This window comes from Chiloscyllium punctatum, chromosome 17, assembly GCF_047496795.1.
Source record: "Chiloscyllium punctatum isolate Juve2018m chromosome 17, sChiPun1.3, whole genome shotgun sequence".
Lineage (NCBI taxonomy): Eukaryota > Metazoa > Chordata > Chondrichthyes > Orectolobiformes > Hemiscylliidae > Chiloscyllium > Chiloscyllium punctatum.
In genome coordinates, this window is record NC_092755.1 from 39,543,704 (window position 1) to 39,615,792 (window position 72,089).

A 72,089-nucleotide genomic window follows, 5' to 3' on the forward strand; every position below is an offset into this window, starting at 1 on the left:
GCCCGATCAAGGATGGTAGTGGGAGACGGTGTATTGATCGAAAGAGATAGGAGAGGTCTTGAATGAGTACTTTTCTTCAGGATTTACAAATGAGAGGGACCGTATTTTTGAAGATGAGATTATGAAACGGCCTGGTAAGCTAGAGGAGATACTTGTTAGGAAGGAAGATGTATGGGCATTTTGAAAAACTTGAGGATAGACAAGTCCCCCGGGCCTGACGGGATATATCCTAGGATTATGTGGGAAGCAAGAGAGGAAATTGCAGAGCCGTTGGCAATGATCTTTTCATCTTCACTTTCAATGGGGGTGGTACCAGGGACAGGAGAGTGGTGAATGTTGTGCCTCTGTTCAAAAAAGGAATAGGGATAACCCTGGGAATTACAGGCCAGTTTGTCTTACTTTGGTAGTAGGCAATGTAATGGAAAGGGTACTGAGGGATAGGATTTATGAGTATCTGGAAGGACACTGTTTGATTAGGGACAGCCAGCACAGAATTGTGAGGGGTAATCTTGCCTTACAAGTCTTATTGAATTCTTTGAGGAGGTGACCAAGCATGTGGATGAGGGTAGAGCAGTGGATGTAGTGTACATGGATTTTAGTAAGGCATTTGATAAGGTTCCCCATGGTAGGCTCATGTGAAAAATCAGGAGGCATGGGATACAGGGAAATTTGGCCAGTTGGATAGAAAACTGGCTAAGTCAGAGAGTGGTGGTAGATGGTAAATATTCAGCCTGGAGCCCAGTTACAAGTAGAGTTCCGCAGGGATCAGTTCTGGGTCCTCTGCTGTTTGTAATTTTTATTAATGACTTGGAAGAGGGAGTCAACGGGTGGGTCAGTAAATTTGCAGATGATACAAAGATGTGTGGAGTTGTGGATAGTGAGGAGGGCTGTTGTCGGCTGCAAATGGACTTAGATATGATGCAGAGCTGGGCTGAGGAGTGGCAGATGGCGTTCAACCCTGTCAAGTGTGAGGTTATGCATTTTCGAAGGACAAATTAGAATGCGGAATACAGGGTTAACGGTAGGATTCTGAGTAAAGTGGGGAAGCAGAGGGATCTTGGGGTCTATGTTCATAAATCTTTCAAAGTTGCCACTAAGGTGGAGAGAGCTTGTAAGAAGGCCTATGGTGTATTAGCGTTCATTAGCAGAGGGATTGAATTCAAGAATCGTGAAGTGATGTTGCAGCTGTATAGGAGCTTGGTAAGGCCACATTTGGAGTACTGTGTGCAGTTCTGGTCGCCTCACTTGAGGAAAGATTTGAAAGCGTTGGAGAGGGTGCAGAGAAGATTTACTAGGATGTTGCCTGGAATGGAGAAATTGTCATACGAGGATAGGTTGAGAGTGGTAGGCCTTTTCTCATTGGAACGTCGAAGGATGAGGGGTGACTTGATCGAGGTTTATAAGATGATCAGAAGAATAGACAGAGTAGACAGTCAGATATTTTTTCCCTGGGTAAAACAGAGTGTTACATGGGGACATAATTTTAAGGTGAAGGGTGGAAGGTATAGGGCAGCTGTCAGGGGTAGGTTCTTTACCCAGAGAGTGGTGGGGGCATGGAATGTGCTGCCTGTGGGAGTGGCAGTGTCAGAATCATTGGTGACCTTTCAGCGGCAATTGGATAATTACATGGATGGGTGGTTAAGCTAGGATAAATGTTCGGCACAACATCGTGGGCCAAAGGGCCTGTTCTGTGCTGTATTGTTCTATGATCTCTCTATGTTCTATACATTTCATTGGGCACTGGAGATTTCTCCACCATTACGCCTGTGAAAACATTTAATACCTCCTCTTTTTTGATCTGGAACCTCACCATCCCAACTGAAATCCCCAGCTACAATGTCTATCTACTGTGTGAATACACATGGGAAGTATTCATTGAAGACCTCACCTGCGTCCTCTGACTCCATGCACAGATTGTCCCTTTGGTTTCTCACAGGCCTCCCTCTTTCACTGGGAATCCTCTTATTCTCACGATGCTGATAAAATACCAGTGGCCTTTCTGCAATCGTATCTGCCAAATATATTTCATGACCATTGTTTGTCCCTCATTTTCCACAATCCCCTTGCACTCTCTATACTTGTGAAGGGCTTCACCTGATTTTATTGCACTGTATTTTCTTTATCAAACTCACGACATCACTTGATCAGTATTCCCTTGGACTTGCTGCCTTTGCTATTCACTCTTCAAGGAGCACACTGGCCCTGCGTTCTCACTGCATCACTTTAAAATACTCCACTTTCCTAATATGAACCCAACTGCAGGGAGATCCTCCCAGTCTCTGTTTGCCAGATGCTCTGTAATGATCGTGATACTGATAGGAGGCACAGTTGTGAGTGGTCAGAGAGGAGACTTTGTGGCTCCAGAAGAGATCACAGGATGGTGTGCTGCCTCCCGGGTACCAGGTCAAGGATGTCCCTGAGTTGTTATTGAACATTATGAAGGGGGAGGGTGAACATCTAGAGGTCATTGTGCTCATAGATCCACATGACGGAGGTAGACAAAGAGATGGGGTCCTGTGAAATGAGTACAGGGAGTCAGGTGAGAAGTTAAAAAAGCAGGATATTGACCTTAATGATCTCCAGATTACTCCCAGTGCCAAGTGCCAGTGAGGATAGAAATAGAAAGGTAGGCCGGATGGATGTGTGGCTGAGGAGCTGGTATAGTGGGCAGGGTTTTCAGTTCATGGGTCATTGGGATCTCTTCTGGGGTAGAGGGGACCTGTACAAAAGGGATGGTTTGCACTTGAACCAAAGGGGCACAAGTATCCCAGGGAGGAGATTAGCTAGTGTTACCCGGGAGGATTTAAACTAGTTTGGCAGGGAGTTGAGACTCTGAGTGTGAGAGAGACCATCGAAAAGTCAGGCGAAATACATCAGCCATCAAGAGCAAGTTACCTATTTAGGATATCCAGGGGCACATTCGAGGGAGGGAAAAGATATCTAGTTTAAAGGGATTTATTTCAACACATGAGGCCTGACTGGTAAGGCAGATGGGCTCAGATCATGGATTAGCTCTGGGGACTGGGAAATTATAGCCATAATAGAAACATGGCTGAGAGAAGGGCAGGACTGGCAGCTCAGTGTTCTAGGATAAAGAAACTACAGGTGTGACAGAAGGACAAGTAAGTGAGGAGGGGGAGTTGTCCTTTTGATTCGGAAGGACATAACAACTGTTCATCAAGACAATTCTGTTAAGCAGTAATCAAATGAGGCCAATAATTTAAAAGTTAGAAAGAAAGAGGGGATGGTCAGTCTGCTGGGATCGTGTTCTAGACCCTCAAATAGCCAGGAGGTACGAGAGGAGCAAATATGTAGTGAGTTTGCAGGTACCTATAAAAATAATAGTGTAGTATTGGATGGAGATTTTAACTTTCCCTGCATTGACTGTGTCACCCAGAGTGTAAAAGGCCCGTACTTGGTGGAATTTGTAAAATGTGTCCAAGAAATTTTCCTAAACCAAGACATAGAGGGCTCCATGCTACTCAGGCGGGTGCAACACTGGGTCTGTCATCAGAAAACGAAGTCAGGCAAATGACTGAAGTATCAGTCAGAAAGCACATTGCGTCCAGTCACCACAACTGTCTTTGTTTTAACATAGTTGTGGAAAACGATCAGACAGGTTGACAGATTTAGGTCTTAAACTGGAACTGGGCCAATATTGGGACCATTCAGCAGGGTCGAGCAGGGTTGATTGGGTGAAGGTAAAACTCACACAACACTAGGGTATAGTCCAGATGGTTTACAGAGGAACCTCGAGTATCTGAACGAGATGGGCGGGCGCTATTTCGTTTGGATAATTGATTATTCGGTTAATCGATTCAATACCTTTCCTCCGGGGCTCGGAGTTTTCAGTCCAGTCTGCTCCCTGTTCAGGTGACTAGGCAGCAGCAAGCCATGAGTGAGTCCCCACACCCTGTCAGACCCTAAAAACCCCGCTCGCCTCCAAACCCATCCAACACCGCCCCCACCCGCCCCTCAACGTCACCCCTCCAAACTGACTCAACAGTGAATCCTGCCCCCAAAACCGTCTGACACCACCCTCCACCGACGCCTGCTCCCACTTCCCAGACATATCCTACATTACCCTCAGCCTGTCTCCAAACCCGTTCAACACCACCCCTCACCCACCACACCCACCGTCCAATCCATGCCCCCGTAAGTGTTACCCAGGTAAGCACATAGTGAAGATGATGTTTGGTATGCTTTCCTTTATTGGTCAGAGCATTGATTATAGGAGTTTGGAGGTCATGTTGCAGCTGTACAGCACACTGCTAGGCCACTTTTGCAATATTGCATTCAGTTCTGATCTTTTTTCCTATTGGAAGGATGTTGTGAAACTTGAAAGTGTTTAGAAAGGTTTTACAAGGATGTTGATAGGATTGGAGGATTTGAGCTATCGGGAGAGGCTGAAACGACAGAGACTGTTTTCCGTGGAGCGTCAGAGGCTAAGGGGTGACATTCTTGAGGTTTATAAAATCATGAGGGGCATGGATAGGATAAACAGACAAGGTCTTTTCCCTGGGGTGGTGGAGACCTGAAATGGAGGGCGTAGGTTTAAGGTGAGAGATGAAAGATTTAAAAGGGACCTAAGGGGCAACCTTTTCACGCAGAGTGTGGTTATGTAGGGAATGTACTACCAGAGGAAGTGATGGAGGCTGGTACAATTGCAGCATTCAAAAAGCATTTGGATTGGTATATGAATAAAAAGGGTTTATTGGGATATGGGCCAAATGCTGGCAGATGGGACGAGATTAGGAAAGGATATCTGGTCGTCGCGGATGAGTTGGACCGAAGGGTCCGTTTATGTGCTGTATGTCTCCAGGTCTCTCTGGCTCTAAATATTTTCCACTGTTCATTTACAGCCTGACATTTCAGTCTGTTTCCCCTATTTACCTTGGTCAGTTCTCTCTCAAAATCATATAATCGTCTTTGTTACTGATGCTCGGGTGTGCTTTATGGTCACTTTAAAATGTCATAATCTCTTTGAAATCCGGTATAATTTCTTGGAGGATCTCGGTGTGATATTTTTCATTCACTCAGCTTCATCACCCAACGGTCGATCTGAGATAGTTACATCCCTAGCTATTTGCACAATGCGTTATTCAAAGAAACACTGACAAAAACATTCAAGGAGGATCACAGATAATATCACTCTTGCCAATGTGTCTGTCCCAGATTATACAAAGATTGAAGTCTCCAAAAGTTATCACACCAGCTTTGCTACAATTTCTAATGAATTCCTGTTTAATGCAGGGATGAGAAATGAAATACTGCAAGGCAGCATAAAAACCGTTCTCCTGCTTGTGTTTTTGACACATAGCACCCAGAATGTGAATTCAGGCTGATTCAGCTGCATAAGCTGAGACCAAATGCTTTCTCTGTAATGCCTTTATTATCCATTAGTGTCAGGGGTCCCATCTTGCTTTTCCATTCTGCCTGAGATCCTGTAAGGTTGTTTACTGTTGCATATATACGTTTTACCTTTTTTTTCAACTTGTAATCACGTCTGTCTGGTGATTAGGTCTCATTTATCTCTGTGTCCCAAGTCTATAACTTTATTGTAGATACTTTGTCCATTCCAAATCAAAACAACATTATAATTTCCTCTTCCCCACAATGCCCTGTCACGAACAAATTCATTAATGTACAGTTTTAGTTAAACTCTGTCCCTTCCTGTTCCTTTCTGCTTGTCTTCATCCACATTCCCATGCTGTTCCGAGGCTTCACATTTTCTCTTTGGATTTGGAAAGCTCCTTTCACCTAAACCCTGTCCCAGCATCCTCTCTGTCAGTTTAAAGCCTTGTCCATAAATTTACCAACATGATTGACCAGGACACTGGTCCCAGCAGTGTTGATTTTAATTCACTCATGGGACGTTGCTGTCTCTGTCTGGCAAGCATCTCAGGCCCACCCTGACCAGCCTTAGAGCTGAGTGGCTTGCCAGATAAGTACAGTGGGCATTTGAGCGTCAATCCCATTGCTCTGGGTCTGGATTCATATGTAGGCCAGACCGACAGCCAAAAACAGATTTGCTGACTGGGAAGGTATGAAGCAGTTAGATGAGTATCCCTGACACTGGCATTAAATTCTGGATAATCATTCGAGTGAGAGTAACACTAGGTCATTGCCTGCCCCATTGATTGCTCCCTCAACTCTGAGTACTGATCCTAGTGCACCTTCTTCCTGACAGTGGTTTGATCCTGATACCTTCCTGCACACTGGTGATATCTCTCAGTATCTCTCCATGTGATTTCTGTCACTGTGAGAGTCTAATTGCTGCCACCTTTTGCAGCTACGCCAGAACCTGAGCCAACAGAATTCACCACTCCAGAGAGATGCAACAGCACAGGCCAGGGATGGAGACTGAGATTTTCCAGATCTCTGTGGGATTCAGTGCCATTCTCCTTGTATAACCCTTGCTGAATCAGTCCAGTGTCGCATTGTGTCTGTTTCTCTATGTCCTGTAGGTACTCAGGATGCTCCTGACACAGCAGAATTCCCAATTCTTGTTTCGTCCATCACCACACTGAAGACAGTTGGTCAGCCAGAGAGAGGTGGAAAGTGAGATCTGGAGCCTTCAGTAAATCCTGCAGTGCGGTAAGATCACTCACAGTGAACAGAGCAGAATGTATTTAAGGGATCGAACTTTCGTCCAGAAAACATGACAGAGATACAGTGTTGAAGCACGAACACAGATCATGATGGTCCCAAGCTCAATCCCCACCCTCTTGTTTACTTTCATCTCTGCTGTACTGAGACTTCCTATGTGAATATATTAAGTTGACAGTTATCAACCCAGGCCTGTGCTGTCTGAGTGAGGATCAGTACAACAGAGGGAAAAGCAGGCCTCCCCCAAGGAGATGGCATTGAAACCTGGGATCTTTCTGTTCTACATTAACTCCTCATGCTGTCTCTTGTCGGCTGATAGAGTCATACAGCAAGGAGACATACCTTTCGGTCCAACTCATTTGTGCCAGTGAATGCTTGTAATTCCGATAAAATTTCCTATTTCTTTAACCTCCACCCCTCCCATAATCCTGCTGTACATTTGAAACCGACTCTACTTTTGACGACTTTCCCAATGTGTGAATTGCTCCAGTCTCGATAACATGCCCAACCTCAATAATCTCATCCTGCACGCAGTACAATAAACCCTATTTCTGTAGTCTTGCACAATACTTACAGTGCCTCCGTCTCTGTAAAATCATCCAGCCTGGACCGAAATACCCCCCTGTGTACCTTGCTTAAGCCCCAGGAGAACATGATATCACTGTAACCTTCTGCAGGCCAGATGACATTCCCTCGTCATGGCCTATAGCACCACACGCCCTCAGTAACCTTCTCCAATGCCTACCGACCTTCTTATCTGTATAAACACCTCCAGACCTTTTTCAAACCACAACAGCACTCCACATCTCTGTTTGGTCCTCCACTCTCTACAGCCCCCCCCCCCCCCAGCATCTCAAACATTCTCTTTTTGCATAAGTCTGCAATTTGGGTCAGCACGATGGCTCAGTGGTGAACAATGGTGCCTCAAAGCGCCAGGGACCCAGGTTCGATTCCAGCGTTGGGTGACTGTCTGTGTGGAGTTTGCAATTTCACCCTGTTTCTGCGTTGGTTTCCCCCTGCACCAGCCGTTTGAACTGTTGTTATCTGTATCCCCTCCAGCAGGCGCTGCTACACTCCTCACGTCTGTAACTGCATACAGACAATGCAGATCTTCCTATATATGTGACATCATCCTCCGCTGATAACTCTTATAGTTCCTCACAATATCTCACCTCCTCCATTCCCATTTGTGCTAGAGATCTCTAAAATTTATTTATTCTTGTTTAAACTTCTGATCACCTCAAATCTCTCCCTTTTTAAATTAGTAACCCCTTCAGCTTCTGTAACTCTCCATATAACTGTATTCAATAATCGTACAGGTTCACTTCCTAAATCTCTATCCTTACAATGGTCGCATGTTCTAAATTGGCACTTTTCATTCTCTTTATCCATTTCAAGGCTTCCAGCCCCGACAATCCCACTATTTGGAATGCTCCCATTCTCTGCACCTCCTCATGTCCTGAGGGACCTTGAACACCACCAGTGCTCCAAAAGTTTATATTCCGCCCAGTTACTGCAAGTCTTCTAACTCTGTAACATCCAACAGTCTCCACGACCATGCAACACTTGCTGGCTCTCAGTTTGTATTTGTTGAAGTCTACACATCTCTGTAAGCGGCTCAGAAAAAAGCCGTTTAGATTCCGTCATGGACAAGCCACAAGCTCCGTCATGGACAAGCCACAATCTCTCTATTTCCTTTGCCTTCTTCAGTGTCTGCACCACTCGCTGTATCTTCAAATAACGTTCATGAGTTGCTGCAGGTCTGCCTAGCTCCCCAGATAACCTGTTCCATCCCATACAGCTTGCTCAATCACTGTAACACCCTCTGCTCTGTCTAATCCTCCTCTTCCCCACTGTCTTCCAGGCACAACAGCGATTCTGTAAGAGAGCAGTGCGGAATGGGATGTTATAAATCTCAGCTGAGGCTGGAGTCTTACCATTAACCGGGAGTCACAAGGGAGAGAACCTGAGAGAGAGCAGTACAAAGCTGGAATATATAAATCAGCGAGGATCGGGGCCGACTGGGACTTGGAGTTGGAGATGCAGCAGAGCAGGAGGCTCGAAATCAGCACTGAGTCACAGAGGGAGTGACCATGTGAGGGGGCATCTTGGAGCAGAAGCTTGAGGCTCACTCACATCTAGGAGGTGAAGGCACCAAAGTGGGAGGGTATAAATCATCATTGAGGATTGAGGTCTAATAGTGCCTGGGAGTCACAGAGACGGTGACCATACGAGGGAGCAGAGTGGAGTGGGAGCTGGAGGATTACACGTACCTGGGAGTCAGAGAGACGGTGACCCTGTGAGGCAGCAGAGTGGATTGGGAGCTGGAGGATTACACATACCTGGGAGTCACACAGACAGTGGCCCTATGAGGGCGCAGAGTGGAGTGGGAGCTGGAGGATTACACGTCCCTGGGAGTCTTAGAGACGGTGACCCAGTGAGGGAGCAGAGTGGAGTGGGAGCGGGAGGATTAAACGTCCCTGGGAGTCACAGAGACGGTGACCCTGTGAGGAAGTAGAATGGAGATGGAGCTGGAGGATTACGCATCCCTGGCAGTCACAGAGATAACCTTCTGCTGCTGGAACCTGCCTGCACTGAGTTTGAAAGAAGTGCAAGAGCCATCACTGAAAAATCCGTAAGTTCACTGGATGATAATAAACCGTTATTAGTGACTGTCAGTTAATTGCTGTAAGCCAGCAAATTTATTTTTTCAACTTCTGAAGTAAGGATTGAGCTCAAAATATGAGGGAGATATGAAATTCTGATCCAGTACAATACATTCCTTCATTAAGCGACAGTTGAATTAGGGACTTAACCATATTGTGATGCCCTGGATGTTAACTTCATTCTAAGTCATTAAGTAAGTTACTGCAGACATGTTGCATGTTATGACATGCCAGCACATTTTTGTCAGAAAATGTGTTCTGTTACATTGGGAAGTCATAGCCCCTGCTGGTGTCCTAGATGTACACGAGGTCTTGAATATCAGACAGTGATGAGAGACTCTGTGATGCTGAGAGTTAGACGGATAGCACACACACAGAACAAATCACTCCGCAGACATGACTGCGTGGAATGAAAAAGGGAATGATGGATTAGGCAATCGAAGAGAAACACGAGAAAGTGAGGACTGCAGATGCTGGAGATCAGAGCTGAAAATGTGTTGCTGGAAAAGCGCAGCAGGTCAGGCAGCATCCAATAAACAGGAGAATCCACGTTTCGGGCATCAGCCCTTCTTCAGCCCTTTTCCAGCAACGCATTTTCAGCTCAGGATCGAAGAGAAACAGTCAGGGAATCCAGGAATAGACTGATATCTTCCTCCCAATTCAGTTTCCCATTTTGGAAACTGATGAAAGTGCTGGCTGCTCAGGGGAGTGTCGTCAGAGCCATGTCTGTGGCACCACAAACAGCCTGACTGTACAGGAGAGGAGGGAGAAGGAAGGAGGAGCAATAGTCACAGGGGAGACAGGAAATTGAAAAAAGTTTCAGAGTGTCTGTAATTCCAGGATGGTGGGGTTAATAATATCACTGTGTCTGCATTTATATTTATTAAATGGCGATAGATTGGGAAGCACTGTTGTTGAAAAGGACCTCGATGGCCTTAGTCATAAGTCACAAACATAATTCTTTCGGGGCAGAAAGTAAGTGATAGTTGTTTCTTCATGCAAAATGATTGAAGTGCCAGAGTTTGTGTATCTTTCCCAATAGTACTGTTTTGTTGAGGGAGTATTTGGTGCATTGTGTACATATTTGTTCTGCTTTATAAATAATGATCTCTTTGTCACTGAGACAGTCCAAAGGAGTTTCATCAAACTAAACCCTTGCATGATAGTATCATCAGGAGAGACTGCAGTAACTGTGTGTTTAATCTGTCGCGCTGTGAGGAAATAATAAATTGAGAATTGATGGTTATGGATGGACATTCATTATGCCTCAAATAGCTAAATGGGGTGGAAATTCCATACTTTTCATTGCATGTTTGATTCCCTATAGTTTACGTGCCTCTGCAGAGCCCCCATGTTGATTGACAGAGAGGTACAAGCTCTGAGTGAAGTCTGAACACTTTAATGCACAGTTACTGTGTAACACTGCGTTGAATGTCACTTCGCACACAATCCTGTCGGCACTCACAATAACTTCAGTCTGAAACAGTTAGCCATTCCGCACCAGCTTCTGACCTCCATGGAGACCAAGGGTATGCTCTCTTGGAGATGGAAGACAACTTGGAGAATGGCTAAAAAAAGTTGGCTTCAGTTTGACTGCCAGAAAAACATGTTAAAGTATCACTTACGTATTTTGAGGAAGTAAGCCATGTAGATCAATTTGGAGCAGTCCATCTGTTCAGGCCCTGCTCCATTTGTTTGTGATGTTGGAGCATTTCTGACATCTTCCTGTTCCACTGTTAGTGACTTGAGAAGCCAAATAACGTCTTCCTGTTCCTTTTTAATGACATCGGGAGTAAAATGGTTCTCTTTCTGATTCCATGTTAATGACGTGTGGGAGTGAGCAGATTTCTTCTCTTCCTGTGTAATAGGCAGGAGGGACTGAGTGGGCTATCCTACACCTTGTTCAATAATGTGATGGGCTGAATGACTTCTCCATATTCTTGTGAACCCAGACAGAGGTGCTGAATGAGCTCCTCTTTTTACTGTGGTAATGTACAGTGCTGTTATATGAATATTATCCTGGCTTTAGCAGCACAATATTGAACGTTGTCCTGGTCGTGTTGCACATGGACACAGACTGTTTCAAGAGCTGAAAGGGTTGTTCTGAACATTATGTAAACTTCAGTGAATATCAGTACGTCTGCTCAGTTTGGATTCAATGGGCTGAATAGCCTCCTTCCACATTCTATGATGATACACTGGAGATGGAAGGTTTGTGAAGGTTTGTAGCTCAGGTTAAGGTTTAGCGTGTAGGTTTGCTCGCTGAGCTGTAGGTTTGATATCCAGACGTTTCATTACCTCGCTAGGTAACATCATCAGTGTATTTCTTCTTTTTTAAAAAAAAAAGACAGATGAGTAAAGATAATATTTCAAGTGCAACATGACCCCTGTTCAGAACTGAAAAGTATGTTTTAATCCTTTGGCAAAAGTGAATGAGGGATGATGGGAAACAGGGCATGTGGAGGTGCAGTGCCACAGAGGAATTTAAAAAAAAGAAAAGCACAATTTCGACTGGGACAACACATCTATCCTGGGACAGGCTAAGCAAAGACATGTCAGAGAATTCCTAGAGGCCTGGCACTCCAACCACAACGCCATAAACAAACACATAGATCTAGATGCCATCTATGATCCCCTCAAAAAACGAACAGGAACTGACATCACCACAAACCCCCGGAACCCCATCCATGAGAAAGATATAAATAGAAAGTAGGAGACAACAGCTTCGCTTTACTAGGAGGTCGCCACTGATGATGTTACCTAGCCAGGTAATGACACGTCTGGATATCAAACCTACAGCTCAGCGAGCAAACCTACACCCTAAACATTGGAGATGCCTGGGCTGAGGGAGCTGCTCTGAGGATCTCCTACAGTGTTCTCCCAAAGCTGAGATGATTTTTGACCACAGATTGTGTTATGAATGACACCAAACAGTGGAGATGTCACAATCAATTCTCATTAAGTGCACTTTTGCTCAGGCTCCTTGATGTCATTCTCAGTCTAATACTGAATTTGTGCATCTTGCATTATTGTTCACTTCCCAGTGTATGTCTCTTCAAGTTGGACAGGGCATTGGAGCAGCTTGGACACACGTCTGAAACTTGCTCAAAAACAGAAATTGCTGGAGAATCTCAGCAGGTCTTTTTGCATCTGTGGAGACAAAGAAACAGAAATAATATTTCAAGTCCAGCGTGACCCCTGTTCAGACCTGAAAAGTACTTTTTAACCCCTTCGCAAAAGTGAATGAGGGATGATGGGAAACAGAGCATGTGGAGGTGCAATGCCACAGAGGAATGAGCTTTTAATTGCTGTGAAAGAGAAACAGATGTGAAATGGGTGTAAATTAAAGTGTGAATAGGAAAAATGGGTTGTCTCTACTGAGTGCAAGATAAACAAGGCACAGACAAGAGCATCGGGAGACCATGAAGATAGGGAGGCCAGGAAGCAGAATGCATGAAGAATGAAGAACAGCCATAATGATCCAGAGTCAAAGACTCTGCTAAGGTCACTCCCAGTTAAAAAGCTGTGGAACAAATGCTCAAGCACAACTCTCCATCGTCTGCACTCTCACCGATACCCCATTCACCCATAATTCCTGGGAATACTGGTTCACATTGTAGGATGCCGTTGAAATATCTTCACTTGAGCATTTTGAAAACTGTGATCTTTCATGAAATTGTCTCTCAATCTCCCTTTCTCGTTTTCCCAAAATAATTTCCTTTTTTTGTTATTTAAACTGATTTCATGTGCATGTGTGGGAAGTGTGGGTGTTCATGTGACTGTTTGAGTATGTCTGTTTTTGTGTGTGCCTGTGTATGTGCCTGTGTGTGAGCCGATGTGTGCGTGTGGGTGGAGAGTGTTGGAGTCTGTGTGTTTGTGCGTGTGTCGGCATTTGTCCGTGTGTGTGTGTGTCTGTGTCTGTCTGTGTGTGTGTTTCTGTGTCTGTGTGCGCGCGTGCGCGTGTGTGTGTGTGTGTGTGTGTGTGCGTTGAAATAGTGTGCTGCTGTAAAAGCACAACCGTCCAGGCAGCATCCAAGGAGCAGGAGAGTCAAAATATAGAGCATTATCCCTTCATTAGGAATGAGGCTTGTGAGCCAAGGGAGCTGAGGGATAAATGGGAGGGAATGGTGCTGGGGGAAGGTAGCTGGGAAGGCGATTGTTAAATGAAGGTGGTGAAAGTGATCGGTTAGAGTGGAGTGTGGAGTGGACAGGTGGGAAGGAAGATGAACTGGTAGTACAGTTCAAGAAGGAGGTGCAGAATTGGAGGTTTGGATCTGGAATAAGGTGGGGGGAGGGGAGATGACGAAACTGGTGGAATGTATGGCTGCGTATGTTTTGTGTGTGTTGTTTGTGTATGTCTGTGTGTAAGCACACGCACATGTATGTGTCCGTCAGCATGTGTACATCGCTGTGTATCTGTATGTGCGCCTATGTGTCTCTCTCAGCTATGTGTGTGTGGGGGGTGGCTGTGAGTTTGTCTGTGTGCGTGTGTATGTGAGTCTGTATTGAAAGAATGTAGTGCTGATAAAGAACAACCGTTCAGGCAGCATGCAAGGGACACTGAATGTATACAGACGGTGTGGATTGGCTTTTGACAGATCACCGAGTTGAGGGATGTCAGGGGTTAGCAGGAAAGTGGAGTTGGGCCCTGGAGTAGACCAGCCATACTCTTATTGAATGACAGTGAATGCTTGAGGGTCCGAATGGCCTACTCCTGTTCCCATTTCTCATGTCCTCATGTTATACTTTTGGAAAGCAACTGGTTATTTTCCTGGAAGTCATGCTGTACAATGTTGCATTCAAGGAGAGCAAAGGATTTGTTTGAGTTAACCCTGGGTGGGGTCTGGGAGCTGTATTCCCAGCGAATCTGGGTCTGTAACATGCCCCACATCTGGAGCAAAGGTTACAGAGAGGGGAAGCCTGGAATGAGGGATTGGTGGTGGGGGGTGTCACTTCCTGACACAGCCTGGATTTTCCAAGTACATTTCTGAAACTACACCTAACCATCGGAGTGGTCTTGATGTACGCCTGTGTAGCAGGCCGGAAGGGCTGAATTGAACATCAGAACACAGGACTGCGGACACGAGCTTGCGTATGTCTCTGTGTATCTGTTTGTGCATCTGTGTTTCTCTCTGCATCTGTGTGTGTGTGTGTGTGCGTTTGTATGGTTGTGTCTGTGTGGGTGTTGGGCTTCTGTGAGTCTGTCTGTGTGTGTCCGTGTGCAGCTGTATGAATGTCTGCGTGTTTGTATCTGTTTCTCTAAATGTGCACGCATCTGTGTATGTATCTGTGTTTGACTGCGTGTGTGTGTGTCTGCATCTGTGTGTCTGTTTCTGTTAGTGTGTATGTGTCTGTGTCTGAATCTATGCGAGAGTGTGTATGTCTGCATCTGTGTGTGCCTGTGTCTGTGAGCGTGTCTGTGTTTATGTGTGTGTGTATGTATATGTGCATGTGTGTCTGTGTGTACGTCTGTGTTTGGATGGTGCAGTGAGCTGCTTTCCTCTCTCTATCCCTCCCAAGTTGAATCCCTGATGACTTTCACCCTCCATTCCCACCTGGACAGTGGTATTAGGGAGGGGGGAAACTGAGACTGACAGCAACAGATAGCGCAGCCTGTTTGACAGCATCTGTGGACAGAAATGAAAGGACCCTTCGCCAGATCTCGCGTCAGGGGGATATTACATCACTTTAAGCACAATAGAGACTGCCAGACTCGCTCCACATTGATACACACAGATATACACACCCTAATACAGAGACATAGAGGCAGTCACTAATACACAGAAACAAGTACAGGCATGGAGTGTCTGTCAGTATTTCTCTTGCTCCAAAGTGACCTTGTCAACATTTCACTTACTCTGTCGATTGTGCATCAGTATTTAAGTCTGTCCTCAGGGAGTGTGTTAGTATTGCACTTGCTCACAATAGTGAGTGAGTCAGTATTTCTGTGTGGAGCATGACTGTAGGATAATTTCAATGTTTGCAGATACTAAACCTGAACGAATTATAAATTGTGTGAAGGACAGTGTGGAACTCCAGGAGGACAGTGACACATTGGTGTAGTTTTCAGGTTTACGGCAGATCAGGGTCAATGCAGAGCAGTGTGAGGTAATGTGCCATGGTTGGAATAACTCTGAAAGTCAACATAAAATATTCTGTACCATTATAAAGCGGGTGTAGGAGCAGAGGGCACTGGGTGTATATGAGCACAGATTATTGAAGATGTCAGGACAAGTGAGGAGAGCAGTAAATTAGTTTCAGTATCTCAACTGTTTACAGGAGGAGATGTAGGAGGGAGCCTTTGTGCTCCCTTCCCGGGAAGTGTTGGGGACGATGTGTTTTGAGCCCACCCTTCTGCCCACCGAGACCGTGGGGATTGCGTTTCTAGCAGCTCGATACGAAAGGGAGATGGCAGTAGGGCCATGGCTTCGAAGTTGTGCCGGGAAACAGAGCTGACAGTGGTTTAAAGTGAGCATTGTCCTTCACTGAACATTGCTCCTTACTCAGTCGGTAGGACGTGGATGTTTCAGAATCTCCACACGAGGTGTCCTGGTCCTCTCTGGCTCCTAGCAGGGTCTTCCCCAAATGGTGGGAGGAGGCGGGTGAGGGAACGGATATCGGGCACTCCACCACTCGGCTTGGCCCTTTCTGTCCTATTCCAGGCTGTTTCTCCTGGAATGGGAGAAAGGGAGGGAGTGAGGATGGGAGTGGGTGGCCCTGCTATTACTGCTGCTGCAGGTGGGGGACAGGGTGAGGTGTACGCTGGGAGTCAGTCCACAATGCTCTATCTGTGCCGTCTTATTGGTGGCGGGGTAATGTGGAGGGTGGCAAAGAGAAAGAGAGACTGCATGCAGTAGTGAGTGTGGTGGAGCATGAGCCTTGTTCGGGGTCGGTGCTATAACAGACATACAGTGAGTATGTGGGAGCAGAGAGAACACGGTGACCCTTATCCTGACAGAATGGCGAAGGTTATTGATGCTTGTCCTGTATTGGTGGACATTTCTTCAGACCGCAGATACTGCACTGAGCTGGGGGGTGAGCTCAGACCATGCTCAGTGGGTCTGGTAGTGTGTCCCACTCTGGGAAGAGAATGGTAATAGCCCATTCTAGCCCGTTCTAGCTCTGTACTAGCCCGTTCACCAGGACTTCTGTGTCTCTGTTGACTAACTGTGGTATAATTACTCATCATCTGTCACGCTCAGGGTAAACTGTTCGGGGCAGCTCCAGTCGGAGAAAGCTCAACCGTGTGCCCATTGTCCTTTTGAAGATGGCACTAGTGCCAGGGATCACAGAATATCTAGGGTCATGCGGGAGCTCGCGAGTACCTCCAACCATGAAGGAAAATCGAGCTGGCATTGAATGAGAGGGATGCCATGGGGTGGGGTCGAGAGTTAATATGGTGACAGCACAGAAGCGCTTCACAGGAGGCTCCCATGCACTGAGGATTGTCACCTGGATAGGGGACGAAACGTTTGCAAGACAAATTCCCAGCTCGGCGAACAGAACCACAACAATGAGCACCCGAGCTATAAATCTTCTCCCAAACTTTTAATATGGTGAGTTAGATGAGATATCACAGGAAACTAGCTCAGTCTCATACAGGTAATCCTTCTGTCATACTCAGTGAAAATGTCACTGTGATGAATTATTCTGCTGACCCGACTCAGTTTCAAAGCTGCAGAACAAATGTTCATCCAATACTCTCCATCATCTGAACTCACACCAATATCCCATTCAACCATCATTCCTGGAAGCACTGGCTCACATTGCAGGATACTGTCGAAATGCCTTCATTACAGCATTGTGGAACCTGTGAACCCATCGTTCCCTGACATTGTCTCTCAATCTGGCTCTCTCTGGCTATTCCCCAATCCCTTCCCATTTGTAGATACTTAAATTGATACCCCCGCCATCTCCATCTGGCAGTGATGTTCACACCCACAGCACCCCTGTGTCATGGCACAATAGAGATATGGAGCTGTAGATGGATGGGAGCTGCACATCCTGTCACTTCCAGTATGGGCTGCAATTTTCCCCACTCTGGGCAGTGATCTAACACAATGTTACTGAACAATGCACTGGGATGATGGACACAGTTCCACACACTGGTCGCATATCTCATCTAGGTTAATAGATCAATGCACTACTGTTGTCCGCGTACCTTTCCACTCTGGGGAGATTGTGGTTGTATTGCAGAGTACACCAGTCCGGTTTGCACAGTGCTCCCTCCTGAACACATATCTCATCTGCGCGTATACATCAATTTACTTCTATAGTGTGCAGAGTGTTCTGCTCTGGACTGATTGCAGGGTGCTGTTCAGCAGTACACTAGCCTGGTCTGCGCAGTGCTCCATGCCAAACAGATATCTCCTCTGGGTGTATGGTGTCTGGTCTGGTTCACCTGAGGTGGATTGAGAATGTGATATAACTAATCCTTTAAGTTGATATGGCAATGCCTTTATTTTTGTTCTCATTCATGTGATTGGACCCTCTAAATTCTGATTCCTCCAGCCAGTCCCATTCTTCAGTCTACTTCCATCGTTCGGCAACATGTTGTCGATGAGTCATTGTCCAGTTTTAATGTGAATAACTGTCGTGTCTGTTTCCCTGGCCTTTGGCCTTTCTCACCATGGAGCATCGGGATTCACCACGATAAACCTCAGTAAGGTCACTCCTCAGACTCAGCGCTCCAGGGAATACAGCCCCAATCCATTCATACTCTCCATGTAGCTCAACATCACTCACCACCACCAACCTACCCAACACTGTCAAAATACTTGGAAATCTTTTCAGCACGCTTTCAAGTTTAACAACATCTTTCCTATAGCAGTGAGAACAGAATTAAAGGCAGTATTACAGAAGTGGCTGAACCTAGCGTGTAGGCGAATGTGAGTATTGCAGATGCGGGAGATTAGAGTCAAGAGTGTTGGGCTGGAAAAGCACAGCAGGTCAGGCAGCATCTGAGGAGCAGGAGGACCGATTTTTTGGGCAAAAGCCTGATTTCTGATGAAGGACTGTGGACCAAATAGTCGAATTTTCCTGCTCCTCGAATGCTGCCTGACATGCTGTGTTTTTCCAACACCACAATCTGAACCCAGTGTATATCCCAGATGGCCTTCTTATTCTAAGACTGCAATTTCCCCTCCCACATGGTCAACGTTGCCATCCAGAACATCTCATCCACTTCCCGCACATGCGCCATTGAATACCACCCCTCCAAACTCAACAGGGAAAGGACACCCTGTTCCTCATCTACCATCCCACCAAACCTCTACATACAAAACATCATCCTCCACCATTTGCGCCACCTACAAACACACCCCACTACCAGAGATATATTTCCCTCCCCACCCCGATCTGCATTCCATACAGAACATTCCCGGCGTGACTGCCTTGTCAGGTCCATGCCACCCACCAAGCCCCCTCCACTCCTGGACCCTTCCCCTGCAACTGCAAGAATTGGAAAACCTGCATCCTCACCTCTGCCTCACCTCCCCCTCACCCCCTTCCCCTCACCCTCACCTCCACCTCAACGTCTCCCACTCCCACCCTCACCTCCCCCTCACCCTCACCTCCCCCTCAACTCCCCTCACCCTCACCTCCCCCTCACCCTCACCCTCCCCCATACCTCCCCTCACCCTCACCTCCTCCTCACCCTCTCCTCCCACCTCGCCCTCACCTCCCCTCCCACTCACGTCCCCCTCACCCACACCTCCACCCTCATCTGCCCCTCATCCTCACCTCCCCGACACCTCACCTCCCCTCCCCCTCACCTCTCCCTCCCCCTCCCCTCCCCCTCAACTCAACCTCATCTCCCCCTCACCTCCCCTTACCTTCACCTCCTGCTCACATCCACCTCATCTTCACCCTCACCTCCCCCTCACCCTCACCTCCCCCACACCTTCACCTGACCCATCACATTCACCAACCCCTCACCCTCACCTCCCTCTCGCCTCCCCCTCACCCTCACATCTCCCTCACCTCAACCTCACCTCCCGCCACCACCCCCTCACCCTCACCACCTCCTCACCTCCACCTCACGTTTACCCTCACCTCCCCCTCACCTTCACCTGGTCCCTCACACTACCCTTACCCTCACCCTCACTTCCCCTCACCTCCCCCTCACCTTTACCTCTCCCTCACCATTCCCTCACCTCCCCCTCACATCCCCCTCACCCTCACCTCCACCCACCAGCCCCTCAGCTCACCCTCACCTCACCTCCCCCTCCCCCTCACTCTCACCCCCCCCTCACCCTTACCCCCCTCATCCTCACCTCCCCCTCACCTCCGTCTGAGACCCCGAAGGATCCTTCCACATCCTTCGGAGTTTTACCTGTACTTCCACGTACGTTGCCTACAGTATCCGTTGCTCCTGATGTATACTCTACATTGGGAAGAAATGAAGCCAATGTGCGGAACACTTCAGAGAACATTGCTGGGGCATCGCACCAACGAACCCCACCACCCCATGGCTGAACACTTTAACTCCCCCTTCCACTCCGCCATGGACATGCAGGTCTTGGGTCTCCTCCACTGCCAAACCTTAACCATTTTACGCCTGGAGACGGAAAGACTCATCTTTTAACTTGGGACCCTGCAACCATATGGGATCAATGTGGATTCAACAGTTTTCTCATTTCCCGACCCTTCAACCTTTCTCAGCTCCAACCTTCCAAATCGGCATCACCACAAGACCTGTCCTACCTGTCCATCTTCCTTCCCATCTATCTGCCCCACCCTCCTCTCTGACATATCATCTCCAACCCCAACTTCATCTACCTATCACATTATCGGCTACCTTCCCCAACCCCATCCCCTTCCCATTTATCTCTCAGCCCCCTTGGGCCACAAGTATCGTTCCTGATGCAGCGCTTATACAACAAATGTCAATGCTCCTCTGATCCTGGCTGACCTGCTGTGCTTTCCCAGCACCACATTCTGGACTCTGATCTCCAGCATCTGCAATCCTCACTTTTTCCTTAAATTAACGTACCCAGAAATTTCCCCACAAAACATTTTATGCAGCTAGTTTGCTATTTTATCCCTGTCTCCTGCAGTGCTCTGGCAATACTCCGACAAACAAGGAAAAAGTAAAAAAGAAATTGAAAGATTTATAGTCAGTCCGTCAGTAACCCGCATCCATTCCATCGAGACCGTGTAAATATTCCCTTTTATTATGAGATGAAATGTTATGTAAGGAAGGGGTTAACTGAGTCTGTTTGTTCGGTGACTGTGATTAATGTCAGTCTCCATGGATACGAATTATCCCAGTGGAGACTTCCCAACTTTTAATGATAAATTGGCACCGTTCAATCTGTTATCACAAAGTATGAGCAGGAGCATCAGCGGCAGCAGTAACATGGATCAGCAGCTCCAGATAGAGAAGGGGAGGAGAGATCATAATCCGAGAACATTAGACTGGAATGTTCCAACAATGGATCAGAATCTGAGAGCATTGGACTGGAATGTTCCAACAATGGGCAGGAGTTTATCTGATTATGTTTGGTATCTTTCTTTTAATTATGATCAGCTTTCATTATCAGTGCGGATCCATACTGCTCTTCGCATTATTCAATATTTTTATTATCCTCTCCTGTCTATCGTTGGTGTCCCTGGTAAGTCTCATTGTCCAGCAATGTTTTTCTCGAGAACAGTTACGACTGCATTACTGTTCGTTCATATCGTCTTCACTTTTTGCCACTATTATTGTTCATGTTGAGACTCCGAATCCAGATATTCACTCTGCAGACCACTACTAACTGCATCAGGGAACGTGTTCAATTACTATCCCCTCCTTGATTCTGGCAGTGTTACTCATGTGTCTCTGTGTTGACCTTCTCAGTTTCAGATGTGAACCATTGTCTCCCTTCCCTTGTTATTTAAATATTTGGAGTGAAAGGTCATTGTCCTCTAATATGTTTACAAACTCCATTTCCATTTGGGGCTCCATCCCATCCCTGAAGAATTTATCATTTTTTATTCATTTCTGGGTCTTGGGCATGGCTGGTTGGCCAGCATTAATAGCCCATTCCTAGTTTCCCGTGAGAAGATGGTGGAGAGTTCTTGAATCGCTGCAATCCACTTACTGTGGGTTGACCCATAATGCCGTTAGGGAGGGAATTCCAGGATTCTGACCCAACGACTGTGAAGACAAACTGGTATATTTCCAAGTCAGGGTGGTGATTGGCTTGGAGGGGAACTTGCAGGTGGTGTTTGACGCAGAAGAATCAGCCATGAGCTGAATCCTGACACCATGCCCTGACCATTATTAACTTTAACTACTCACTGTTCCAGAATGAACTTCACTGGCTTAACCCATCTGCTGTTTGAACCTTGAGCTGTGAAATACAGGCTTAATGCTGACACTCTCGGGTTGAAACCTGTAGGAACAAATGTGATTCGAACTCAGATCAAAAGCCCATCTATCTGACATTCCTGTGCACGCTGATCGATATCACTATTGTGTCTGGCAAAGCCTTTATTTTAATATTCTTAAACACTTTAACTCATCTGTCCACGAAACTTCCCTCAGTCTCTCTGTGTCAATTATCCAAATCCCTGCCAGTTGTTCATATTTAACCTGGTTTCCTTCAAGTGAATTTTCTCTCAAGCATTGATTTTCACATTCAACCACCCCAAATGCACGCGCCCACCACACTCGCTCACTTACTCACTCACTCACACACTCGCTCACAGAGACACACATACACCTTATACTAGTCCAATGTAGATAGAAACCTTCCCCTGCTGTGTCTATTTGACATTGTACAGTTCCCATATGATAGTATAGGTTAGCAATGCTCCTCTTACTGGGCAGATAGTCCAGGTTTCTGAGAAATGTAATAGCACAGTCGGCACAGCTCTCCGTGTTTTTTTTAGATTAGATTACTTACAGTGTGGAAACAGGCCCTTCGGCCCAACAAGTCCACACCGCCCCGCCGAAGCGCAACCCACCCATACCCCTACATTTACCCCTTACCTAACACTACGGGCAATTTAGCATAGCCAATTCACCTGACCTGCACATCTTTTGGACTGTGGGAGGAAACCGGAGCTCCCGGAGGAAACCCACGCAGACACGGGGAGGATGTGCAAACTCCACACAGTTAGTCGCCTGAGGCGGGAATTGAACCCGGATCTCTGGCGCTGTGAGGCAGCAGTGCTAACCAGTGTTGGTCTTCTCCCAGTTTCTGTTGTTTGAAGTGTTCTTTGAAAATGTTTCAGAATTTGATGAAACAATCCATTTCAGCTAATCAAAAATAACTTTATTCAATATTCTCATTCTTGTAACCTTGCTCTCTAATGAGTCAATCATCCAGTTAGTGCCACTACCTATCTTTTCCTCGATATTTCCACATGTGCTCAGTTAATTAACTGCCTGTTTCTGTCTTTACTGTGAATCTCTCTGTCCCTCTGTATCTTTCCCTGGCCGTGGGTTTTGGCTCCGTAGTGTATCGAGTGCTGGCATTGTGAAGTTCAGAAACATTGAAACATTGTGTGTCAGGTTGCTGTTCATTTCCCAGTGTGTCTCATGTGGTGCTGCATGGACGTGGTGGGGGGGGCGGGGGTGTTATGTGTGTCAGGCTGTTGTTCTCTTCCTGGTGTGGCTCATGTGGTGCTCCGTGGATCGGGGTGGTGGGGGGCGAGGGGGGAGGGTGTTGTGCTGTTGTTCACTTCCCAGCGTGTCCCATATGGAGCTCCATGTTGGAAATCGGGGTGTGTGTCAGACTGTTGTTCACATCCTGGTGTGTCCCATGTGCTGCTCCATGATGGAAAAGCGGAGTGTGTGTCAGGCAGTTGTTCACAAGTGGTGTTCCATGGACGGGGTTGGATGGGTGTGTCAGGTTGTTGTTCACTTCCTGGTGTGTCCCATGTGCTGCTCCATGTTGGAAATGGGGGTGTTTATCGGTTTGTTGTTCACTTCCCGGTGTGTCCCATGTGCTGGTCCATATTGGAAATAGGACTGTGTAACGGTCTGTTGTTCACTTCCCGGTGTGTCCCATGTGTTGCTCCATGTTGGAAATAGGACTGTGTATCGGTCTGTTGTTCACTTCCCGGTGTGTCCCATGTGTTGCTCCATGTTGGAAATAGGACTGTGTATCGGTCTGTTGTTCACTTCCCGGTGTGTCCCATGTGCTGTCCATATTGGAAATAGGACTGTGTATCGGTCTGTTGTTCACTTCCCGGTGTGTCCCATGTGCTGGTCCATATTGGAAATAGGACTGTGTAACGGTCTGTTGTTCACTTCCCGGTGTGTCCCATGTGTTGCTCCATGTTGGAAATAGGACTGTGTATCGGTCTGTTGTTCACTTCCCGGTGTGTCCCATGTGCTGGTCCATATTGAAAATAGGACTGTGTATCGGTCTGTTGTTCACTTCCCGGTGTGTCCCATGTCCTGCTCCATATGGGAAATGGGGCTGTGTTTCAGGCTGTTGATCACTTCCCGGTGTGTCCCAAGTGGTGTTCTATGGACGGGGATAAGTGGGTGTGTCAAGCTGTTGTTCACAACACGGTGTATCCATTGTGCTGCTCCATGTTGGAAATGGGGCTGTGTATCGTTCTGTTGTTCACTTCCTGGTGTGTCCCATGGCTGCTACATGTTGTCAATGTGGCTGTGTATCGTTCTGTTGTTCACTTCCTGGTGTGTCCTATGTGCTGGTCCATATTGGAAATAGGACTGTGTATCGGTCTGTTGTTCACTTCCCGGTGTATCCCATGTGTTGCTCCATGTTGGAAGTAGGACTGAGTATCGGTCTGTTGTTCACTTCCCGGTGTGTCCCATGTGCTGCTCCATGTTGGAAATATGACTGTGTATCGGTCTGTTGTTCACTTCCCGGTGTGTCCCATGTGCTGGTCCATATTGAAAATAGGACTGTGTATCGGTCTGTTGTTCACTTCCCGGTGTGTCCCATGTCCTGCTCCATATGGGAAATGGGGCTGTGTTTCAGGCTGTTGATCACTTCCCGGTGTGTCCCAAGTGGTGTTCTATGGACGGGGATAAGTGGGTGTGTCAAGCTGTTGTTCACAACACGGTGTATCCATTGTGCTGCTCCATGTTGGAAATGGGGCTGTGTATCGTTCTGTTGTTCACTTCCTGGTGTGTCCCATGGCTGCTACATGTTGGCAATGTGGCTGTGTATCGTTCTGTTGTTCACTTCCTGGTGTGTCCTATGTGCTGGTCCATATTGGAAATAGGACTGTGTATCGGTCTGTTGTTCACTTCCCGGTGTATCCCATGTGTTGCTCCATGTTGGAAATAGGACTGAGTATCGGTCTGTTGTTCACTTCCCGGTGTGTCCCATGTGCTGCTCCATGTTGGAAATATGACTGTGTATCGGTCTGTTGTTCACTTCCCGGTATGAAATGCCGCTTCACCTAGCAGGTGTGTTTGGGGCCTTGGACAGTGAGGAGGGAAGAGGTGAATGGGCAAGTGTTGCAGCTTCTGCATTTGCATGGGAATTTGCCATGGGGGAGTGGGGAAGTGTCCGTGATGATGGATGATGTCACAGAGGGAATGGTTCCGATGAGATACTGACATTGGACGGGAGCAGAAGATCTGTTTGATGGTGCAGTCCGACTGAGGTGGTGGAAGCGGTGGAGGATGATTCTGGGAATGTGGATTCTAGTGCAGTAGGAAGTGTGGACAAGGGAAGATCTATCAGTGTTCTGGGAAGGAGGGGATGGAGTGAGGGCAATGCCGCGGGAGATGGAACAGTCACAGCTGAAGGCCCTGTCCCCCGGAGTTAGGGGATTTCTGGTTTGAAGGAAAAGGAAGTCACGTCACAGGTAGCTCACTGTAATATGACTTCATCAAACAGAAACAACAGAGAGGGAGAAACTAGGAGAATGGATTCAGCATCCACTGATTATGAGTTCACCCACATGCATAAGCTCCCCCTGAATAATTGAAAAAACAATACGTGTTAATTGAGGATTTCTGCCTCACATCTGATCTGAAGCGTGAGATGTGGATATAGACCCAGAGGAAGATCAGTGGGTATACATGGCCAGAAATTCAAACAGATATCCCATGATGCTCAGAAGTTACTGTTTCTGTTCAAAACGAAGGACTCGATAAAGAGATGAATCATACAGAGTTGGCAAAAGCTGTCAAGAATACTATTCAATCACAATTTTGTTGAGTGTAAGGCCAGATATAGGATGTTTATTTCAGGGACTATTAGCAATATTAGGCATGAATTTCAGCTGTGCTTCCTGAAATACCGCCAGAAACCCCTGCCATTGCTTCTCCATCCTCTTCCCTACGAGGCTCCACTTCCTGATTCCAGCTTCCCTCTCACCTTATGGTCCCTACCCACTTCATCTGAAGCCTTTTGATCAAGTCTATCTTCTCTCCGCTAGCACCAAGCTGCGTTTTGTGCTGCCACTTTGCCTCTGGTCTCAGTGCTGCTCGGGCCCTCCGTTCATGCTGTTTTACACCTCCCATTCACATCTCATTCCTGAAAATTTCCGTCTTGTAGTAAACCTTATTGAAAACACCTCTCTCCCTTCGCACTGAATTCACAGTTAATCCAAATTTCCAAATGTATACTCAGCCTTAATCTCACTCTGCAAAAGACAACTGCAAGCTGTCCCTGTGGTATTATAATTCCGTTTCTGACACAGATCTGTCCAGAGATACGTTTTCACTGTCGAGATCATCACCCCCTTTAGACAAACGAATTCAGGTTTTTGATTTCTTATTGGCACTAATAAGAGTTTCATACTGCCTTAGTATTGTAACATGGAGAAAAACAAATCATAGCATGAAGATTGTTTACCTGTCATTTTGAATACTGTTTCAAATTTGCAGTGCTTACTTTTCAATGCTTGTTCTTGAAATTAGTATCAAGTGGATTGTATGAGGTTGGGGGGTGTCATTATAGAAGTTTACACAATCATGAGAGGCATGGATAGAGTGAATAACCAAGGTACTTTTCCACAGGATAGGGGAGTTCAAACGTAGAGTACATAGCTTTAAGGTGAAAGGGAGAAGATTTAAAAGTAACAAAGGGGCAACGTTTTCACACATCGAATGATGTGTGTCTTGAATGAGCTGCCAGAGGAAGTGTGGCAGATGCAAGTACAGCTAAAACATTACAAAGACAGTTGGACAAGCATATGAATAGAAAATATTTAGTGGCATATGGGACACGTGTAAGCAGATGGGACTAGTTTAGTTTGGGAAACCTAGTCAGCATGGACAAGTTGAATCAAAGGGTCTGTTTGTGTGTGATATGCCTGTATGAATCTAGAAAGCGAGGAAAAGGGAAGAAAATGCATGATGTAAGTAAATTGGCAAGAAATACAAAAACAAGCACCTCGAGCTATTCCGAGTATATGAAGAGAGTTCAAAATGAGTGTGTGACCTTTGGAAGAAAGAAAGTGAGCAAGTATATTGAGGAAATTTAGAGAGTGCGACTGGGGACTGGCTACGGGGACAGGCAGATAATTTACACCAGTATTTTACATTATTCCTCACAGGGGAAGCCACTGTAATTATGTCAATAATAAAAGCAAGATGGTAATAGGCGAGAAGTTCTTGAACTGTCTCTAACATAAGGAACACGTTTTTAAACAACCATAAGACTAAGGGTAGGAAGGTCAGCAGTAATTTATAGCTGGTTTTAAAAGAAGTGGTTACAGAGTGACTGGTGGCGCCGTTTGAAGTATTCTATGACTCTCTGGATTACAGGAGAGCTCCAGAAAAGCTGAACTGACGTGGCAACTATCTTCAAGAAAGGAGCGAGACAAATGCAGGAACCATTTAGCCTCACCATTATTGCTGGGAATCTGCGAGAGTCTGTTATTTAGGAAGGAATTACAGGGCATTTAGAAAAGCTTCACGCAGAGTCAGTGTGGTGTTGTGAAAGGGAAACTATATTTTGCCATTAAAAATATGCGACATTTGTCTGGAGATCCCTGAGAATGTAACATGAGGACGTGATGAAGGGTGAATGGTAGACACGAGGCTTTCCAGAGATTTTCCACAAGGTATCAGAAAATAAAGGTTCTTACAGAGGATAGAAGCTCATAGAATGACGGGTAATGTATTAGCATGGGATGAAGATTTGTTAACACATAGAAATCGGAGAGTCAGGATTAATCGAACTTTATGACAGACATATCTACTGGATTTACACAGACATCAGTCCGACGGCTTCAGTTATTTACAATCTACACTGATAGCCTGATGGCGGGAGTTGAGTGCAAAATATATCCGAGTATGGGGGTGACACAGAGAACCAAAACCGCAGATCTTTATTGAATGATGATGAGGATTCACTAAAAAGGAGCAATACAAAGGGATTGGAGTGTTCCTGTGCATGAACCATAACGTCAGCATGCTGGCGCAGAAAGTAACTGAATTGGTTCATTAGGTGGGTTCCTGGGATGAAAGGGTTGAATTATTGAGTACATCTAAAATGGTGAGACGATAAGTCATTGTGTTTGAAATGAATGAGGGTGATATGACTGAAGTGTGCAAGATACCGAGGTGTCTTGACAGGGTAGATTTCGCGCAGGTTTTTCGATACCAGGGATGAGTCTCGAACTCGATGATATATATACAGAATAAGGTAAATCGATTTCAAACTGAGATGCAAAGAAACGTCTTCTTTCAGCATGTAGTGAAGTCTGGAATTCCCTAACCCAGATGGTGGTGGAAGCTGGAACACTGAATGTATTTACAGAAGGGGTGGATTCGCTTTGACATATCAATGAATTGAGGGATACAAGGGGTTAGCAGGAAAGTGGAGTTGAACCCTTGAATGACAGTGCAGGCTTGAGGGGCTGAATCGTCTGCTCCTGTTCCTATTTCTTACATTGTCGTGTTATGCTTTTAGAATGTCACTGGTTATTTTCCTGGAAGTCATGTTTACAATGTTGCATTCAGGGAGAGTCGAGGATTTCTTTGAGTTAACCCTCGAGTGGAGTATGTGGATTGTATTCACAGTGAATCTCAGTCTGTAACATGACCCAAATCTGGACCAGGAGTTACAGAGAGGGGGAGCCTGGAAAAAGGGATTGGGTGGCGGGGCTGACTTCCTGATCCAGCCTGGATTTTCCAAGTACAGATCCAAAAATACACCTAACCATCGAAGTGGCCTTGATCTGCTCCTATGCAGCAGGTCTGGAGGGCTGAATGGAACATCAGAACATAGGGCTGAGGGACACAAGTGGACCATTCGGACCTTTGACACTACTCCACCAGTAAGTAAGGTCCTGGTTCGTCTAATTGTGGTCGCAGCTACACTTTTCTCTCCGTGCAGCATTTCCCCTGACTGACCTGTCTATGGAAAATCAGATATAATATACAGATAAAGCGACCACAAACTTCTCCGAAAGAGAATTCCCACTTGAATGAATTCCCATTTGGAGAATTTCTTCTCATTTCTATTCTGACTGAGGTTGGAGTGTGTCACTGTTTCCTTTTATAGTCCCACTCCTCCACTGCTCACAACAAATTTTAACTGTACTCAGGTTTATGATATGGCTGGTGATAAAGGTCTCAGACTGGTTCAGTGACAGGAACAAGTCAGAACAAGGCAGATTTCTTTAGTCAGCCACAAGTAACCAATAGAACTAATGGAGGAGCATGGTGGATCTGTGGTTAGCACTGCAACCTCACATCAGCAAGGAGCTGTGTTCTATGCCAAACTCGGGCAACCTTCTTTGTGGAGTATGAACATTCTCCACACGTCTGCGTGGGTTTCCTCTCACAAGGATGTGGAGCTTAGAGTGGACTGGCTATGCTAGATTGCCCATCGTGCCCAGGGATATGGAGGTGAGGTGGGTTTGTCATGGGAAATACAGGGTTACATGGATATAGTCAGGGGACAGGACTGGGTGGGATGCTGTTCGGTGAGTCAGTGTGAACGCGATGGGCAGAATATCTTGTTTCCACACTGTCGACAATCAATGACAATGGCAACAAGTTTGGACTATACAAAAACCCAGTGGGAATCGACCTGATGCTCTCTCCGCAAGATTTTGTAAAAGATCAACTCCCATTTCAAGAGTAACCTGTTAAAGCCTACATAATATCAGCCCTTCACCCCAAGGAATACGTGAAGTTAAACATCTCTGTAAAGCTTCCGATGTAATTATCTCCTTTCTCAGTTAAGGAGACAAAAAAGCTCACACGCAGATGAGATTAATTTGTTTTCTCAGTGTTGAGAGTCTTTGGAACTCTCTTCCCCACAGAGTATTGGAGGCAGAGATATTTATTATTTTTGAGACACAGACAGAAGGTTCATAAATAACAATGGAATCTAGGATTATCAGGGAATTGGCAGGAATGAATGGTGTGGGGGAAATGATCACACTGCTCCAGAACATCCAGGAATATAATGCAAAACGAAATGATGATATAGACATTTCTTTTAAATGCTAACAGTGATAGGATAATGTTGCAAAGGACCATGGGGCTGTTCTGCCATTAGAGAGACCAGTCATGGTGTTTTAACCTGAGGTCCACCACACCTCAGGTGATGGGTTGAGGGTGAAAAAGCATCCCCTTCATGGGAACCTCTGTGAGTGTGGGGAATTGAACCTGCGTTGTTGGCCTTCCTCTTCATCGCAAACCAGCCATCCAGCCAACTAAGTGGGAGACAGTGTAACTGTTACAGACAGAAACAGTCAGAGACAATGCGCAAGAGAAACTTTCCTAACAAGGAAAAAGGAACAATTCAGATTACGGTCAAGATTACGGTTGAGGACAAAAATGTTATCTGCTGGAAATTATATTTTACAAAGAGACCAGTGTTCAGAAGCTGTCTTTGGGTGAATACAACAAGGGGAGACAAGTGAAATAACCAGAAGTACTAATTGTGATTTGATATCGATAACAATAAAATAGATGTATATTTTTGATTGACCTAAGTAAAATGTGCTTACCATTACCTAAATGTATAAATCTGATGGAATATATTGTTAGGAGAGTCTGTTCCCTTGGGAAATACCCTCAAACAGGCGCTTGAAGAAAACCGGGATAAAAGTGCCTGAGTGTCTCCTGCTCAGTGACACAAACCCAGGGGGTTGAATGACCGAACATTCCTGCAAAATGGAGCTGAGGAAACCATCAGATCAGCCACGATCTTATTAAATGCTAGAGCACGTTTGAAGGGCTGAATGGCCTCACGATGGATTTCAATTGTATGTGATATGAAAACATAAAACGTGCATCTCAACTCCTTCCCTTTTTTTGGTGCATACTGGGGCATTGACAATTGCCTGACAATGGGAATTATTTGGAACATTGTCTGGAACATTCCATAATCGGCTTTATCCAGAACATTCCATCATTGTGTGAGGGTGTTGTAAAAGCGAGACAGAAGAGAGAGAGAGAGAGAGAGAGAGAGAGAGAGAGAGCGAGAGAAGTTGTAAGAGTGGTGGAGCATGAGCCTTGTTCGGGGGTCGGTGCTATAATACAGAGACCCTTCTCCTGACAGAGCGGGGAAGGTTATTGATGCTTGTCCTGTCTTGCTGGACATTTCTTCAGACCGCAGACACTGCACTGAGCTGGGTGGGGATCTCAGACCATGTTCAGTGGGTCTGGTTGCGTGGGCCACTCTGGGAAGTGAATGGCTCACCTCTGTACTAGCCAATCCACCAGGATCTCCGTGCTCCAGTCAGCAAAACATGGTGTAATTTCTCCTTATCTGCTATGCTCAGGGTAAACTGTGCAGGGCAGCTCTGAACTGAGAAAGCTCAACCTTGTGTCTATTGGTCTTTTAAATCTGGCACCAGTGCCCGGGATCACAGAATATCAAGGGGTATCCGGGCAATATTGAGCACCTCCAGCCATGATGGGTGGGAGGATCGGGCGGCATTGAATGAGAGGGACACCATGGGGTGGGGGGTGGGGTAGTTAATGAGGTGATTTCAATAAGACAGCACCAGGAAGCTAGGTCAGCCTGGTGCAGACGATCCCTCTGTCACACTCAATGAAAATGAAACTGAGACAAATTATTGTTCAATTCAGCCCAATGAGAGGAAGAATCTGATGACTTCGCTCCTAGTCACAAAGCTGCAGGGCAAATGTTCATCCAAAACTCCATCGTTTGAACTCACATCCATATCCCGTTCACAATTCATTCCTGAGAATACTGGCTCATATTGCAGGATTCTGTGGAAATATCGTCATTTCAGTATTCTGAAACCTGTGATTCTCCATGAATTTGCCTCAATCTCACTTTCTCTCTCTTACAAAATCATTTTGTTTGTTGGTATTTAAACTGATTCCCCCGCCGTTTCTCTCTCTCTCTGGCAATGATGCTCACACCCACAGCACCCCCTTGTCATTGCACAATGGAGATAGTGAGCTGTAAATGGAAGGGAGCTGCACATCCTGTCACTTCTAGCCCAAGCTGCAAGTTTCCCCGCGCTGGGCAGGGATCTAACACAGTGTTACTGAGCAATGCACTGGGCTGGTGTACACAGTCCTACATGCTGGGAGGGTAACTGCTCCTGGTTTACAGATCAATGCAGTGGGGTGATGTACACCGCTCTATATGCTGGGATGGTAACTGCTCCAGTTTTACAGATCAATGCACTGGGGTGATGTACACAGTTCTACATTCTGAGAGGGTAACCGCTCCTGGATTACAGATCAATGCACTGGGGTGGGCTACAGAGTCCTACATGCTGGGAGGGTAACTGCTCCTGGGTTACAGATCAATGCACTGGGGTGGTGTACACAGTCCTACATGCTGGGAGGGTAACTTCTCCTGGTTTACAGATCAATACACTGCTGTGGTCTGCGTACCTTTCTGCTCTGGGTCGATTGTGGGTTGTATTGTACATTACACCAGCCCGGTCTGTGCACTGCTCCCTGCTGAACACATATCTCGTTTGTATTTATAGGTCAATGCACTGCTGAGGTCTGCACAGTGTTCCACTCTGGAATGAATCCAGAGTTTTATTCAGCAGTACACGAGCCTGGTCTGCACAGTGCTCCATGCTCAACAGCGTTCTCTTCTGGTGTGGTGATGTCTTGCCTGGTTTTGCGATATGGATTAGGAATGTGATATAACTAATCATTTCAGCTGATCTGGCTTTCCCGTTATTAATGTTCTCATTCATGTGATTGATCCTGCAAATTCTGACTCCTTCGGCCAGTCCAATTCTTTCATCTACCTCCATAGTTCGGCAGCATGTTATCTCGTGAGTAAAACTGTCCTGTGTATTTCCTTGGCCTTTGGCATTGCTCACACTGGAGAATCGGGATTCACTGCTATCAACCTCAGTAAGGTCAGTCCTTAGACTCAATACTCTAGGGAATATAGCCCAGTCCATTCATACTCTCTGTGTAGCTCAACATCACTCGCCCCCGCCCCCCAACACCATCAAAATACTTGTAAATTTTTTCTCCACCATTTCAAATTTAACAACATCTTTCCTATAGCAGTGAGAACAGAATTAAAAGCAGTATTACACAAGTGGCTGAACCTAGTGGGTAGGCGAAAGGGAGTATTGCAGATGCTGGAGATTAGAGTCGAGAGTGTGGTGCTGGAAAAGTACAGCAGGTCAGGCAGCATCGGAGGAGCAGAAGAACCGATGTTTCAGGCAAAAGACCGATTCCTGATGAAAGGCTTTTCCCTGAAACATCCAAATTTCCTGCTCCTTGGATGCTGCCTGACCTGCTGTGCTTTTTCAACACCAGACTCTGAACCCAGCATATAACCCAGATGGCCTCCTTTTGCCAAGAGAGCAATTTCCCCTCCCACATGGTCGACGGTGCCATCCAATACATCATATCTGCTTCCCGCACCTCTGCCTTCGAACGCCACACTTTGCAATGCAACAGGGAAGAAACACCCCTGTTCCTCACTTTCCACCACACCAAACATCGAGACATCCGCCCGCTTTGCGCCACCTACAAACAGACCCCGACCAGGCATATATGTCTCTTCCCATCCCGACCTACGTTCCATAGGAACATTCCCGGCCTGACTCCCTTTTCGGGTCCATGCCACTCACCAACCCACCATCCACCCTGGCACCTTCCCCTGCCACGGCAAGAATTGGAAAACCTGCACCCTCACCTCGGTCCAAGACACCAATGTGTCCCTCCACCTTCTTCAGAGTTTTACCTGCACTTCCACACACGTCGCCTACAGTATCCGTTGTTCCCAATGTCTCCTCTACATTGGGGAGATAGGACGCCAACCTGTGGAACACCTCAGAGAATATCTCTGGCAAACCCGCATCAACCAACCCTAACACCCCGTGGCTGAACACTTTAACTCCCCCTCCCACTCCATCATGGACATGCAGATCCTGGCACTCCTCCACCACTCATCTTCTGTCCTGGGACCGTGCAACCACATGGGATCAATGTGGAGTTTACCAGTTCTCTCATTTCCGCACCACCATCTTATCCCAGATCCAATCTTCCAACTCAGAACCTCCCTCATGACGTGTCCGACTCGTCCATCCTCCTTCCCATCTATCCACTCCACCCTCCTCTAACCTCAAATTCATCTACTTATCACATTTTCATCTACCTTCCTCCAACCCCATCTCCGTCCCATTTATCTCTCAGCACCATTGAGTCACAAACTTCATTCCTGATGAAGGGCTTAAACAAGAAATTTCGAAGCTCCTCTGTTACTGACTGACCTGCTGTGTTTTCCCAGCACCACATTCTCGACTCTGATCTCCAGCATCTGCAATCCTCGCTTTCTGCCTTGTGTTTATGGATCCAGAAATTGCCCCACCAGGCATCTTTTGCGGATGATCTGTTATTTTAACCCTGTCCCCTTTATACACAGGGTGGGACATATACAGCCCTGCAGTGCTCTGGCAATACCCCCACTTACAAGGAAAAAGTTTTAAAAAATGAAATATTTATAGTCCATCCATCAGTAACCCTCATCCATTTCATCCAGACTGAGTAAATATTCCCTTTTATTGTGATATGAAATGTTATGTATGGAAGGGGTTAACTGAACCTCTTTGTTCAGTGACTGTGAGTAATGTCAGTCTCCATGTTTTGTAATTATCCCAGTTGAAGTTTTCCATCTCCTAATGATAAATGGACTCCATCCAATGTGTTATCCCATACAAAGAGTGGGAGCAACACCGACAGCACAAACAGGGAATAGAAGCTCCAGAGAGAGGGGGAGGAGAGATGAGAATCTGAGAACATTAGACAGGAATGTTCCAACAATGGATCAGAATCTGAGAATATTGGACTGGAATGTTATAACAATGGACAGGAGTTTGTCTGGTTATGTTTGGTCTCTTTCGACACATTATAATTGATTGCCATTATCATTACGGATCAATTATGCTCTTCTCATTTTTTCAAAATATTTATTATCCTGTCCTATCTATTGTTGGTGTCCCTGGTAAGTCTCACCGTTCAGAGTTTTTTTTTCTGTAAACCAGTTATGACTGCAGTACTGTTCTTTCATATAGTCTTCACTTCCTGCCACCATTATTGTTCCTGTTGAGACTCCGAATCCAGATATTCACTCTGCAGACCACTTCTAACTGCATCAGTGAACGTGTTCATTTACTGTCTCTTCCGCCTTGCTTTTGGCGTGTTATTCATGGGTCTCTACGTTGACCTACTCACTTTCAGATGTGAACCATTGTCCCTCACCCTTGTTATTTAAATATTGGGAGCATGGAAATCATTGTACTCCATTATCTTTATAAACTGCATTTCCTTCCTGGGACATCATCCCATTCCTGGCCAATACCTTTTTTTGTAATTCATTTGTGTGACTTGGGCATCGCTGGCTGGTCAGTATTGATACCCCAGCTCTATTTGCCCTTGAGATGGTGATGAAGAGCTTCCCTCTTAAACTGCCTCAGTCCACATGCAGTGGGTGACACACAAGGCAGGGAATTCCAGGATTCTGACCCAACGACTGTGAAGGAACACCGGTATATTTCCAAGTCAGGGTAGTGAGCGGCTTGGATGGGAATTGCAGGTGGTGTTTGACACAGACGAATGACAACTTTGGTGACCCCTTTAGCTATGAGCTGATTCCTGACACCATGCTCTGACCATTATTACCTTAAACTACTCAATGCTCTTGAATACACTTCACTGGCTTCACCCATCTGCTGTTTGAACCTTGAGCTGTGAAATACAGACTTAATGATGACAACAATCTGCTGCTGACACTCCCCGGGTTGAAAGCAGCAGAAAAAAATCCGATTCAAACTTAGACCAAAATCACATCCATCTGTCCTTCATGTGTGCACACTGATCTACATCGCTATTGTGTGTAGCAATGCCTTTATTTTAATATTCTCAAACACTTCTTCTCATCTGTCCATGAAACTTTCATCAGTCTCTCTGTGACGATTATCCAAATCCCTGCCAGTTGGTCATAGTTAACCTGGTTTCCTTTAAATACATTTTCTCTTAAGCAATGATTTTTACATTCAACCACCTTACATGCACGCCCCCCAACACCCCCACCCACTCCTACAACCCCTCCCCCCCCCACCACCACCTCCCCGACACATACACACACACACCTTATACTGGTCCAATGGAGATAGAAACCTTCCGCTGCTGGGTGTATTTGATATGTGTACCATTCCCATGTGATAGGAAAGGTTAGCAATTCTCCCCGTCCTGGGCAGCTAATCCAGGTTACTGAGTAATACACTGGCACAGTCTGCATGGCTCTCCGTGTCGGTCTTCTCCCAGTTTATGTCATTTGAAGTTTTCTGTGAAAACTATTCAGAACTTGATGAAAGAAACCATTTGAGCTGATCTGAAAATACCTTTATTCCATGTTCTCATTCTTATAATTTTGTACTCTAAAGGTTTAATCCTCCAGTTCGTCCCACTACCTAGTCTTTTTCTCCATATTTCTACAACATGTTCTCAGTTAATTAACTGTCTGTTTCTGTCTTTAAAGTGAATCTCTCTATCCCTCTGTACCTTTCCCTGGCCTTGGTTATTGGCTCCCTCGTGTATCTAGTGCTGACATTGTGAAGCTCAGACACAATGAAATGGTGTGTCAGGCTGATGTTAACTTCCCGGTGTGTCCCATGTGGTGCTCCATGGACAGGGCTGAGCGTGTCGGGCTGTTGCTCACTTCCCAGTGTGTGATTAACTAGGAGAAAGTGAGGACTGCAGATGCTGGAGACCACATTTGAAAAGTGTGGTGCTGGAAAAGTGCAGCAGGCCAGGTAGCATCCAAGTAGCAGGAGAATCGACATTTCGGGCATAAGCCCTTCTTCAGGAATGAGGCTGGTTTGCCAAGCCTCCTGAAATCAAAGGTGGGGGGGGGAGTTTTGGGAAGGGACGCTGGGAATATGATAGGTAGAAGGAGGGGAAGGTGAGGGTGATAGGCCACAGAGGCCGTCGGGCCGGAGAGGTTTGGAGGAAGATTGCAGGTCAAGACGGAGGTGCTGAATCCGGGGGTTGGGACTGAAATAACGTGGGGGAGGCGAAATGAGGAAGCTGGAGAAATCTACATTCATCTACTGTGGTTGGAGGGTTCCTAGGTGGAAGATGAGGCACTCTTCCTCCAGGCGTCGTGTGGCCAGGATCTGGCGGTGGAGGAGGTGAAGGACCAGCATGACCTTGGCGGAGTGGGAGGGGCAGTTAAAGTGTTCAGCCACGGGGCCGTTGGGTTGGTTGGTGTGCGTGTCCCAGTGGTGTTCCCTGAAACGTTCGGCCAGTAGGCAGCCTGTATCCCCAATGCAGAGGAGACCACATTGTGTGCAGCGTATACAGTAAATGATGTGTGTGGAAGTGCAGGTGAATTGGTGACGGATATGGAAGGATCCATTGGGGCCTTGGAGGGAGGTGAGGGGTGAGATCTGGGCGCAAGGTTTGCACTTCTTGCGGTTGCTGGGGAAGGTGCCGGGAGTGGAGGTTGGGTTGGTGAGGGGGTGTGGAACTGACGAAGGAATCGCGGAGGGAGTGGTCTCTCCAGAATGCTGTTGGGGTGGGGAGGGAAATATATCCCTGGTGGTGGGGCCTGTTTGTAGGTAGTGGAAATGACGGAGGATGATACAAAAGGTTGGAGGGGTGGAAGGTGAGCACCAGTGGGGTTCTGTCCTGGTGGCGATTGGAGGGGCGGTATTCAAGGGCGGAGGAGCGGGAAGTGTAAGAGATGTGGTGGAGAGCATCGTCGAACAAGTCGGAGGGGAAATTGCAGTCTTTGAAGAAAGAAGCTATTTGGGTTGTTCGGTATTGGAATTGCTCCTCGTGGGAGCTGATGTGACGGAGGCAAAGGAATTGGGAACTTGGGATGGCGTTCTTATAGGGGGCAGGTTGGGAGGAGGTGTAATCTCGGTCGCTGTGGGTGTCGGTCGGTTTGTAGTAAATGTCTGTGTTGAGTCGGTCGCCCGAGATAGAAATGGAAAGGTCAAGGAAGGGGAGGGAGGAGTCTGAGATGGTCCAGGCAAATTTCAGGTGGGGTTGGAAGGTGATAGTAATGTGGATGAATTGTTCAACCTTCTCGAGGGAGTACGAGGTAGTGCCGATACAGACATCGATGCAGTGGAGGAAAAGGTGGGCGTGTGGTGCCAGTGTAGCTGCGGAAGATGGACTGTTCCACATATCCAATGAAGAAGCAGGCATAGCTGGGGCCCATGCGGGTGCACGTTGCTATCCTTTGGTTTGGAGGAAGTGGGAGAAATGGAAGGAGAAGTTGTTCAGAGTGAGGACCCTTTCAATCAGTCGGAGGAGGGTGTCAGTGGAAAGGTACTGTTTGGGTAAATGGGAGAGGAAGAAGCGGAGGGCTTGGATGCCTTCATGATGGCTGATGGAAGTGTATAGGAACTGGATGTCCATCATGAAGATAAGGCATTGGGGGCCGGGGAAGAGAAAGTCATGGAGGAAGTGGAGGGCGCGGGTGGTGTCCCAAACGGAGGTGGGGAGTTCTTGGACGAAGGGGGACAGGACAGTGTTGAGGTATGCAGAGATGAGTTCGGTGGGGTAGGAGCAGGCTGCGACAATGGGTTGTCCCGGGGCAGTTGGATTTGTGGATTTTGGGCAGGAGGTAGAAACGGGCAGTGCTGGGTTGTGGGACTATGAGGTTGGAGGCGGTGGATGGGAGATCCCCTGAGGAGATGAGGGTATGGATGGTCTGGAGTTGATGGGTGGTGATGGGAGATGGGTACATGGTCAAGGGGCAGTAGGAGGAGGTGTCTGCGAGCTTGCATCTAGCTTCTTCGGTGTAAAGATTGGAGCACCAAACTACCACTTGTCTGCTGGTTTGATGGTGAGGTTTGGATTGGAGCGGAGGGAGTGGAGGGTTGCAATTTCTGAGGGTGACACATTCCCGGTATGTTCCATGTGGTGCTCCATGTCCGGTGGGTGTGTGGGAGGGTGTATCGGCCTGCTGTCCACGTCCCGGTGTATCCCATTTGGTGCTTCATGTTGGATAGGGTTTTCAGCAGTTTTGACTCACGTCTTTGAAAGATGATCTGTGCCTGTCCACTGAACATCTGACATCTGTGTTTGTCTCTCTGATACGATCGTGTGGTCAGTAACACGAGGAAGCCCCTTAAGTATTATTGTAAAAGACCAGTTGTCCAACATCTCTTACAATGGTGTCACTTTAAAAAAAGGTTATTTGCTCTTCTTCTTTAAAGAGACATCTTCCATGTCGAACTGCCTTCTACTACCGGCTGAAGTAAACAACCTAGGAGGTTTTTCGGCTTTTTTTTTAAATCATGATGACAATGGTCAGCTCGCACAGGCCAGGATTTCCAGTTTTTCTGAGCTTTAACAATCACCAGGTGCCTGGGGTGGGAGAAGGGTTTTATGCTTCAGTAAATGATCCCAAGCTGCTATTCTCTCTGAAATCTAACTTGATGCTGTTTCCTCCTGGATTGGAGAACTGCATGGAAGACTGACTGGCCTTAGATGTGTCTTTTTGCCAAGGGATGAGTTTGTGGGATGTTAGTACATTGGAATAGTTCATTAGTAGAAGTTACTGTATCTATTATTCTGTTAAGATTTCCAGTAGTTAAGATATTCTACATTCCTCTTCTTTTTTGTATGTGTTTTCATTACAGTGCTTAAGTAAATTGTGTTTGCTTTACACTGTGTGGTTTGACCAACCGAATCACATCTGGAACACCAGTTTCACAGCTACAATTACTATAATACAAGGTTAGCGTCCAGGCTACCATCTTACAGTATGCTAAGGCAGTCTGGTCTGGTCCATAGCAAACTGGGCACTCTTGCCTGTTTCAAAATCGACAATTCCAAATTTGGTTCAGAATTAGAATCACTACAGTGTGGAAACAGGCCATTTGGTTCATCAAGTCCACAACAACCTTCTGTGAGAAAAGGAGAGATGATTACAACTTTAGCTTGGCATTCACATTTTGGTGGAAACGCCATCAGAATCTTTGGAAATGGGTAGAATTCAATTGTCGATGAGGCAGCTTGAACACGGAAAGGTATTGAAACAGTTTGAAATATGATTAAAAGTAGAATTAAAAGAAAAGGAGAGGAAGAGGAAAGACAGAAAAATAAAGAAGAAAAGTAGAAGGAGAGAGAGTTTCAACGTCAAAGCTAAGAATTTGAGAGGAAAGTCGAATTAGAAGGCAAAGATGAAGGAAGATGGTAGGCTGAGACGGGAGGATAGTGAGAAGGATGTGAAAGCCTTTTTAATTTCAAGTGATAAAGTGGATAAACGAACGCATTGACCAGTGACCATATCAATTTAGTTGATCCAAACAAAGCTGATAGATAAAAGAAGTGAGGTCATTGCATTCCTATCGGAGGAGGTATCTGTTCAGAATGAGGAGGTGAAGAAAGCCATCTGAAGTGCATATGAGCTTGGGCCAGAAGCCCTCAGACAGCATTTTAGGAATCTAAAGTAGCGTCCCTGGTTAAACATACATCCAGTTTGAAAGAATCAAAGTAATTTTGAAATGCGGATAAGGGCATTAAAAGCAGAGCAAACCTATGATACTCTTAGAGAGATCCTTACTTGGGAGGAGTTCAAACATCCACTTCCTGCAGTCTTGAGAACTCGTGTGGAAGAGCACAGAGTGAGAATGGCAAAATAAGCATCGGAAACGACTGATGATTTTCCGTTGGTACACAAATCAAAGTTTGGCTTCTGTTAGGGTTTGAGAAGAATGTGCAAGACCTTCTGAAAACATATACCTGTGAGAGTAAAGTTTACTGTTGTAGGCCAGGAGTCGCAGATAAAGAGGTTACAGCATTAAGAGGTACAGAGGCACGTAATTCGTTTGAGCTGAGACCTGAGGCATTTATTGTTGCTGCCATTCAATGTAGAAGTTATACAGGTGACAGGATGAGAACCCATACTTGCTGATAAGGTGTCAAGGCTTGGATGAAGAAAGGCAGAGGCGTTTTGTGACAGGAGTAAACTGACTGAAATAGAATGGAGTTGTGAACGTTCGCATACTTAGTGTCAATGCAATATGCATGTATTGTAGTCCACTATATCAATAAGAATAAGGGGTTTGAAATGAGGCCGTCTTTGTACATTGATGGTTCATTTTTTTTCAAAGGGGGAGTTATGACTATACTGTCACTTTAAACAGGTTATTTTCTCATGGCTATTTTTTGAAGAGAGGTCTTAAAGGCCAAACTGCTGCCTGAAAATGGCAGAAGTAAATAACTGAAGAGGCCTTTAGATTTTATTAAAATGGTGTTAACAAAGGAAGGGCAGTGGCCAGCCATCCCAGACCAGGTCTTCTCGTTTTGTTTTCAGCTGCAGCATTCAGAAGCTGCTGGTGCTCCCACAAGAGTTGGAAGTTCTAATACATGATCCCGATATGCTCTTTACTCTGAATGTTGCTTCCTCCTGGATTCGGGAACTGCACATGAGATTGGTGCGTGAATGTACCTTTTTGTCAAGAGGCATGTTTATGGGATGTTCCTGTATTAGAACAGTTAGTTAGTTAGGTGCTGTATCTATTGTTTGCATAAGTGTTCCAGTAGAGAAGCTATGCCCAATTGTTATTCTCTTTGATTGTGTTTTAACTATGCTTTTGAATTGATTGCATTTTGCTTAACGTTGAGTGGGTTGAGTAGTCACAACACATCTGGAGTATCAAATTCATAACTGTGTTTTAAAAATAGGAAAATATGTTGAGGGGGCCTGGACTGGTCCATAACACTTGCAGTGGAGGGGCTTCTATTTGTGTCCTGTTATTGAAAAATTAGAGGAAGTGCTGGGGATAGTTTGCTGGAGGTTGTGCTCTGAGCTGCCTCAGACATTCAGATACCCGAGGATTTGGTGACCCAACTCTGGATGGAGCATGGGGTCTGTAGTTACAACATCTGGGTCTGTAACGTGAACAAAAATTGGAGCACAGGCTGCAGAGAGGGGAAGCTCTGAAACCAGAGAGTAAGCGTGTCTGGGGAAAGGGATCTGTTGTACCCACCCTGCATTTTCCAAGACCAGCTTCCCAAGGGACACTTAACCCAGGAGCAGAGTGTGGGGAGACCCTGACTGAACAAGGAGCTGGTCACTTCCTTCAACACCACCTGCATCTTCACACCAGGGGGAGGACGGTGCTAGCAGTGGCTGTTAGGGTCACTTACAGTCTCACTAACACCTTGCAGAGCTGCAGCAATTCTTCCCTTCCCTTATATTCGATTCGGTTAGAAGTAAGTGCTGAAATTGCACTTGCCTTTCGCATTCCCTGCTGAACCTGCATGTGATTCTTCTGTGATATGCACAAGTACATCCCGATCCCTCTGCACATAAGCACTCTGAAGTTGCTTTCCATTTCCATACAAAGTTCGATTCCTCTTATCAAAATGGATAATCCCATACTTATCCACATTCAATTTTATCTGCAAGATGTTGGCCCGTTCATCTAAACTGTTAATTTCTATCTGTAAATTTTCTACATGTTCATTGTATCAATCTATTTTGCCACCTGTTTTAGTATCAGCTGAAAATGTTGTACTGTTTTCTATCCCCTCATCCAAGTAATACAATAGATGGCAAATAGTCGAGTCATGTGGCTTTAACTCCATAGAATCCCAAAAGGTGCCAACCAATAAACGAAACAACTATTCCATCTCTCTGTATTTTGTTGGCTCACTAGCCCTCGATTCAAGTGAATACCTTCCTCCCACACTCACGTCCTCTTATTTTGCAGATTAATATTTTGTGCAGCGATTTAATCAATGCTTTCCCAAATTCCAGATACTTTATGCCTCCAGGATCCCTATTGTCTACTTTGCTTGTCACATATCTAAAGAACTCGAACAAATAAATTCTTTAAAAAAAATGCTGATTCTGATTTATTCATTTTGACTTTGCAAATTCCCTGTTGTTAATCAATTAACAATGGATTCTCACAATTTCGCTTAATTCCCAACAATTTGCTCATTAATTTTATTCATTACTGAAGATGATTATCCTAATTCCTACCCTTTCTGTAACCTCTACGTTCCTTTTCCCGTGTTCCTGTGTAACAGGCACAAAGCTTTAAAAGATCTTCTCCAATCGGTGTGTTAGAGGCATGAGTGTCTGCATTAGATTGCATTAGATCAAAGGAAGCAGCTCAGAAAAATGCCAGATATTGTGGTAAGCAATGGATTCAGAAATATCTGGGACCCAGCTAAGGAGGATCAATGAACTGATAAGAAAATAATAAGAACAAGAATGCAAGCTAGCAAGAAACTTAAGGATGATCAAATGCTTCTCTCGATACTTGATGGGAAAGTGAAGGCAAAGACACGTGTGGAATGGTGAATATCCACTCAAGATTATTTCTTGCAGAGAACTAGGAAATTACAGAGAAACTAAACAGTTACTTTGATGTCTATCTTATTAGAGGCAAGATTAACTGATAGAGAAACTCACTTTGTGTTCTCCAGTGATTGACGAAATGAAAGATCACAGTGAAGCTCAGAAAGTTCACATAGAGAGACGAACTGACATAGGGGCATGGAGAAGTGCTGCCAGGCAAGGTTAGAGAGAATTCCAAGATGTTCTCCACGTACATTAATCAGAACAGAATAAGTAGGAAACAATTAGGGCCTTTAGAGACCAAGGGGGAACTCTGTGTGTGAAGCTGGAGAACATTGATCGATTCTTACATGAGAGCTCCATATGTGTTTCACTTGGGAGAAGGGGGATGCTAGGTCAGAATTCAAGAAGATGGATTGGGAAGCTCTTGAACAGATTGATATAAGATGCGAGCAGGGATTGGAGGCTTTGGATGGTATACAATTGGAATTATTGCAAGGTCTGGGTGAGTTGTATCACAGGCTGTTGTTGGAGACATCGGACAAAAGGCCCTGACTCAAATGTTGAAGTCGAATCTGGCCTCAGTGAAGCTGGAGATTCCAGATGACTGGAGAACAACCAATTTGATCCCACTTTATGGGAAGGGTGGTGGAAATAGACCGGGGAATTGTAGACCAGTCAGTAGTAGATCAGTGTTGGAGTGTTGGAGAAAATAGGAAAGGAGAAAATTGATCTTCATTTAGAGAGGCAAGGCTTAATCAGGGATAGTCAGCATGATGTCATCGGGGAAGCCATTCCAAATGAAATTTATTGTAGAGCTTCGAGCATGCTGTTTATATGGTTTTTCAACAAGGCCATTGACAAAGCCCCATGTGTGAAACTGATTTTAAAAAATAGTCATGATATCAAGGGTAACTTAGTGTGTCACATCAAACATTGTCTTAGTGTCAAGAGACAGAGGGAAGTGTCAGAAGGCTGTTTGTGTAACTGGAGACCAGTGTCTGCTGGTGTATCACAGGGATCAGTGCTCTGTCCCTTATTATGTGTAACATTCATAAATGATCGAGATGTGATTGTATAGGGGGTGTGGGGGAGTGTGATAATTATGTTTGTATTTGACACAAAGATTGACCGGGTGGTAGGCAGTGAAGAGGAAGGCCTTATGTCACAGGAAGATGCAGATGGAATGGTCAGATGGAAAGTAACTCTGATAAATATGAGTTGATGTACTTTGGACGAAGGAACCAAAAATAGGGGTATGCAATGAAAGGCAGCTCACTAGGAAGCTCAGAAGTTGTTTCTCCACAGATCCCTGAATGTGACTGCACAGGTTAACAAGTTAGGGAAAAAGTGAGGACTGCAGCACGGTGGCACAAAGTTAGCACTGCTGCTTCCCAGCGCCAGAGACCCAGGTTCAATTCCCACCTCAGGCGACTGACTTTGTGGCCTTTGCCCATTCTCCCCGTGTCTGCATGGGTTTACTTTCCCCAATCCAAGAATGTGCAGGTTAGGTGTATTGGTCATGTTAAATTGCCCGTAGTGTTAGGGGCAGGGTAAATGTAGGGGAATGAGTTTGGGTGGGTTGCACTTCGGCGGTTGTGTGTGGACTTGTTGGACTGAAGGGCCTGTTTCCACACTGTAAGTAATCTAAAAGATGTTTGAGATCAGAATCACGAAGTGTAGTTCTGGAAAAGCAGTCGGTCAAGCAGAATCCAAGGAACAGGAGAGTTGACCTTTCGAGCGTAAGCTTTTCATTAAGGAATGATGGCAACGTTCCTGATGAAGGAGTTCCTGGGGTCTGGTGAAGATGAAGAGCTTATTTTCGAAACATCGACTTTCCTGCCTGTCGGATGCTAGCTGACCTGCTGTTCTTTTCAAGCAACATCCTTTTTGACTGAGGTTAATAGGTTAGTTAAGAAGGCAGAGGAAACCGTACACAAAGCCTTCATTCACCAACATATAAATTGTCAGAGTTATATAAGTCTATGGTTAGGCCAAGATGGAATACTTTGTGTAGTTCTGGGATTGTGTACAATCTGGATGTGATTGTAGTGGTGGGATCAAAGGAGATTTACCAGGATGTTCCCTGGTATGGAGCATATTAGCTATGGGGAGAGGCTGGGTAAGCTTGGGTTGTTTACTTTGGAGCAGAGAAGGCTGAGGGAGAGATGATTCAAATGGATAAAATTCCGAGGGAGATTTTCAGAAAGACATTTGCTGAAGTCCCAAGCTCAGTGTGCAAAATAAAATCTTCTGGGATTGGAGCGAATATTTGGACATGGTTTCAGAATGGGACAGCTGGCAGGAAAGAGTGAGTAAAAGTTTTTTTTGGTTTTAATTTTGTGACCAGGTATATTTTACAGGATAAATACAACAAAATACAGCGAAAAGCTTCCAGGTGTTACCATAGAGTGGTGCCATTTTGAATAATTGAAGACAATGTAATAAACAGAGGATACAGCTTGAAGAGAGTTGTTGGGTTGTGAGCTAGCTCCTCACCATCGACCACCCCTGCAATCCAATCCCTCCATCACCATCTACACCAGACCCCAGGAACATTGAAGATGCTGATTATTAGGCACCATTTTTGCCTCTGGGCAGATGCTCCTCCATCAGCACCTCATTGCCCCCATGCCAGACCATTCCAATGTCAGAGACATGTCTCTTACTGCTAGACCCACCTCATCATTGTTATCATGGTGGCCTTCCACCAACCGCTACATCACCACCAGTTCAGGACCCAATCAGCAAAAAGTCTCCAATCCTCAGACATCACCGTTTGCTGCTGGGCCCTATCTCATCCACGTTGCCTCGACGGATGTAGCAGCTGCCAATTCCAGGTCCTGTGTTGCTCCGGAGAAGCAAGTAAGCGCTCACTCTCCTCCTCACTGGGCTCAGCTTGAAGTACAAAACCCTGCGTCCAGCTTGAGACCAGTAAGATTCAGAGAGAAAAGTGAGGGAGAAAATAAGAAAAAGGAAGCATATCAGAGTGTATAAGCTCCAGCAAACGAGCCCTTGGCCCGGAAACACCGGAATAAAATTATCCATTCATTGGAGATGAAGGTCCGTGGTGTATCTCAGGAATATGTTGTTGGGTCCCAGCTATTCGCAAACATCTCAAACATTTGGTTGACTGAATCAATTGCAATTTATCTCAGTCTGCTGTAGGAGAAACGTAATGAGGAGATTCTCGGCCAGGATGAGAATGCGGGAGGCTCACTGTTGAATGACCTACTCCTTTCCCGATGTTTCTGTGCAGTCTATGGGAAAGCTCTGTAAATGTTGTCACAAGCTCTCAGATGTTAGGAAGGAGGTCTCTGCAGGATCGACATGACTGTGTTTCCTGTTCCCTTTTCTGATACCGGCTGTTCTGTTCGGGTTATCCTTTAATACCTCGGAGCAATTTGACACAATTGAGTGTCTTGCTTGGCTGTTTCAGAGACCATTAAATGGTTTATCTCATGGCTATGCGTCTGGAATCACTTTGAGGCCAGACCAGGAAAGCATGGTAGATTCACTTCCTGAAAGTACACTGGGGAAGGAAATTGGTTGTTACAATCGACATCGTCTTCAAGGTCACTGTTAATGACACCAGATTTTAGATCTCGATATTTTATTAATTGTTTTTAACGACCACCAGCTGCCAGAGCATTAGTGTGGTCTGGATTAGTAATCTAGTGACATTTCCACAATAGCACCATCTCCACATGGGGACCTATCGGAAACCACAATGAATTGATATTTTTTTGTGCTGCTTGACAGCTCTGTCAAAAAGAACTCCCACCCATTTGACTGTCGTAATGGAGTTGAGGGGATGATAGTGGTCATACTGTAATTATTTTCCTCTTAAGGGACTTGTCATAGTAATTTTCCACATTGCCAGATAGATGTCAGAATAAGAAATGGAATGAAACAGCTTCCCCAGGGACAGGGCTTATTGTACATTGCCTGTATCGTATCTACTGTGTTCAGATGTTTCTTCATGTCACGTAGAGCGAATCAAATCTATGATTTGGTGAGCAACCTGACGAGGTGAGTTGAATCATAAACCCAACACTATTGGCTGAGTATGGTGTAGATACAAATCCTTGTACCGAAATGTTAGCATGGGAGCAAGGTAGATTATTGTAATATTAGCATGAGAGCAAGGTAGGTTATTCAAATGAGAAACAATGAGAGGGTCAGGGCTTTTCCTACAGACAGAGTGAGTGTTCCTCAATGCAGTCTCTGTTTGGTCTCCCCAGTATAAAGGAGACTGCATTGTGAGCAGCAATGACAGGAGACTGAATTGAAAGATTACAAGTGAAATGTTGCTTCATATGGAAGGTGTGTGTTGGGTTGTTAAGAAATGAGGAATGAGTCAGCGATCTTTTCAAATGCCCAAACATATTTATTCTTATATGTAGACTACATAGTCCCACAACTTGGAGAGAGTAAGTACTACACGTGCGGGAGGCCAAAGTTACTTAACTTGGAGCTGGATAAACACAGCAGACCAGACAGACTTAGAAGAGCAACAAAGGAAATATTTTGATCTTGGACCTTCCGTCATGACTGGTGAGGTGGAGGGGCGCCCAGAAATGGAGTGATGGGATATGGAAGAGTGAAGGGTAGGCATAATGGTGGTAGGTCCATGCAGTTATGGGGTTACTCTGATTGGTCAGTGGGAAGGGTGGAACGGATATGTGAGTGAGAAGATGGACTGGGTGGGTCTGGTCAGGGAGAAGGGACATGGGATAAGGCTGCAGGGGGAGGGATTTTGATGTTGCTCCTGTCACTATTGAGGCCATTGAGCTATCATCTCCAAAGGTAAAATCTCAGGTGGTGTTCCTCTGACAGTGGGCAGGCTAATGATGGGCATGTCCCCGGACGATTTGAATGGGGAATTAAAATGGAAGGTAACTGAAAAGTAGGGTTGGTTGTTGGGTGCAGAGCACTGGTGCTCCATACAGCCTGATCCTGCACCAAGCAAGTCTCTAACTCCCAATGTGGTCTCCACTCTATCAGGGAGACGAAAGGGAGACTTTGGAACATATTCATGGAGGATCTGCTCTCTACACGCTTTAACCAACTCAACATTCCAGCTGCCAACCATTTCAATTACTCCCACACACCCACCCGCCTTCAGCTCATCCAGCCACAGGTCCATCCTTGGCCTCCTCCACTGTCAGAGTGAGGCCAAACAGAAACTGGGAACACAACCTGATCTTTCAACTGGAGAGCTTACAGTTCAATGGGCTCAATATTGTCTTCACTGGCTTCAAAATCTCTCCACCAGCAGCCTTATCCCATGTTCCCCTTCCCTGAACTGACCTAAGCTTTCCATCATCCCATTTGTATATCCGCTGCACCCTTCCCCCTGACCAATCACAGTATCCCCCTACTTCCATTCCGTATCGCCATCTCACCTACCATTGCCCAGCCCCACGCCCCTCCCTCGATTTATTTCCTGGCTCCCCTTCCCCCATCCCAATTCTGATGAAGTCTTTCAGCCTGAAGCGTTGACTTTCCTGTTCCTTGGATGCTGTCTGACCTGCTGTGCTTTTTCAGCTTCATATATATTTGCTACACAGTTGGACGTTGAGACCTCCGCAGCAACTGATTTAGTTGTGATTTTTATACATTTTTAAATCTGTTTACTGAGAAGTTTATCTCAACATTCTCACTACAGGGTCAAGGAAAGACTCTCTTTATCACTAATGCTCCTGTCTGCTTCGAACTGATTTCCTTTGTTTTACCGTACTTTCAAGTCTGCTGTTTGTAATAGCATTGGAAATGTAGCACTTGTTATGCTGTAGCTTAATCACACCACGTCCAATATACTTCACAACTTCCATGTTCTTATACTCCACACACCTATTCATAAACCTAAGGATCCATTAAGACCTTCTATACAACAGTTTCAACTTGCCTGGCCACTTATAAGTATCTGCCTTCTGTGTCCCTCTCTCCTTAAACAGGCTGGTTACACTTACCAGTCCTCCCTCACTCCAAAGTTTCCCGAAAAATCACCAACAACGCCTCAACAATCACCTTCAGTATCTCATTAGAACTACGATGTGTTATCCAACTGGTCTCGCTGACTGATCCAACTTCACCTTCCCCAGCACCTTCTCCTTACTGGTGGTCACTATACTCAACTCTAACCCTTGATTGTCTTGAAGTTCTGGCATTTTGCTGATGTCTTTCACCGTGACGACCGTTGAAAAGTTTTAAATTCCTCTGCCATTCCATTGCTCCCCATAACTATTCAAGCTTCATTTTCCAACATTCCTTTGTTTGTTCTTTACACCCTGTCTTCTTTGTTATATCTCCAAAAATCTCTTTCAATGTTATTTTACATGATTAACAAGTGTAATATCAGATTTCACCCTCTCCTCCCATTTGCTGTTATTAGTTATCCGTGCTAGAATTTGTAGGCTTCGTAATCGTCTAGATTCTCAATAATCTTCACCACATTGTGCACATTTTCTTTTGTTTTGATGCTGTCCCTGAGTTCGTTATCATGCACGGCTGCCTTCTCTTCCACTGAATATCTTACTTCTTGCTTGAGATGAATTTCTGATGTGCTGCTGAATTATCTTCAGAAACTACTGCCATTGCTGCTTTACCATCTTCCTGTGCTCAGCTCCCCTTCCAATTAACTCTGGACAAGTTATCTCTCATGTCTTTATAGTTACATTACTCAATTATAAGCCATCTCAACTAAAAGTAAGCAATAGATGAAAACTGAAGGAGGGAGGTTTGAGACATGGGACACGAAGAACGATTGGAGGATTTATTAACTAGATGGAAAGACAGAGAGTGAGAGCGAGAGAGAGAGAGAGAGAGAGAGAAAATAGACGTGGAGATGTAAAAAATAGAGAAGTCTGCATGAGTGATAGAAGAAGATGTACTTCCGTATTTGGTTTGACAATTCCTGTGTGCTGTTGTCCTTTGTACAGTGTATGTGCAACAGATTAATAAGTTGAAATCCTGGGTTTGATGCCAGAACTTTTATCTCCAACAATATGACAGGCACCAGCTGTTGACAGAACCCAGCAGGTGAATGCATATGTTTCCCGGTAGAAAATTAATTAACTGAAACAAGTTGGAACATTACAAGCAGGAATGTGTAACCATCTCTGTGTAACCATATGAATCCATCTCTGCCTCCTGCTGAGGATAATACCCTCGTGCTGTGTCCACAATACAAGGTACCGAAAATCTTCCATAAATACTGTAGGACAGACTGATGGGTGAAAATAAGAAACTGTGCTTGATTAGAATTCATAAAGAGAACTTACTCAAAAAACTAATTAAATTGAAGGTTGGCAAGTTACTGCACGAAATGAGCTCCATCCCAGAGTTTTCAGGGAAGTGACATTACAGCTAGTAAAAAAGTTATGAAGTCATACAGGACCGAAACAGTCCAGCCAGTCCATGCTGACTATTCCAATTCCAAACTAACTTAGTCCCACCTGCCCGCACTTGGCCCATATGCTTCCAAACCTTTCCAATTCACTAACTTATCCAAATGTCTTTTAAATGTTTTAATGACAAGAAAGAAGTATTGATTACCCTCCAAAATTCTTTCGACTCTAGAATTCTGGTTCCTGCAGACTGGAAAGTAGCTATTGCAATCCTAAATATTTAAAACCGGAGAGAGAGGGGAAACAAAAAAAGTAAACGGGTACTTTGATGTCACGTCTGAGGAAAATATTAGAACATTCTGTGAGAAATTTTATAACTTGACACTTGGGAAATCATGGTGTGATTTGGCAGAGTCAGCTTTGATTTAGAAACCGGAAATCATCGTTGAGAAACCTGTGGAGTTTGCGTTAGTTGATGCATCCACAAAAGAGAACCAGTGGGAGTGATGTATTTGAATTTGCAGAATACTTTTTTACATTGTTGCTAGCAAGTGAACATAGGAAATTAGAGTACGAGGACAGGGGAGCTGGATATACCACATGGATTGAGGTTTGGTCAGTTGAAGCAATACAGATCTTCTTGCACTTTTATCGACTAAAGGCAGTTACTCATGGGATATCACATGTTTCGGTGTTTGAACCACAACAGTTTGCAAGGCATAGGAATGATTTGGATATGTGAAATAAACAGCATGCATCTCATTTTGCATTGATTAAATGGTACAAGGTGGAGAAGTGATGTTTTACAAAAGGACCTGAATGTCCTTGACCATGAGTCACCACAAATAGTACCTGCAAGGGCATTAAGTATTGAGCATCTTATATGACATACTGCCCTGCATTGTAATGTAAAGTAAAACCGTCTTCCTGTATTTGTAGGGCCTTGATGAGAGAATATTTGAGGCACTGTGAAGAGGTATGATCTCGTTTGTAAGGCATGATCTCATGAGCACAGGCACAGCTCAAACAAGTAAGAGCAGTCTAATCCATGAGATGATGACACCATGAGGAGACAGTAATGGAACTGAGAATTTAATCTGTAGTGCTATGAGACAGGGAGGGATGATTAAGTTGGAACGTGAGGGTTAGCGACGATCACATATTTGTAAAAGAGACACAGTTCGGGTGAGAAATAATTAACTTATTAGATTTATTGTCACATGTGCCTAAGGCCAGTGAAAGCTTTATTTGCGAGCAGTACAGGCAGATTACAGTAAGCAAGGACACACGGATAATAGGGTGAAAAATAAACTTGGACAGAGTTAGGCGTAGAGGTTACAATGCGCAGGACATTCATAAAACGACCAGCATGAACAACATGAACATTATTTGGAGTTACAGAGCCCATTCATGAGTCTAATATTGTATTCCTAATACATTGTATGCCTCAATGAACTCTCCCCGCATTAATGTGCCGTTAGGATGAGGTCCTACAAGACGAATTTAGGGAGTTAGGAACCAAGTTATAAAGTAGGACCTCAGAGGTAGTAATCTCAGGATTGCTAACAATGTCAAGTGCGAGTCAGAGTAGGAATGATCGAATTATCACTCAGAATGTGTTGCTTGAGAGATGGTGCAGGAGAGAGGAGTTCAGATATTTGGGACATTGAGACCAGTTCTGGGGGAGGTGGGATTGTTACAAATTGGACGGTCGACATCTGGGTAGGACTGAAGCCAATGTCCTCGGGGGTGCTTTTGCTAACGGTGTTGATGCAGGTTTAAACTAATGTGGCAGGGGATCGGGAAACAAATGAGGAGGTTGGTGAACAGAAAGCGGATAGCAATGAAATCCGCATGAGGGTAAGAGGAAGCAGGAAGCGGAGAATGAACATAGTGGGACTGGCAGTTTTAATGCAAGAAGTATAGCAGGTAAGGCAGATGAACTTAGGGTTTGGAATAGTACCTGGGAATATAATATTATTGCCATAGCTGAGACTTGGTTGAGGGAAGGTCGTGATTGGCAATTAAATATCCCAGGACATTAATGCTTCAGGCGGGATAGAGAGGAAGGTAAAGGGGGTGGAGGAGAAGCGTTACTGGCCAATGAAGATATCACAACTGTGCTGAAGGAGTGATCCATGTAAATTTCGAGCAGTGAGGCAATATGGGCAGAGCTCAGAAATAGAAAGGGTGCGGTAACAATGCTGGGATTGTACTTCAGGCCTCCCAACACCGAGCATGAGATTGAGGTACGAATATACAGATCGATCACAGAATGAAGTTGGAGCGACAGGACGGTGGTGATAGACTTTAATTTTCCCAACATTGACTGAGATTCACTTAGTGTTAGAGGTCTAGATGGAGCAGAATTTTTAAGGAACATCCAGGAGGGTTTTCTAGAGCAGCATAGAATTAGTTGATTTCGGGAAGCGGTCATACTAGACCTGGTGTTGGTAGATGAGCCCGCCCAGGCAGTTGAAGCTTCAGTCGGGGATTACATTGGGAATGATGATCACATTTCCGTGAGATTTACAATAGTCATGGACAAAGATGAGAGTGGTCCTTAAGCAATAGTGCTAATCTGGGGGATGGCCAATAATAGTAAAATTCGACAGGAGCTGTGGAACGTAGATTGGGAACAGTTGGATCAAGGGAAATCCACATTTGATATGTGGAAGGCATTTGAAGAGAGATTAATTAGTGTTCAGGAGAGATATGTTCCTGTGAAAATGATGAATAGAAATAGCAAGGTTAGCAATAGATACCACCACCAGGGATATATTTCCCTCCCCACCCCTTTCGGCCTTCCGTAAAGACCATTCCCTCCATGACTACCTGGTCAGGTCCACGCCCCCCTATAACGCACCGTCCCTTCCTGGCACCTTCCCCTGGCACAGCAGGAACTGAAAAACCTGCGCCCATACCTCCTCCCTCACCTCCATCCAAGGCCCTAAAGCAGTCTTCCACATCCATCAAAGTTTTACCTGCATATCCACTAATATCATTTATTCTATCCGTTTCTCCTGATGCAGTCTACTCTACATTGGGGAGACTGGACGCATCCTACCATAGCGCTTTAGGGAACATCTCTGGGACATCCGCACCAAACAACCACACTGCCCTGTGGCCCAACATTTCAATTCCCCTTCCCACTCTGCCGAGGACATGGAGGTCCTGGGCCTCCTTCACCGCCGCTCCCTCACTACCAGACGTCTGGAGGAAGAACGCCTCATCTTCCGCCTCGGAACACTTCAACCGCAGGGCATCAATGTGGACTTCAACAGTTTCATCATTTCCCCTTTCCTCACCTCACCCTAGTTCCAAACTTCCAGCTCAGCACTGTCCGCATGACTTGTCCTACCTGCCTATTTGCTTTTCCACCAATCCACTCCCCCCTCCCCCGCCCCCGATCTATCATCTTCATCCCCTCCCCCACTCACCTGTCATACTCTATGCTACTTTCTCCCCAGCCCCACCCTCCTCTCACTTATCTCTCCACGCTTCAGGCTCTCTGCCTTTATTCCTGATGAAGGGCTTTTGCCCGAAACGTTGATTTTACTGCTCCTCGGATGCTGCCTGAACTGCTGTGCTCTTCCAGCACCACTAATCCAGAATCTGGTTTCCAGCATCTGCAGTCATTGTTTTTACCTAGGAAAGCATAGAATTCAAGTGAGAAAGTGAGACTAGCTAAGCGGAAGAATGACTAGGTACATAATGTCTAGGTGAATGAAGATAGAGGAAGCCTTGGAAGACTTTTGTGAATGTGGGACCAATCTCAAATGAGGAATTAAGAGGGCTAAAAGGGGTCATGAGATATCCTTAGCATGGAGGATTAAGGAAATCCTCAAAGCTTTTTGTTCATATATAACGAGCAAGGGGGAAGTAGGGAAAGGGTGGACCCACTCAAGGACAATGCAGGAAAGATATGCTTGGAGGCAGAGAAAATGGATGAGATTCTTAATGAGTACTTTGCATCGGTATTCACCAAGGAGAGGGGCATTGTGGATGTTGAGGTTAAGGATAGACCTTTGATTACTCTAGGTCAAGTCTGCGTAAGGAGGGAGGAAGTGTTGTGATTTCCAAAAGGCATTAAGAAGGACAAGTCCCCAGATTTGAATGTGGTCTACCCCAGGTTACTGAGGGAAGCGAGAGTGACAATAGCTGGGGCTTTAACAGATATTTTTGCAGCATCCGTGAACACGGGGGAGGTCCCTGGGGAATGGAGAATTGCTAATGGTTTCTCCTTGTTTAAGGAATATCCAGGTAATTACAGACCAATGAACCTGATGCCAGTCGTAAGGAAGCTACTGTAGAAGATGCTGAGGGATAGGGTATATACCCATTTGGAAGAAAAGGACTTGTCAGTGATAGGTAGCATGGTTTTGTGCAGGGAAGGTCATGTCTTACAACTTAATAGAATTGTTTGAAGAGGTGACAAAGCTGATTGATGAGGGAAGGGATGTAGATGCCGTATAGATGGACTTTAGTAAGGCGTTTGATACATTTCCCCATGGTAGGCTGATGAAGAAGGTGAAGTCGCATGCGTGTTCTAGCTAGATGGATAAATAACTAATTAGGCAACGGGAGACAGAGTGTAATAATGGAAGGGGGCTTCTCAAAACTGAGATCTGTGACTAGTGATGTCCCACAGCGACCCGTGCTGAGACCATTGTTTTTTGTGATAAACATAAATGATGTGAGTTGTTTCATTCGTAAGTTTGCAGGTGACGCTAAGACTGATGGAGTAGCAAACAGTGAAGGGGACTGTCTGAGAATACAGCAGAATATAGATAGATTTGCGAGATGGGCAGAGAAATGGCAGATGGAGTTCAATCTGGACAAATACGAGGTGATACATTTTCGAAGTTTAAATTAAAGAACAAGCTATACAGTAAATATAAAATCCTTGGGAAAAAATGATGTAGAAAGACATCGAGGTGTTTAGGTCCATTGCTCCCTGAAGATAGCAAGGCAGATCAGTCGTGTGGTCAAGAAGGCATACGGCATGCTATCCTCCATTGGACCGGGAATTGAATATAAGAGTTGGTAGGTCATGAAACAGTTGCATAAGACTTTACTTCAGCCAGATTTGGAATGCTGCATACAGTCTGGAAGTCACATTAGCAAAACGATGTGGATGCTTTGGGGAGGGTGCATAGGCGTTCACCGGGAAGTTGCCTGGTAATGAGGGTGCCAGCCATGAAGAGAGTTTGAATAAATTCGGATTATTTTCATTAGGTAGTCGGCGGTTGAGGGGGGATCTGATCCCTGGATGGCGAGGGACATTGAGGTTCTGGTAAGGAAAATAAAGAAGGCCTACATTGGGTTTAAGATATTGGGCTCAAGTCAATCCTTAGATGACTATACAAAGAGTAGAAGTACCCTGAAGAGGGGAATCAGAAGCTCAGAAAAATGGCATGTCATGGATCTCTCTGAAAGTGTTAAAGATAATCCCAAGAGATTCTCTAACTATATCAAGAGTGGAAGAGTTGCTAGGGAGAGAATAGGTCCCCTTAATGATCAGCATGTTCTTCCTTGTGTGAAATCACCAGGAGGTTGGGGTAATTGTTTAATCAATATTTCTCCTTCATGTTTACTGAGGAGTAAATCATGCGTACTAAGGAAATAAGGGAAATAAGTGAGAATGTTTTGGACCACATGCAGAGTAGAGGGATTTGCTACCTTGAAGCACAATAAGGTGAATAAATGCCCTGGGCATGAACATTTCCATCCTAGGATGTTATGGGAGGCTAGGAAAGAAATTGCAGGGGCCCTTGTAGAGATTTTTTGCTTCTCCGTTTGCTAAGGAGTGGTTCCATTGCTTACGAAAGGTAGCAAAGACAAACCAGGGAGCTCTTGGTCAGTGAGTGTAATTTCAATGGTAGGTAAGTTGTTGGAGTGGATAATAAGAGACAGGATGACCCAACATTTAGAAATTCAAGGTCTGATAAGAAATAGTCAGCATGGAATTTTGTGCAGGAAATAATGTCTGACAAACCTTTTAAATTGATTCAAACAGGCAACCGCGAGAATACATAAGGATAGGACAATGGATGATCTGTATATGGACTTTCGTAAAACGGTTGACAAGGTCCCATACGGCAGGTTAGTTGGTGAGTTTAGGTGACATGCGATCCAGAGAGATCTAGCTAATTGGATTCAAAATTGGCTCGATGGTAGGAAGCAGAGGGTGATGGTTGAAGATTGTTTCTCAGACTGAAGGCCTATAGCTAATGGTGTGCCACAGGTGTCGGTGCTGAGACCTTTGTTATTTCAATAAATGTTCTGAATGTGAATATACAAGGCTTGATGAGGACCATAAGACATAGGAGCAGAAATTGAAATATTCAGACCATCGAGTCTGCTCCACTATTCAGTCATGACTGGTAAGTTTCTTAACCCCATTCTTCTACTTTCTCGCCATGACCCGTGATCCCCTTGACAATCAAGAACCTGTCCATCTCAGTCTTATATATAATCATTAAACGGCCTCCACAGCCTTCTGTGGCATTGAATTCCGTGTATTCACCACTCTCTGGCTGAAGAGGTTTCTCTTTATCTCAGTTTTAAAAGCTGTTCCTTTTACTCTAAGGCTGTGCCCTCGGGTCCTAGTCCATCCTACCAATGGAAACATCTTAACAACATTTATTCTATCCAAACTATTCAGTAAATGATATATTTCAATTAGATCTCCCCTCAGCCTTCTAAAATCCATTGAGTAAAGATCTAGAGCCCTCAAAGGTTCCTCGTACGTTAAACTTTACATTCCTGGGACCATTCTCGTGAAACGCCTCTAAACAAGTTCCAAGGCCAGTACATCTGTTCTGAGATAAGGGGCCCAACAATGCACAACACACTCCAAGTACTCCCAAGAAGGTTACTACATTTATGGATTATACAAAAATAAGGAGGTATCGTTGATAGCGATGAACGATATCAGAAATGAAAGAGGGATTTTAATCTGATGGGGAAGTGAGCTGAGGATTGGCAACTTGAGATAAGTCGGTGGTGTTACGCTTTGGAAAGCAAAACAAAGATAGGGCTAATACAGTAAATAGTTAGGTCTAAGGAGTATTGTGGAACAGAGGGACCATGGTCCACAAGTCCATCATTCACTGGAAGAGGCATCACGGATACACAGGGTGGTAAAGAAGGCATTTAGCATGCTGGCCTTCATCGTTCAAAGCACTGAATGTAGGAGTTGGGACATTATGCTACCATTCTGTAAGTCGTTGGTGAGGCCACACTTGGAGTATTGTGGACAGTTTTGGTCACCCTGTTCACCTGAAAAGAGTGCAAAGAAGTTTGACAAGGATGTTGTCAGGACTAATAGGCCAGCTTTATAGGGAAGGGGTGGGCCAGGTTCGGGTATCATCCCTTAGAATGTAGGAGAATGAGGGGGTGTTTTTATGTAGATGCATAATATCATGACGGCCATAGATAGAATGAATGCAAAGAGTCATTTTCCCACAGACGAGGGAGTGAAAACTACAGGGCATAGCTTTAAGGTGACAGGGGAAAGATTTAAGAAGAACCTGAGGGGCAACTTCATTATGCAGAGACTATTTTTGAAATGGAATGGGCTGCCAGAAAAAGTGGTTGAGGCAGGTACAATAGCAACATGTAAAAATGAATTGATACATAGATGGGGAGAGTTGAAAGTGATATGGTTCAAATGTGCGCAATTGAAATTAGTTGAGTGGGCAGCATGGTCAGCACAGACCAGTTTGGGCCGAAAGGCCAATTCCCATACTCGATCGCTCTATGACTCAATGACACTCCATTTAAGTCAGTGACACAGTGACACTGTGGGGTTACACCAACCAATACCACATCACTGTCAGGGGGGGCACTCTGGGCTACCCCAGCCCACACCACGTTACTGTTAGGGGGACACTCTGGACTATACCATCCCTCACCATATTGCTCTCAGGTGGACACTCGTTGATACAGCAGCCCACATCATCTCGCTAATAATGGCTAATAATTCCTGCAGATCCTCCTCAGGAAAAGGTACTGAGAAATGTGTAAGCCAGAAACTGGGATGTACTGTTACCCAAAGCCTTACCACCCCTCCACTGCGTGCAGAATACTGAGCGTTTGGTAGGGAAAGCCTGGCCCCATTCCCATGTAGTTGCACTGGGAACAGTAGTTTTGAAAACTGCCCCTACAACTACAGCATAGGGATTACCTACTTCCTTAAGATCAATGAAGTTAGTCATTTTGTCTTGGCTGAAAAAATAATATCCGGGTTTAGTATAGATAATGGAGGCGGCTTCCCAATAACAAACAGGCATTTGTGACGACCCTGAAAGAATGGGTAGTCCATAGCTACAAAATATGGTCGCTCTGGGCTCTTAGGAGAAAGTTGCTCAATAAAAAGTGTTGGGTCTTTCAGTAAGAGATGCAATTATTGTCCCATACGGTTCCTTCCATCCTACGATTGAGACGATGGAGGTGCTATTTGGGGTCTCATAGTGAAGGTGGGTGCCATTTCCAATACAACAAAGAGCCTGAATATCCACAATAACAGGGAAACACTCCCCCAGTAGACATATGTATGAGATGCGAGGTGCCACATGGAAGCAGTGGCGGTTGATACATTGGACCAAGGCACATGGAATAAAATTAGTCGCACTCATATAAGTACACCCCCATCCCATACAGTTGTAACAAATTGGATAGGCTTCCCGGACTTATTAGAGGAATTCCACAGGCAGCTGGCAGGTGGGGAAAAGTAAAAGAAAAGACAAATGGATGCTGACAATCTTCATGAAGAGGCAGAGGAAAAAAAAAAGCATGTTGCAGGTCGACAACAGTGAAACATTTAGCGTCTAATGGTACCAAGGCCATAATTTGAGCTGGATTTGGGACCAGGGCGTGCTCAGGCTGTGCAATACCATTGATAGCTCTTAAATCTGGAACCAGTCCATACTGTTCTGGCGTGCTAGATTTTTGGACATCTCCCTGGAGTCCCCGACTCCTTTGTTGCATTTCACAATGTATTCTTATTTGTATATTTTCGGGCTGGACTTGGACGATAGAGAGCGAGGGGTCGAGTCAACCCAGTTTGAATGTGAGGAAAGCCAAACGGAGAAAATACTCACATCTGGACAGCCAATTTCTCTACACTCAATAGTGGAGGACTGAAAACTCTTATACCATTGTGCGAAATCCGTCCATACCGAATCTGAGTCACGACACCAGATGAAGATATGGACCCCTGGCAATGTCTCTCGTTTCCGCGATTGGTCAATAAACGCTTGTAATTGGTCTGGCTGTTAAGATTTTACTCTTTATTTTTCATATGGCCGAGTCCAGAGAGTGCAGAAACACAGAGGTTACACACTTTTGCGTTCCTTGGAGGAGCTGTGCACAAAGCTTAAACCAAGGACATGATCAAATATTACATTTGGACAATTACCAAGCAATACACGATATTGATTTATGTGAAAGGTTCTTGGTTCAATGATATTTCCTGGAACCAACTTTATATTCCAACAATCAGGTCACCCTTATCTCACTAACAGAGCCATTGCACCAGCACCTAAAGGCCGGCGAAAACTGTCTTATCTAGCTGAGTTATTTCTATGCTTTAAAGGGCACATTTTCTGCTAAGCACTACTGAAGCAGACTGTTGTTAGTCACTTATTCAGAATTAGCAGTTAGTAACTTAAAAGCTATTATCTTCGGCTTTAGCAGAATTGTCAGTTTGCAGCCTTGAAGCCATTTTGTCATGTTATTTTCACCGAGAAGCCATCTTGTTGTCACCTAGGTTATGAAGAGCATCTGTTAAATGGTTGCCCCTGACTACAACCGGTCACCTCAGCCTGTATTCAGGTGTCAGATCCAAACCCGTCCCTCTGTAACAGGCTCGAGAGGCTGAATGGCCTCCTCCTATCCCTGTGTAACAGACTGCACAGGTTGAATGGCCTCCTCCTATCCCTATGAACAGAATAGAGAGGCTGAATGGCCTCGTTTCATCCCCCTATAACGCATGCAAGAGGCTGAATGGTCTCCTCCTGCCCCTCTGTAACAGTCCCTAGGCATTAAATGACACAGCAATTGGTGGATTATGAAAGGCCGGGAAACTGTATCGAATGAAGGTCACTCCATTCTCAGTTACAGAGACATAAAGAACACAGTCTACTCCAGGTGCTCTGTCAGTAACACCTCTTAGAGCTGCAGTAACACTTCTCCATGTTTTGAATAGTTCCCTTTGCATCTTTTCACCTCTTCAAGTGGGAATAGGCTAATGCTGGCTGAATGGCCTCCTCCTATCCCTCTGTAACAGGCGCATTGGGATAGAATTGCTTCCTCCATTCCTGAGTCGCCATCCCAATGCTTTGTCAAAGTTATGAACGGGTTTGATAACTGGGCACTTTTACACAGGAGTAGCCTCACACAAAATCATTTGGTAAGAAGTATTGTACCTTGGGTTAAAGCCTCTAAAAATTTCCCCTCCAGTTCTTTTTTTGTATTGCTATGATATTTTATTCCTGTCTCCTTTTATAAGCAGGGTGGGACTTATACAACCCTGCAGTGTTCCAGCAATACTCCCACATACGAGGAAAATGATTAAATAGATCGAAAGCTTTATGGTCCATCCGTCAGCAACTCTCATCCATTCCATCCAGACTGAGTAAATGCTGACTTTTATTTTGATATGAAAAGGGATGTAATGAAGGGGTTAACTGAGTCTGTTTGTTCAGCGACTGTGATTAATGCCAATCTCCATGGATTCTATTTATTCTAGTGGAGACTTCCCACCTTTAATGATAAATGGGCTCTGTTCAATTTGTTATCCCACAGTATGAGTAGGAGCGTCACCGACAGCACTAACAGGGATCAGCAGCTACATTAGAAGGGGAGGAGAGATAAGAATCTGGGAACATTAAACTGAAATGTTACAACAATGGATCTGAATCTGAGAACATTAGACTGGAATGTTCCAACAATGGACAGGAGTTTATCCTCTGATTTTTCTATTCTTTCTACATATTATGATGGGTTGTCATTATCATAGCGGATCTATTATGCACTTTGCATTATTCAATACTTTTATTATCCTCTCCTGTCTTTCGTTGGTGCCCCTGGTAAGTCTCACTCTCCAGCTATTTTTTCTATAAACCATTTATGACTGCGTTACTGTTCTTTCATAAAGTCGACAGGTCTTGCCACCATTATTGTTCCTGTTGAGACTCTGAATCCAGATATTCACTCCACAGATGAGAACTAACTGCATCACTGAACTTGTTCAGTTACTGTCTCTCCCCCCTCCCCGCTTTACCTCTGGTAGTGTTACTCATAGGTCTCTATGTTAACCTACTCAGCGGTGAATCATTGCCTGTGATTGCTCGCGGGGACTCAGCTGTGGAGCACAGCCTGGTCTTGGAGTTGGTGAAACTCTGAGAGAAGATTAATTCAGCGATGGAGGTGACCCGGGCCAGGCTTGAACCGATCTCAGTCATGCAGCAGCAGCGTGACCAGGAGATCCGGCGTCTCAGGCAGCACATCATAGAGGTGGAGCAACGGACTGCAGCTTCTGAAACCGTGTTGGAATCCTTGACGTGTCAGGTCCAGGCCCTGGAACAGCAGGTACGGGCTTTGGAAGAGCAGGTCGAAAATCAAGGCTGTCGGAAGAACATCTGCCTGGTCGGGCTGCAGGAACAGGAAGAGGGATACAAGCTGGTCAGCTTCTTGGAGCAATGTCTCCGCAGTTTTCGAAGCTGGGAGTCGGCCCGGGTTCGGGTGAGAGGGCCGACCGGTCACAGCGCACAGGCCCCCACCCGGTCCTAGTGTGAACCCAACAGTTACAGAGATAAGCAAACGGTGCTGGGAGGTGCCATAACCTCTGGTACACAAAGGATTGCGAATTATGCTTTTCCAATACTTTTCTGTGACTGTGATTGGAAGGTCTTTGTTGAGTTAAAAAGGCAGCTGAGGGGTGTAAATATCCAGTACTCTGTAAGATACATTTCAGTCATGGAGCATCGTGTTTAATGTTGACTCACCATAAAAAGCAAAGGACTTCCTGGAAACCTTATAATAGACTGGCTGGCTTGAATAATATGGACAATAATCTTTACTTTTTTTTTCTCTGTGGTTTACTTGTTCATCCTTTTTAAAGATATTTGTGGGTGTTCTACTTTTCTTCTTTTTTCGATGTCTTCTCCCTTCTATATCTCCTCCCGTTATCCTTTGATTTTATTTTTATCATTTCCTTTTCATTTCTCTCCCTGAGTATGGGATGGTGATGTGGTTGGGAGAAGCAGGGGGTGCTTTGTTTTGTAGTTTTTTTAACCAGGAGTACCGAGGATTAAAACATGGATAGGGCAGGTTGAGTGCACACTTTTAATTTTCTTGTTATAAGATGCTGTCAGGCTGTTGTAGACGAAGATGTTAGGAGTTTTGATCTGGTAGGTTTGGAAGTTGCATTTGTAAACTTATGCAAACTGTTTGCTGTTTTCCCTCTGCATGCTATGAGTGGGGTACATCTTCCCAGGATGTCACGTACTATTTCAGACGGATATGGCTAACCGTTCAGCATCTGGAATGTTAAGGGGAGTCATTCAGCAATTAAGAGTAAAAAGATGCTTTCAAGTCTGAAAAAAAAGAGGATTAATGTCGCCTTGCTGCAAGAAACACATCTAACCAGTAAGAAGCACTTCAAGTTACAGCAGGGAGTACAAAGAAGAACAAAGAACAAGCCTGAGTTGATCCAAATATGCTGTCTAAACCTGTCGGTCAATTCCTAAGCATCTGTATCCCTCTGCTCCCCAATTACTCAAGCATCTATACAGATGCATCTTAAATACATCTACTGTGCCTGCCTCTGCCACCACTGCTGGCAACACATTCCAAACGCCCACCACTGTCTGTATGAAGTACTTGCCAAGTGTATCCCCCTTAAACATTCCACCTCTCAACTTGAAAGCTTGACCTCTCGTTATTGAATGCTTCACAGAGGGGAAAAGCTTGTCTTTATCCACTCTTTCTATGCCCTTCATGATTTTATAAACCTTAAACAGGTCCCCCCTCAATCTCCCTATTTCTAATGAAAGTAAACCTAACCTACTCAACCTTTCTTCATAGCTAGCACATTCCATACTTTCCAGACAACATCCTCGTAAACGCTCCAAAGTGTCCACATCCTTTTGGTAATGTGGCGACCAGAACTGTACACAGTATTCTAAATGTGGCCAAACCAATGTCTTGTACAATGTGAGCATGACGTTCCAGCCCTTATACTCAATACCACGTCCAATGAAGGCAAGCATACTGTATGCATTCTTGACCACTCTATCCACCTATGAAGCAACTGTCAGGGTACAATGGACGTGCACTCCCAGATTTCTCTGCCCATCAACTTTTCCCAAGGCTCTGTCATTCATTGTACAATTCGCTCTAGAATTAGTCTTGCCTAAATGCATCACCAGACATTTGTCTGGATTGAAATCCATCTGCCACTTTTCTGCCCAACTCTCCAGTCTATCTATATCCTGCTGTATTGTCTGACAGTCCCTTATGCTTTCTGCCAATCCACCAATCTTCGTGTCATCTGCAAACTTGCTGATCAAACCCAGCAGTGCCCTCTTCCAGATCATTTATGTACATTACAAATAACAGTGGCCCCAACACTGACCCCTGTGAAATACCACTGGTCACATTTCTGCATTTCGAGAAACTCCCTTCAACTACTACTCTCTGTTTCCTGTTGCTCAACACGTTCTTTATCCACCTCGCTTGAAAACTCTGCACACCATATGACTTCACTTTCTCCATTCTCTACCATGGGGAACCTTATCGAATACCTTACTAAAATCCATGTATATGACATCAACAGCCCTTCCTTCATCTGTCAACTTGGTCACTTCCTCAATGACCTCTATTAAGTTGGTAAGGTACGATCTCCCCTGCACAAAACCATGTTACCTATCACTGATAATCCCATTCTTTTCTAAATATAAACAGATCCTATCCCTCAGTACCCTCTCCAGCAACTTTCCCAACACCGACGTCAGGCTCACTGGTCTGTAGTTATCTGGAATATCCCTGCTACCCTTCTTGTGCAAGGGGACAACATGAGCAACCCCACACTCGTCCGGCACCTCACCTGTATTTAAGGATGCCACAAAGGTATCTGTCAGGGCCCCAGCTATTTCATCTCCCGCCTCCCTCAGCAATCTTGGATAGATCCGATGCGGTACTGGCGTTTTGTCCACCTTAGTGACCTGTAGCCTACCCAACACATCTTCCCTACTTATGTCAACCTGATTAAGACTAATCAAACCTCTATCTCTAATCTCAACATTCATCATGTTCATCGACTCAGTGAACACTGATGCAAAGTAATCATTCAGAATTTCACCCATTCTCTCAGGTTCGGCCCACAGCCTTTTTTTTATTATCCTTAATGGACCAATCCTTCCTCTAGTTACCGGCTTGCTTCTTCTATAAGAATAAAATGCTTTGGGATTTTCCTTAATTCTGTTCGCTAAAGCTACTTGATGATCCCTTTTAGCCCACTTGAATCCTTGTTTAAGACTTGTCCTATCTTCTGATATTTCTCCAGGCCCATTCTGTTCTGAGCTGCCGAGAACTTATGTATGCTTCCCTTTTCGCCTTAGCTAGTTGTACAATTTCGCCTGTCATCCACGGTTCACGAATCATGCCCTTCCTATCCTTTGCCTTCAACGAGACATGCCTATCCTGCACTATCTTTAACCTTTCTTTGAAGGCCTCCCACATCTCAAATATGGACTTCCCTTCAAATAGCTGTGTCCAATCCGCATTTCCGAGTTCCTGGCTAATTTTGATATAATTGGCCTTGGCCCAGTTTAGTACTCTTCCCTTAGGAACACTCTTTACTTTATCTACGAGTGTTCTAAAACTTACAGAATTGTGGTCACTGTTCCCAAAGAAATCCCCCACCTACCACCTGCCCTGGCTCATTCCCAGTAGCAGGTCCAATATGGCTTCTTCCCTCGTTGAAATATTGACATACTGCTCTAGAAAGCTCTCCTGGACACTTCTTCCAAATTCTACCCCATCCAGACCACTGACGCTAAGTGTATCCCAGTCAATGTTGGGAAAATTAAAGTCTCCCATCACCACTACCATATTGCCTCTCCATCTTTCCATAATCTGTTTACCTGTTTGTTCTTCTACCTCGCGCTCACTGTTGGAAGGCCTGTAATACAGCTCCAACAGTGTAACTGCACCCTTCTTATTTCTCAGTTCCAGCCATAATTCCTCACTACCCAAGACCTCCATAGTGTGCTCCTTTAGCACAGCCGTGATATGACCAACTATGCAAATCTACCCCTTCCACACCACTTTTGCTTCCCCCTGTCCTGTCTGAAGTGTCTGTATCCTGAATATTTAATTGCCAATCATCATGCCCTTCCTTAAACCAAGCCTCTGTGATTGCAATAACATGATACGCCCAGGCACCAATCCAAGCCCTAAGTTCATCTGCCTTACACACTGTACGCTTTGTATGAAAGTAGGTGCATTTTATGCCAACAGTTTTTTGCACTCATCTGCTCTCTGCCTACTCTTCCCTTTATTAATGCCATCTACATAATTCTTGCAGTCTCCAGTCTCAACCTCACTGCCTACTTGCGTTCTCTTCTGGTTCCCAGCTTCCTGGCACATTAGTTTAAAAACTCCCCAACAGTAGGAGCAAAAACTTCCCCAAGGACATTGGTTCCAGTCTGGTTCAGATGTAGACTGTCCCTTTTGTAATAGTCCCACCTTCCCCAGAACCGGTTCTAATGTCCAACAAATCTGAACCCCTCCCTCCGACACCATCTCTCAAGCCATGTGTTCACCCTGCCAATTTCTTTCATTTCCACGCTGGCTAGCACGTGGCATTGGTAGTAATCCCGAGATAACTGCCTTTTAGGTCCTCCCCTTTTAACTTCTCTCCGACCTCCCTGGATTCTTCTTTCAGGACCTCATCTCATTTCCTACTTATATCGTTGCTGTATATATGCACCAAGACAACTGGCTGTTCACCCTACCCTTTTAGAATGCCCGACAGCCAATCAGTGACATTCCTGACCCGAGCACCTGGGAGGCAACACACCATCCAGGAGTCCCGTTTTCGGCCACAGAACCACCTATCTACTCCCCTCACAATAGAATCTACTCCGACTATGGCTCAAAGAGTATTTTTCCCGCCCTTCCGAACAGCAGTGCCTGACACAGTGCCATGATCTTGCAACTGCTGCCCTCCCCTGGTGAGCCATCTCTCCCAACATTTTCCAAAATGGTATACCTGTTTTTGGAGGGAGATGACTGCACTGCCTTCCTACCCTTTTTGGTCACCCTCCCTCAGCAATCCTGACCTGCGGTGTGACTAGTTCACTAAACATGCTATCCACGATCTCGTCAGCATCACGGAAGCTCCACAATGAGTTCATCCACAACTCCAGAGCCATCATGCGGTCAAACAATAGCTGCAGCTGGACACCCGTCTTGCAGGTGAAAGAGTCAGGAATGTCATATACGTTCCTAAGCTCCCACATCAAGCAAGAGGCACATGCCACGGGTCTGAGGTCCCCTGCCATTGGCAGCTTAGCTTTATATGAACTAACTAAACCCAAACAAACCACTTAAATATATGAAAAAGAAATATAAAGAAAAAATAATAGCTTAACCTTACCAAGTCTTCTGCTCCCGATTAGAGGAGGGGGCGGGAGGGTGATGCTACATGTGCAGTATCTCGGGTTTAGCCACTGCCCAAATATAAATTAAGCCCTTATCTTCCTGGCAGCCCTCGCTTCACCCTGCCTTCTCTCCTCACCGCTCTGTCTGAGTGTTCAGAAATGTGTTTTTTCTCATCCTTTAATTCGAAAAGCAGAGGGGTTACTAACTCTTCAAGAAAAATCTTCCATTTCAACTGTGAGACAAAATTAAGGATGAATATGGACGGTTATGATTCTTAAAGCTTTAATACATGGAGGTATGTATGGAAATTTGAATGTATCCTGCACCAGGCACATTCCCTCAATTTTTTAAAAGATGCACTCTCCAGGTTGATAGCCCTTGGGGATCGTCATACAGTAACAGGGGAGACTTTAACCAAAGTAGGGGAACTCAGAACCGTGGATGCCCCGGGGTCTTTCAGGATGTCCCCACAATCCAGGCAGTTGGTGGACCTGAACAGGGAGATGGGGTTGGTGGGTGTGTGGAGTTGTCTCCACCCTGAATGCTGTACGAGGATTGGCATTTTGTTTTACCCTATTGACCTTTTTGAATTCGGTGCTGTCCTGCAGAATTGGGAATATAGCCATTTCTGATCATGCAGTAGTGTACATGGAGGATAAGGTCGGTGGCGATGAGAAAAGCTCACAGCCCTGGCACATGTCTCCTTTATTCCTGAAGGATAGCAGGTTTATTGAATAATTTTCGGGGGAATTTAAAATTTTTTTGGGACATTTATTTGGGTCCAGTCAGTAATCCATCAGTGCTCTCGGAGACTGCCAAGGCCAATGCAAGGGATTTAATTGTTTCTTACTCAGTGACCCAGAAGTGGCAGGAGGCAGAGAAGCAGCGTTTGCTCTAGGCTTGCCTGAATGCAGCTGAAACAGCATCCCTTGCCAGACCAACTGCAACCAAGGTGCAGCAGATTACATCCTTCAGGGCTACTTTGAATGCTGGGCTCAACCAGACAGCAATGAGGGAAATCTCCTTTATGAAACAGAGATTATTTGAGGATCGTGATAAACCGGGTAGATATCTAACAGACTTGGCCAGAAAGAAGAATGCCGCCTAATCTATCACATCCATTATGAGAGGTCGCTGGTACTCTTACTTGCGATGCCAAAAAATACTTTCGAATATTACAAATTAATTTGAATTATGCCCAGGATATCAGAAACCACTGGAAACTGAACTTTATTGTTTTAACGCCGGGAAACCAATCAAACAATGAGAATTGAATGTGTCATGGGGAGTATATAAACCAGGTATTTTGAAACTTAATGGGAAAGCTAACTGGACAGCTAACATCTTGGCCTCAAATTAGAAAAGATGTTCTATCCAATATACTTTATTTACAGTTAAAAAAAGAAAGAAGGTGATCCAGGGAGATCAGCAGCTGGAAGACTGAAGACAGTGGGGAAGACAGAGACTGTGCCGTGTTCACATTAAGTTAATGTAACGGTTAATAAGTGGGTTAATATTTTCAGAGTTTTTCAGAGTTGCAGTCAGATAGTAAGCAGTTACGAAAAGCGGGTTCTGTACTTGTGTGAATAGTTGTTGTTTAGTGTTCGCTATTCGGGTTCATAAAATATATTGTTATTTTTCTTTGAATGGTGGAATTTGGGTGTTCTGTGTCACTCATGTTTTAACAGATTATGAGGCGAGGTAAGCTTTCTTTGGTGTTTGGTTTTTATAAACAGAGGAGCTCGACATCGGTTTCATAACAGTTTGGGGGCTTATCATTCAGGATTTGGACAGATGTGAACAGATTAAGGGTATGAAAGGTCCTAGCAGATTACAACACTTGGCAATTATTGTCCGAGATCTTTAAGTAAAACGTAGGTCAGAAAATTTGTTTCATTTTAGTTACTTGTGGATGATGAAACGTAAAATGAGAGAAATGTGTCTTAACACGACTAAAGAGGTTTTGGGGTTTGAAAATGAGTCCCAATTTGCCAAGAAAGTTTATAAACACAGAGAAAGGGTGTACAGTTAGAATTAGCTAATAGGTTAGAATTGGGTTTAACCCGGGGAAAAAGGGAAGCTGAAATTGCAATGGTGTTGATCGAGCACTTCAGTGTATCGGAGAAACTGACAGTGAGTGCTGTAGATTTAGAAAAAAGATAGATTGCAAATGCAGTAACTGGAGTTAGAAGATTAAGAAGTGAGACTAAAAGAAAGAGAGAAGAAAGGGAAAGAGAGATGGAAGAGAGAGAGAAAGAGAGAGAGGAAAAGAGAGAGAGAGAATTTGAACTTGAGAAGTTGTGAATTAATCAGCAAAGTCAAGTTAACAGGATAGAGATTAAAATAAAAGGTCGGGATATATATAGATATGTAAAAACATTGCCATATTTTGATAAGAAATATATAGCTGCCTTTTTTTATTTCATTTGAAAAATTGGATAGACAGATTGAGTGGTCAGAGAACATGTGGGTAAGGCTAGTTCAGACTAAGCTGGTAGGCAGAGCTAGTGAGGTATGTGCAGTGCTGTCAGATGAGGGGTGAAGAGGTTATGCAGACGCCCAACATGCTATTTTGAATGCTTATGAATTAGTACCAGCAGTATATAGAGAGCGATTCAGAAACATAATGATGCAACCAGGTCAGACTTATATTGAGTTTGAAAGAGTTCAACATAGTAAGTTTGATCGATGAGCATGGGCGTTAAAAATAGACAAGACATATAAGGCTCTGAGACAGATCATTCTGCTGGAGGAATTTAAACACTCACTTCCAGAGATGATCAGAGTTCATGCAGATGAACAGGAAGTGCAAGAATTGAGAAGAGTGGCAGAGATGGAAGGTCAATATGCGTTGGTGCATGAGCTGCAAATTAGCTTCTGATTGGATCACCCTCCTGTGAGGGATAGAAATTGGGAGAAGGGGCGATCCTACTCTACAAAACAAAGATTGAGAGCACACTTGGGATAGTTTACTTTAGGTTAATAAAGAAGCCCAAGAGAGTTGGAAGGAGGTGAAGGCCTCAGGTGTTTTCACAGTACCACAGTGGAATATATAGAATTACACTGCCGGTGGTTTAAGAAGTGCACTGGGAAAAGGTGTCTTCACTGTCATAACAAAAAGTCACAATGCTAGTCGTGGAAGAAAGGCACTGTGGGAAAAGATGTGGTCAAAGAGGCTAGTCTATGGCATTAGTGGAAGTATTAAAGGAAACCCCAAGAAAGTTTGAGGAGCTGCAGGAGAGTGCACAGCCTCGACAGGGGCTGGGTATGAAGTTACTATCTGATCTCTATAACGAATTCACCTCTGTGGGGCAAGTTTACTCAGAAAGAACAGGGGAGAAGGACAACCAGGTATAATTTTGGGGGAAACGGGATCTGCCCAGTCTCTAATATTCAAAAAATATGACGCTGGAAAAGCACAACAGGTCTGGCAGCATCTGAACATCGACATATCAGGCACAAGCCATTCATCTGGAAAGTGGCAGGGAGGGGAGGAGAAGGGGGGTAAAATATAAATAGGAGGATAGAGATGAGGCTGGGGTCAGGACAGTGGGAAGGCAATAGGAAATTGAAAGTGTGAGTGATCGTGATAGGTCGGAGAGGAGGGTGCAGTGGACATGTGGGAAGGGAGGTGGACAGCCAGGAGAGTTGAAGAAGGCGATACTGAGTTGAAGGTTTGGATCTGGGATGACTTTGGGAGAGGGGGGAATTGGAAACTGGTGAAGTCGACGTTGTTGCCATGTGGTTGGAGGGTCCAGGTGTCCAAGCACCTATCCGCTTCACTCTGCCCTCTGACATATCACCATCACTCCCCACCTGCATCTACCTATCCCGTTCTAAGTTACCTTCCCCAAAATCCACCCCCAACCACCTATGTATCTCTCAGAACCCTTTCCTCCCATCCTCTGTTTCCTTATGAACGGGTTATGCCTGAAACTTGGATTCTCGTGCTCCTCTGCTGCTGACTGACCTGCTGTGCGTTTCCAGCGCCACACCTTTCAACTGTGATCTCCAGCATCTGTCATCCTCACATTCTCTCACCCTCTAAAAGTAAGTGATGAAAGCATTTTCACTCTTTCTGACATGTTACCTGAGAGAGTGACCATTTGTGGAAAGGGAACATTAATGTCGAGCTCCACTGTGTAAGATCAGGTTGGAGATCCAAATCAAGATTGGGGACGTAACAGTGGGAGTGAGTAACAGACCGTCAGTTTCACAAATACCGTTTTATTCTTGAGAACAATTTAGCAGGATCCAAGGTGGAGGAAATTTTCTAGACTGTGTAATAACAAGATCTCACTGTCATAGATTGCAGCAAGAAGCAAAAAGTGAGGAGGAAGACAAAGGAGTGGAAGTTTAATTAGCTGGCCTGTTGTTTCTTGTAATGGTGCAGGAAAACCCTGAGCAGGTCAGGCAGAGGTGTTTAGTCCAGAAAGGCTAATGGCTTTACAACCGAAATTTACATTAATTGATGCATACTCAGAAAAAGAATCAGAATACATTGTTGAGCGTTAGCAACTTAAAGATAGGATCCTAAATGAAAATGGAGACCACGGCAGGTTAGTGCAGATGAGAAATAGGCCAAAGTTAACCAAATTGTTTTGGTGGTCGCATACAGACAGTAAATGTTATGGGTATCACATGAACTACCTGCAGGAGGTCGTCTAGTTATACCTGCAGGAGGTCACCTGGATGACTCAGACTCAGGTACAAAAGCATTTCTACTGGCCTGGAATGCACAAGAACGTGGTTACGTTTTTTTCTGTATATGTTATACGTGCCGAATGGTAGGTAAGCCACAGGCAGGACTAAAACCAGGGCCTTTGTTACCATTTCTTGCATTCGACAGACCTTTCACGAGGGTTATGACTAGTTGTGTAGGCCCCTTTCTAAAATAAAAGTGGAAACCAATATTTGCTGACCATAATGGATGTGTCTGTCAGACTACCAGAGGCAATTCCATTACAGAGTGTTAAGGCAAAAAGGGAGGTGGAGGGGTTGGTAGCTTTCTTTAATCAGTACAGGCTACCCAGAGAGTTTCCGTCAGTCCAAGGGAGTCATTTTGCCATTCGGCTGTTTAAGTAAATCATGGATAGCTT